Genomic DNA, 72089 nt, shown 5'->3' on the forward strand with positions numbered 1-72089 from the left:
CCTAACAACTGCTCGAAGGTTCTAGAGCTTCTAGATCTTTCTTTTAATTTAACTATTCATCAAAATTACTTAAATCCTTAATAAACATGCTTATGACAAGTGTCAAACTCTTATTAACTCTAACTAAAGCTTAGGTTATAATAAACAATATTTCTAGAACCACCAATATTAATCAAACCTTATGTTATAATTAATATTTCTAAACTACATGTTAAACTTATAAAATCCATAACTGTTGCTATGAGTTTCCTACTAAGTCCTGGCTTGAACCAAAATCCACGGAATCTAACGTACTACAAACTACTACTAACTACTACTACTATCTAGCTAAGTAAAAATTCTAGGACACTACAGCACCTCCCGAGGCTTGCAGAGTAGGTATGCGCGAGCCTTAAACCATGATGATGAGGAGTTGGCATTAGCTTAATTTCCCGCCCATATGCCAAGGATGGCCGACCAAGTCATCATATTCTCATAGGACGATGCTCGGAGAGTGCACTTTCAACACCATGATCCTTTGGTGATCGAGAGCCCAGTTTCCAATTAGATGGTGGCTCAGATTCTGGTGGACAACGGGAGTTCAGTTAACATCCTGTTCAAGTCAGCTTACAAGAAGATCGGGTTGATCACAAGCGACCTGTCCCTATGCACCTTGACTCTATATGGGTTCTTAGGGGAAGGTCTCATACCGATGGGCTAGATCAAGCTACCCGTGACACTTAAAGAGGTTCCCCGCCAAGCCTTTAAGTACTGCACCTTCATGTTGGTGGATTGCTCCTTTGCGTATAACGCCCTCTTGGGGCGCTCGGGTTTAGTGGAGTTTGGGGTGGTCACCTCCATTCGACATTTGTGCATAAAGTTCCCTACGGATTTGGGGATTGGCACTGTCCGAGGATACCAAAAAGAGGTGAGGCAATGCTACAATGTGTCCCTCAAGCAACCAGTAATGGTAGTTGAGGTGTTGGCCCCCGAACAGCCTCTTCCCGAGGAGGTGGAGGTGCAGGCTATTCGAGTTAATGAAACAAACGAGTTGGACCCGCAAGATCAAGAAGAGAGGGCTATTGAGCCAATGGAGGAAGTCGAGGAAGTGGCCCTCGATGCATCCGTCCCTGAAAGGAAGACCAAGGTCGGGAAGAATTTGAAGGCAGAAGTTTGAGAAGCACTGGTGGGCTTTCTCTAGGGAAATCAGGATGTTTTTGCCTGGTCTCATTCTAACATGACTGGCTTTGAGCCGAATATCATTTGTCATGCTTTGAATATCGATCCAAACGTCACTCCAATCCAGCAGAAACAGAGAACGTTTGACCAAACCAAGGTGGAAGCCTTAAAGGCAGAGGTTGACAAGCTACTCGCAAACGGATTAATTCAGGATGCCCAATATCCCAAGTGGGTATCCTATTTGGTCCTCGTGCCTAAGCCAAATGGCACCAGGAGGACCTACATAGACTTCTCCGACCTTAACAAGTCTTACCTTAAAGACTATTTCCCGTTGCTGAAAATAGATCAGATGGTCGAGGACACCTCCGGGTATGAGATCTTGTCCTTTACGGATGCGTACTCAGGCTATAACCAGATTTCCATGCATGTCACATATCAAGAACACACTTGCTTCTAAACTGATAAAGGAGTTTAGTGATATAAAATGATGCCCTTCAGGCTAAAGAATGCTGGTACCACTTGCCAAAGGCTCATGAACCCTATGTTCAAGGAACAGTTGGGACGGAACATGGAGGTTTATGTATACGACATGCTGGTCAAGTCTAGAACAGCCCCCGACCATGTAAAGGACCTAGCAGAAGTGTTTCCAGTACTTAACAAGTTATGGATGAAACTAAATCCCCATAAGTGCACTTTTGGAATTGCCTCCGGGAAGTTCCTGGGCTTTATTGCCAGTGCTCAGGGGATAGAGGCAAACCCCGAGAAGATCAAATACCTAGTCGATATTCCATCCCCCCAAAAGCATAAGGATGATCAGAGTCTCCGGTGAGTTACCGTAGGACAAGAAAGCATCTCGGAAGCAGCTTTACCAGGCGCCTCGGTATGTTATCATGGACAACAGAGTGTACAAGCGAGGATATTCGTTGACCTTGCTCTGACGTATGTCCAAGCAAGAAGCCGGTCTGATACTCTAGGAAGTGCATGAGGGATTTTGCGGGGACTACATTGGGGGGCAGAGCCTCGCCAAGAAGATCTTGAGACAAGGATACTTTTAGCCCACCAAGAGTGGAGACGCAATGGACTATGTCAAGAAATGTGACAAATGCCAACGCTTCACTAATATACCTCGAGCTCCTCCAAATGAGCTCACCCAGATGACCAGTCTTGGCCATTTGCAGTCTGGGGCATTGACCTTATCGGGTCATTTCCCACGGGAAAATGAGGAGTGAAGTATGAAATAGTGGCGGTCGACTACTTAACGAAGTGAGTCGAGGTCGAGCCACTCGCTACAATCACCTCTAAGAAGGCACTAGACTTCGTCATCAAGAACATCGTTTGCCGCTACAGGCTCTCGAGAAAGATAGTCTCCGACAATGGCCTACAGTTTGACAGTGAAGTGTTCACGGAATTATGTCAGCGGCACGGAGTTATGAAGAGATTTTCTTATGTGGCCCACCCGCAGGCAAACGGGTAGGTGGAAGCAGTCAACAAGACGCTCAAAGCCACCTTGAAGAAAAGGCTTGAATAGACGAAAGGCTCTTGGCCCAAGAAGCTTCCTAGGGCATTGTGGGGTTACTGCACCACGATCAGGACCTCCACTGGCCACTCGCCATTCTCCATGGCCTATAGGCATGAGACCATGCTCCCAGTTGAAGCAGCAATCTCCACACACCGACGGGATACGTATGATTCGACCATAAACCACACTTTACTCTGAGAGTTCCTCGACCTTGTGGAAGAGCTCTGTGAAGCTTCTCAACTTTGAGTAGCATCCTACCAGCAGAAAGTAGCCAAATATTTCAACTCTAAAGTAAAGGATAGAAAGTTTGGGGTCAAGGATCTGGTGTCGCGAATAGTTTTCTTAGCCACCGGAGACCCTGGTGCGGAGTGTTGGGATCTAGATAGGAGGGCCCATACCAAGTTAACAGTATTGCATTTCAGGGGACATACAAATTAGCTCAACTGAATGGGAAATTGATACCCCATGCCTAGAATGTCGAGCATCTTTGTCGGTATTACCAGTGATATGAGTAATAAATTTATTAATTTTTGTAATCTCCTTGTAACCTTTGAGCACAGTTAATGGAAATCGTGTAGACAAAACACGGTAAATTTTTTTGAGAGATTCTACTTATATTTGTTAGTTTCCTTTGTACTGCTCGCAGAGCACTCACTCGCTATCCTAGACAAGTGAACGCAGACTAGTCTCCGATCACTTGTGGGGCATGGAGTTGGGGCAGCCTCGTAGAGTACCATGCCTCGCGAAGGATGACCTAGGAAACTAAGCTTGTTAAAAGTGGACTAAGCCTAGTGTCAATACCCCGAGAATAGAAAAACCTAGGAAACTAAGAAGTCCTAAGCCTGCAACCTAAGAAACCAAGCTTGTTTAGAGCATAGGCTTAGCATCTAGAGATTGTAGACTTAAAAACCCAAGTAGCGCGAGTACGGACTGAGGTTACCTCCCGAGGACACCGTGCCTGAGGATTAATGACCTAGTCCAATGATCTCGAGATGCGAATAGAAGTCAAGTCATTGGAACTTGAAGCTAAACCTTGAGTACTAAAACTCGAGCATCGCAAAAAATCTAGTCTAAGGGCAGGGAACTCGATTATCTAAACCCAGGATGATGATTTCATGACTTCCACATGATTAGGACATGAGTTGTGCACTCGAGGGGAAAATTGAAAGGCCTGAGCTGACCCAGTGGTGACCATGTATCCGGGGGGCATGTAGCTTAGTTCGAATGAGCTCCTAGGGGCCCAAGTCATTGGGACTCAAGGACACAGGATGAAAATAAAATTACTTTCAAGGACACCAAGCCTGGAAAACAACACTAAATTTCTTAAGCGTCGAGAACTATGGGGAACCCTACAGTTCAACAGACCTCCTTAATGCCCGAGTCGTTGATACCCGAAGGCGTAGGATAGCCAAGTGCCCTCACTTGACACCGCATCGAAATTACTCTTAGGACTACGAGCCTAAGAAGAAACACTAAATGCAGGGGCATCTAGACACTGGCAGGAAGATCCTCAAGCTCTAAGTACTGCAGGCTGGCCTCGTCTTGAGTCGTTGGAACTTGGGGATGTAGGGCCATGTCAAGTGTGTCAGTTGACCTCTTGTTAAAGTTACTCTTGAGGACTGCGAACCTACAGAGCAACACTAAATGCCTAAAAATGTCTAAGTACTAAAAGGATTCGATAAAGACTCGAGTCTTCAAGACTCGAGCACAAGACCTAAGTTAACAACTTGGGACTCTCGTGAGTTACGTTATGTTGAGTTGAATTAGCAAAGTCTATGTTGCCTATTTACTAAGTGTAAATTCGGTGATAATAGTGGAATCATGTCAATAAAGTAGTGCAACCTGCATATGTTTAAATGGAAAAATATTTTCAATAGTGCTTGGGGGCTTTAGCGCTAATTTTCTATACCCCAATAAACTATGGCACACAGGCTTACTTAGCTAAAATTTTATACATAAAGGACAAAATTATTGGGTCCCTTGGCATGGAGGAACCCCTGCCACCAGCTCGATCACAGGATCGACCTTGGGGAAGTGACCCGCTGCCACAACTTCCTTCTCCTTGGCTGCCCTGCCTCCTCCGCCTCCAGGAGCGCCTCGAGCATTGTCCTCATGTTGTGCTCCTCGGTTAAAGAGAGATCCATATCTTTGTTACTCTGCCACATAACAAAGAGTATATCATCGGCTATCATGTTGAGGTCCTTTACTAACTCTTCTGCTCAAAGACGGAGGTCTTCGACCTCCTTGGCGGCAACTTCAACACGAGTAGCCGCCCGTGCATGGTCCTCCCTAGCCTTGGTCAGCTCCTTGGTGCGGGCCAAAGACTCCACTTGGCTCAACAAGAGCTCTTCACGAGCCTTAGCCAGCTCCTCCTCCACCGCACTGGTGCAACCCACGGCGTCCTCTAACAACTTAGAGGAAGTGTCCTCCATAGTGGACAGCTTTGACCGCTCTATGGCTAGCATAGTCTCCATCTCGCAGACACGGGCCCTCGTGTCCTCCACCTCCTCCTAGAGTCGCGAGTGTTCCTTCAATGGTACTATGGTTTCCTGGAAGCACGCCAGCTCTTCCTGAGCCTCCTTCAGCTCAAAGGATTGCATCAGTACGATGTCCATGAGCCACTGGTTCAAAGTCATAGTCTCTGCCTAGTTAGAGTGTCAAATCAGTAAAAAGAAGCTAATGAAATAAATAATGGACTAAGATAAACACTCAAAGACCTACCCTTACAGAGGAGTGGTGGCTGTCAACTATTAGTGAAACCTCGTTGTCATGGCCACAATGAGCAAAGCGACAAGAAGGCATCTCACACAGGGACCCCGCTATCTCTTGGAGGAGCTCCATGGTGAGCGGAGCAGTCTTCCCTCCTACTCTCCCCATGAGGAGAGGCTTTAGCTCCTCGCAATTGGGAGAAGCAACAGGATCTCGTGGCAGGTTCTTGCACAGGAACTCAACAAGGAGTCTGAAATCCTCACTGCCCTCATCAATACGGGCGTTGTAGTACTCAACAATATATTTGTGCTTCTCGAAGTCTTCCCCGTCATAGTGCTTCGGGAAGAATATCAATCAAGGTTCCCTGACTAGAGGAGAGTCAGGCACCTTTGAAGGGATTTCCTTACCCTTCCTAAAGGATCCCCCATCTTGAGGGGGAAACCTCGAGGTCAATGACCTCACCCAGAGCCACCGTCCTCAGGATAAGGACCAGTGGAGCAGCTGCATGAGCTATTGGGGCCACCAGGGCTAGAGGCGTAGCAGCCGGGGCTGTGGACACCATGGTTGACGCCACCAGGAGATCTATCTGGGAGGGTCTCGACACCCTCTGACACTTCAACCTGAAAAATTCGGACAAGGCCATGCTTTCTACACAAAGAAAACAAACTGGTTAAGTCCTCAAAGGGAAAGGAAAGCATGAAAAACAAGCAAAAAAAATGCATGCGAGACTACAAATAAATATCCTCAAGAGTCCCACCACGAGGAGGCTCCTCCGAGTGAAGGACGGAATGGTCAAATTCATGGATGATTTGACCCATCTCCTGCATCAAATTTGTCCTGTACTGCAAAAACCAGATGGCGTGCATAGACGTCACCTCGTCCAGAAGCATGAGAACTTAGGGATGTCTCCTCCTCCTCGGGTTGTGAAGAAATACGTCGATGAGGTCCTGGTAGTATTGGTACTCCTCCTTGGACCAACAACGTCCTGAGATTTTCCCATAATCGAGAAGTGAGGGCAAAAGTAAAGAATGGTTGGGACTAGTTCCCTCCCCAATGTGCTTGGCATAACAAAGAACGACTAGGGATTTACCTTGAGGCATGTAGGACGATTCGATCCCTGCCTCGAGCTTTGCCTCAAGCTCTTCATCTTCCTTCGCCCCTGTGGCGACCTTCATGGCGAGGATGCTCTCCATGTGCTCCTTTCAAAGGCGTTGCATATATTCGAATTGTGCCTTAGTTGCCACATATTCAATGTAGAGCCTCGCCTCATGGTGTGATTTCTTCGAGTCCTAAAAGCTGGTGAAGACCACTGGCTTATACTATACCCCTCCTACAGTAGCGCGTACTACCATCGCGAAGGGTGTTCATTATCTTAAGCCTTTCGTTGAAATAATCAATGAAAGGTGTACGACGGAAAGGACCTGAAATGAGACGTTTCAAGAATAAGGATCAATTACTAGCTGGACACTATTAGAAGAAACAACTCGAGGACAAAAGCACTTACCAACCCTAGCGAAGTCTAGGAGCAGGGTGGGATTGGTCCTCGTCAGGAAACCACTTCCTAGAAGAAGTGGTCCTTGTAGTCCTGAGCGTGGTTCTCATTGTCGCCCAGAGCTTTGTATCCCACCCCTGGGAACATGTGCTTCATTAGGGTGTAGTACCCATCCTGGTCCCCCTTCCACAGACTCTGCCAAAAGTTGTAGATGTACAAAATCTCAGCTGGGGAAGGTGCGGGCCAGTTCTGTATCATGTACAGAACGTAAAGCCTGGCCCGCACCCGATATCCATTCGGGGATAGTTGGAAAGGAGCTATGCCGACGAACTTGAGGAAGTCAACATAGTATTGGTGCAGTGGCAGGGTTGCACCAGACAAGAGATGAGAGGCACTCCAGGGCCTGAGCCCGCAGATGCTCTCATGCACCCTCTCATCCTCTCGAGAAAATCACACCAACATCTCATGAGTATCCACCCCGTAGTGGGTAAGAATCTTCTCCAACACCCCCCGGTGTCGTAGATTGCTCGAGATCGCCTCTGCCTCAAATCCTGCGGTGGTGTAGGGTTTGTCCATTGGCATCGGACCCTCATTGGCTGCTTCCCCTAAGATGCCAACTCAAAGGGGTCTTGTCATCACTTGGGTGGGGTCCTCTTACACAATGAGGGCTTGACTGCTACTAGCCACCTATTTCCCCTTTTCGGGGTGTTGCCCAGCTTCTTGAGCCATCTGTAGAATCTCGACGTCGAAGGCATAGAACCCTTGTTTGTGTAGTTAATGGAGCTCCTTGGACATCTAAAACAACAAACCAAGCGGTTAACGCCTTAGCCCGAAGAAAAATGGGTCAAAACAAGAAACCGTAAGACTACTGCTCAGGGAGAAGAGAGGAAGAATTTCTAAGGACTTGGGGTGTTCTCAGGGCCAAAGGGTCAGCACCAGAGAACACCACCGGAGATTATGAACATCATCGGAATCCGAAAATTTTCTAGATTCCGGTCGAATGCCTAGTAAGGAAAAAGTTTGATAAGCTGTTTAGTAGGCCATTTGGGCCACGTCAAACGTCAAAATATGCCTAAGAAGACCTATAGAAGGTCAAAATAGCCTCTCCATTGCCACAAAAGCACATTCCTAAGAATGCACCTAAAATCTCACACGAAACTCGACGCAAACGCAAAGCCAAACACAAAACCAGTAAATACTTACTCGAGATATAGTGTCGGTGGGTACTGAAACGGGTCCGAACTTTGAAGAATCGCTTGTTGTTCACCCAAAAATATGAAGATTCTTGCCAACCGTCCAGAATTGCAGAGAAAACCCAAAAATGGTTGAAGGTCTAGGAAGCTTAAGAGAGAAGAGAGAGTTTTTTAGTTTAGAGATTTTGATTTCGAATGGGTAAGGTGAATACTAAGAGGTGGTTCTCAAGTTTTTATACTCATTGAACTTGGGGTGGAAGCAACCGCACCTCGACCGTCGGATTACCTACGACGTAGGTACTTGAGAATAATCCAACGGCCAGGATCCAAAAGGCATAGATCGTGATCATTAGCATTGGAAAATGAGGACTTAGGAACAGGGCGAAGGGACACCTAGGGTACGAATTGGATGTTTTGGATCGTGGAGTTGACCTCTCATTAATTGCATAGATTGATGGGCCCAGCAATAGGGAGTCAACACGTGGTGAGACTTTCCAGAGTGATGTCGGAGGAAGTCCTAACGTCTCCCCACGAAGAACTTTCAAACTACTCTTCTCAGTCTAAGTCTCCACTACCCGAGGACGAGTGAAGACTTGGGGGGCAAATGTTGTCTGTGTTTTTACTACCAGACACGTGGCGATTAGGAGTAATTAACAAGGCATGATGTTCTCAGAGTGTGAACTCCTCCCAATACCCGAATCGGCCAGACGCTGATGTCTTCAAGGGAGGCCACCCTCCGAGGTCCTTCCTCAAGGTATAGATGTCTCCAAGTGAGGCCACACCTCGATGACTATTTTAGACGTCCTCACGCCTTCTTTAGTCAGCTGTCCTCCAGGTCTAGGATTTTCTCCTCGGGACCTAGAAGAGCTACCAAGTGTTAGTCACTACGTATATGAGCCACCAGAATATCGTCTGACAACCTTTTGGAAGAGTCTTGAGTAGTGGTGTCGAGTCGTACACTTGACAAGCAGCATTTCCCACTATGTTGCCTAACATGGAGAAACGTGCGGCCACACACTGAAACTGTCAGAGGCATGTGCGGCCCCATGTAATCTGCCTGGGTCATAGTCCCTATTTAGTGCAACCTTTTGTATTAATTCACTATTAATAACCCAATAAGGGGGAAATTTGAATGAATAATAAATGATTGACATTAATGAACCCAACCTCTATAAAGGTATCTCTTTGTAAGAGGTCCGAATTTTAGAGAGAGAAACTCTGTAACTCAGTGCAATATATACGCTACCCGAGAACTGCCATTGAAGCTTGCTCAAACAATCTTCAAGCTCACTAAATATCAGAGACTCGTGGACTAGGCTCTTTTATAGCTGAACCACGTAAAATCCATGTGTTCTTTTCTATTATTTTTTCTAAACTCTCGGATTAGGTTGATAGCGAAAAAGGCAATCAACATAATAGATGATCATTTGTATATTAGTCTAAATCTTGAGTAATCATGAAATTCCGTTTGTGCTTATTGGATCTTTCGATTCATTTGTTATGGTCTCTTGATATAATGAGGCTAGTGACTTTTGTTTTGGAGATTTAATATCATGAATGGCTGGGAACATGATTTTACAATAATGGAATCCATGCTTTCCTAATGGATTGAATATTGGTTCCCTTAAGGGTTAATTCTGGAACTGAATAGTTATTGAGCTCAAATCTATAATATGATTATAGATAAATTATTTGTTACTGAATCAATGGTACTTAAGGAACAAGAGGTAATTAGAAGGGTAAAACGGTAATCATGACCTACTCTAATTAACGAACCAATAAATGGAGGACAGAACTACATTTATTAATTATATCAATGGATATAAGAGAAAACTCTGTAAATATAATTATATAAATACTTACAGTGCAATTCCATATTTATAGTGGAGTAATCATGGAATTAATATATAAGATTATTGAATTAAAGAGTTGAATTAATAATTTGATTTAATTGAGCTTCGTATTATAGGTCCATGGTCCCTGGGTTGCCTCTATCCTACATTGTCAATGGTAAGGATGTGACAAGGAAGATTAATTGAGAAAATGACTAAATTGCAAAGGAATTAATTTTTCAGGGCAAGGAAATAAGTATGTGATAATTATGGGCAATTGATTAATTGTGAATTAATTCATTAATTAATTAACTAATCGGTTTTTATTTGAAATGCTTTATATTAGTTAAAATAAATATTGATCATGTTTGATTAATGTTGACCACGATTTTGGTCAACGGGGAGTAGACGCAAAAACGACAATGAAGACAATAGCCTTGAATAGAAAATAAAAACGACACAACCAATTTTATAGTGGTTCAACCCCAATTTGTTGGTAATAGCCTAATCCACTTGGAGTTGTTATATATGTACCTACACTTAAGATCAGATGAACCTAAGCCAACTGAGTTTCTTAAGTATAAGTTGAAAATACAAAGTTTCTCTCTCTAAGTTCTCTCAGAAAATGCCCCAAGAATGCCCCAAGTCACAGTCCCAAAGTCTCAAAATTAGAGAGTCTAAAGGTCTCCAAAAGATCAGATCACCAAAATGATGTCATGAGCTCTTTATTTATAGGCTCGTGGATCGTACATGAAAAATCTCCTGTTTTGACGAAGTCCTTGGTTGTTTTAACCAATTTTATTTAATAAAGTAATAAACAAATTCAAATTACAACATGTTGACGCGGTTTTTCGCCAACAGTGTATTAAGAAATAATAAGGGTAGAATAGTGCTTAATGATAAACCGTAATGAAGAAATAACAAAAACCCACTCAATAACACAGATCTTTTATGTGGTTCAGTGGTTAAATCTCCACCTAGTCCACAAGTCAATATTATTATTGTTTATCTCTCTATTTTGAATGAGTTTCGGTATTACAGAATAATCGACCCCTTTTTTGTCCAACATTCCCAATATTTATAGGGGAATTCCATGGATAGGTTTTGGCTGCGTGAGTCAATCACGTAATTACATAATGTTTGTATTTAATAAAAATCATATCCCATTTATGTTGGGATATGATTTGATAACAAAATAAATATGTTCCTGCTATCTCGGATAATAAATATGACAACCTGGTCATGAATAAGCGTGTAACAAATCTCGAGTCTCTGGGGATCCTTTAGTATGTGTTATATCTGGATCACCATGAGCTGCATATCTCTCACGAGCTTGTGCTTTGACAGCTATCTGACCCCGAGTTAGCGCTTTGACAACTATCTTATTCTTAGTTCATGGTAAAGTCAAGACGCCTAACACTAGGTTTGACCATTATGAATCTCGAGCAGCTCACGTGGATAATAAGCAGATAATCTACTTGGTTATTTTTCCACGTATTTACCTACCAGCTATACCCGAGTTGAGTGAATGAACTCGTGCTAAAATTAGGATAGAACACAACAATATAGCTATTACTTCGGGATATCTGAGAGATTCGGGGGGTAGTTACGGGCAATTCTGGTTGTAGTTGTTACTGAGATTCTGTAAAGTAGTAATTGGGCAGCTAACTCTTGAGACTCTGACATACCTAGTTGGCTAAATCTTCCTTCTGATGTAGTTGGTCGGGTAAATCTCCTTTTTGACGTAGCTAGTCGGGTAGATCTCCTTTCTGATGTTGCTGGTCGAGTAAAACACCCACTGACCAGGCATATTCATATCTGGTCGGGTAAATTACTTCCTGACTAGGTAAATTCTTACCTAGTCGGGTAAAACACTCCCTGACCAGCCAAGTTCATATCTGCTCGAGTAAATCACTTCCTGACCAGGTAAATTCTAATCTGGTCGAGTAAAACACTCCCTGACCAGGAAAATTAATATATGGTAAGGTAAATCACTTCCTAACCAAGAAAATTCATACCTGGTCGGGTAAATCACTTGCTAACCAAGTGAAGTCTTATCTGGTAGGGTAAAACACTCCCTGATCAGGAAAATTCATATCTGGTTGGGTAAATCACTTCCCGACCAGGTAAATTCATACCTGGTCGGGTAAATCACTTCCTGACCAAGTAAATTCTCACTTGGTCGGGTAAATCATTTCCTGACCAAGTAAATTCTCACTTGGTCGGGTAAATCATTTCCTGACCAGGTAAAACCATCTTTTTGGCCAATCTTCTTCTGACCAGTGACATGACGACTCTGCAGGTCATCTTCTAACCCTTACACTTCCCTTGGTCAACACATTTATTAACCATTAATGTGCCACTTGATGACCATGCACTGCCACTTGTCACTTCTGATTGCCACATCATCGAACTGAAATTTTGGGGATAAGAGTTTAATTTTTATCTTATTATAAGATAATTATTTAAAAGATGATAGTTTTAAAGATAAGGTTAATTTTGAATTAACTAATATTTATTTTTTGGGAATAAATATATTATCTTATATTTAATTAAACAAACAAATGAGAAAATCAGAGATATGGATAAGTGGCACACACCACTCACTGTGCAAGACAATGAGTGGCGTCACTTATGTCTGTATCACATCCCCGATATTTGAGTTTTGAATTTCAAATTAATTTGTTTATTTAATTATTTTTTTTAAATATGATTTAAATTAAATAATTAATTTCTTATAATTGATCAGTTTTAATTTAATTAAATAAAGATTATTAAAAATAGTTCAATTATCTTTATAAACCTAAAAAAAAGAGATTTTTTTCTAAGTAAGTTGTTTCTAGGTTGTCAGACTCTCTAAAAAAACGATAGAATTTTCTATACCTAGAATTCTAGAAGTTTCCATAGCCTCTCTCTTCTCAAATCGCTCGAGATCTACTGTGTTGAGTACATCTAGAGAGCCTAAATCAACATGTGAATCCTATGTGCCCACGCACATCCTTGTGTGTTAGAGGAACGACTTGGAAGGAAAAGGTGTGAGCTTTCATAAGGATATGAAGATCGTTGATTTTTACTAAAAGACTCAATGACACTTGATAGGCTACGAGATGTAATCTCTATTCCGTGTATGTGTTAATTTAATATTTTCATAATGCTGGAATGAGATTGGGATTAACAAGCTTTGGTTTTCATACAAGTCAAGCTTTTCTGATAAAGATCTTGGAGAAAACTAGTAATATTTATGAGTTAGAGAGAGAGAGAGAGAGAGAGAGAGTAGAGAGTAGAGAGTGATAAATTTACCAAAATCTTATAAGAACCCCTTAAATAGTGTAAGAACTGTCATTACACCAATGAAATTGGAGCATTTTGAAATGAGTTTTGGAGCCAAAAGTACGTAACTGTACGACTCCGTACGGACATCCCACGTGATGCATCACCTTGGGCTTTCATTAGACAAACGATGTATTGCCTCTCAATAGGTGATGAAACACCACTGCCACTGACTTTTCACACCGTACATCGACCCAAAATATCTCCAAATGCCTCCAAACTTTTTTAGTACTTTTATATACTTCAAAGAAAAACTTTGGACCCAAAAAATAATTTTTAAATGCCTACAACAAAAGTTAAACTGCTCATGTTGACTTTAGTAAAATCGTAATGATTTTTACACTTCTTTGTGTATGACTAATTTCACTATGTATTTAATCAATCCTAACATTCCCCCACTTCTTTGTGCTTTAAAATCATGTAATAGAAATTTTATTTGGAATAAAAGTGCATTTTTTTATGATAGATTGTTTGAATTATTATTGAATAATTATTATAAATATTGTAAAATTTTATTTTCATTAATGAGAGTATGATCTTGTATAAGTACAAGATGATTGAGATCATAGATAATGAATAAAATTGTTAGCAACATATTAAAGTATAAATTCTTTGATGAATGGTTGCTAGTACGGTTTACTAAGCATTTTATTAATACATGTGATCAAGGTTCTAATTGTTATGTAGATAGACATCTTACTAAATGTACTTTATATAATTAGATTTTATATTACTGAACCGATGTTAATTAATTTCTTTATAAACCTACTGTTAGTAATAAAGATTTAATTCATATCAAAATGATGATCATATGTAGATCAGTCTGAATCGTGAGTAGTCATGAACTCACTTAAAGGATGTTGTTTACATATGTTCTTTGCTACTAAGAAGTCATTCATAGATATCGGGTATAGAGAAGTGAGTATGCAGCGAAAAAGGCATCGAACGAAGAAGAAATGACTTGCTCGGTATAAGATGTTTAAAGGACAGATAATGAGAAGAACAAGCTGCAAAAATAAAGAAATATCAATTGATAAGCTACACAATCAAGTACCTCAAAAGCATTGGAGAGAGTTTAATTTAGCTGCTTGGGTAGTACAATCTTACAATGACACCCTAAAGGAACTAGTTGAGTGACTTCTTTAAGTATTTTAGTACTTGGGTCCATGTACATGTGCGAGTTTGCCAAGAAACCAGACGAAGCTAGTACAGCAAGCCTTGTAGTTAGTAGGAAAACATCCCTGTATTCCAACTCTGCTCCTCTTTTGAAACCAAATATAAATGGATAGTTGATCCTATATCTTCTCCAAAAGTAAATGTTTGCAGCATACACGAGAAGGTGTAGGACGGCATATAGAAATACACTGCATTGATTACATTTATGTCTCGGGAAAAAGTAATAACACAACACAAGTAAATTTTGGAAAAGCTTTATACATAGATTTAGGATTGTAATCTAAGGTTGGCTACCTGTAAAGTGGAAAGATGCTCTGTAAGTATTGCACTCCCCCCTCCTTCGTCATCAGGTCATGAAGTTCAATTCTTAAAGCAATGGCAACAAGTACCGCAACTGTGCAACCGGAAAAGAATCCTGAAACCAATTATTATTTTGTCTCAGATTTGTTTTGATGTGAGAAAGAATCAGAAGTTAAAAATGGTTTTTAAGCAAATAAATTAACTTCACATTGGTTCCTACCTGAGAAAAATGTTACTATGTGATTTTCTCTTCAATGATCTGTGATGAAATTGTAGTCAAACTAGCATACATAATATAATATACTGTACTAAAAGAAATATAGTTTTTTACTTTACGAGTCAAAGTAATTTCTCATTATTTCATTCAAGCATTAAAAAAGTAGAGATGTTACAGACCTCATCTGAATTTCCGAGGCCAGAGTTATCCACAACTTCCATGTGAAATTTAGATGCTTTTCTTGATGTGATCTGCGAATTATGAAAAAAAAATTAACTAAAGGAATATTTGCGGCATAAATACCCACTGTTTTACACTTGTTACAGTTAAATATCTAATTTTTTATTTTTATGGCAAAAATACTCAATGTTCAATATATGTTAAAAATAAATACTTAATATTTTTTCTTTGCGACAAAAATACTCAGAGTTGCTAACATTGCTTTTATCATTACCTCATCTGCTGGAGTTGTTAAGTGTTCTCTCCAGATATGTATCACTCCGTAATTTAAGTATTTTTTAATTAATTTAAAATGTATTTTTAATTCATTTTTCTAATTGAAAATATCTTTTTTTTTTAAATATTATGAAATTGAACGATTGCAGAGTAATAAATGTTTACTTAGTTAACATGTTTAATAACTCTAACAAATGAGGTACTTATAGAAGCAATGTTTTAGCAACTTTAAGTATTTTTGCGACAAAGAAAAAAGATTAGGTATTTATCTTTAACATATATTGATCATTTAGTATTTTTGCAGTAAAAATAAAAAAAAATTATGTATTTAACTATAACAAAAGTGTGTAACATTAGATATTTATGTTGCAAATTCTCCGGAACTATATGCATTTCAACAAAACAAATATTGTAAAACTAATGAAAAGCTATTATTATAATTGTTGTTGTTATTATTATTTATTTAAGGCATATGAACGCAAAAGAAACTTGGAATCAGTAAAAGCATAAGCATGTGTACCTCTTCATGCTTTTTCATGATCTTGGAAAATGCTAAGAAGTTCATATAATTGATCCATCATCCATTGAGAAAAGTATAAGAATATGGACATGGCATTCAAGGACAAGAATATGAAATGAACAATTTCTACTCATTACCTGTACTGTTTTATAAGATAGAGCTTATGGTAAAACTCAATAGATGCAAGTCTCAATTGTTACGGCTCTTCTTAAATTCCATTTGACATGACTCAAATTCTCAATTGAGGGATATTGTTAATCTTCAAATGCTCAATAACTTCTGCAGGATCTTGATTCTGATCATCAACTTTGACTTTCTCTTTGTTGCCACTGTTTTGACTTTGTTCTTGCTGATAATGTCTGTCTGAATTAGACCCCTCAAAATTATGTTTCCCAACTCTTATCCTCAAAGAAATCAGAGATTCCATTTGTTTATTCAACTGATTTGTTTCATCCATCATTCTTCTCACTTTATCCTTTAAAAGTTATTTTCCTTATTGAGCTCTTCATCAAGTTTTCTGAAGAATGTTACCTCAAACTTAGTTCTTTCTTCACACTATCCAATAAAAATTGTCTCAAAAAATTGCCGAGAACAATCTCTTTGCCACGTTGTAATTTTGATTGCTTAATTTTCAAGATCTTCCTCATTGTAGCGGCTGCTAGATTGGCGGTAAAAACAACTAAGGGTTATGTTCATTGTGAGGGTGCTTGTTCTGCATGTATGCTCTCATATTTCTCAATATTCGTTTCAGGCCATTGCAATCCATATAGGCTTGAGTCCACTCAGGCACCTTTTGTTTCTTAAATTCTTTACCAAATTTCATCTTTCTTTTGGCTTGTTGGATATTAGTAATTACTACATCACAATATATACGTACTAAGTGTAAGCAACGTGCAATTGCACGTTTGCTTAGTTTTATATATAAAAAATTATTAATTTTTTTTTAATGAAATATAAATTTTAAATAAATAAACAATATTATATATAAAAGAATGACATAAACATATTAAAAGAAAATTTAAACCAAAACATTATTTTTTAAATAATACAATAATTTTTTAGTTCACAAACTACCATATTTAAGGTACAAAACATTCATGATATTATTCAAATCACACATCAATGATTGGAGAAGAAACTTCTTGTTGACCCTCGATTTGATCAATGATACGGAGTCACAAAAACGATAAGAATTAGAGAACTGAATTCAAGAATGAGTATGACACTAGGATTTTATAGTGGTTCGGCCCAAAGGATTGGTTATGACCTACGTCCACTTAGTGTTTTATTGATGTAGAACTCCAAAATCTATGATCAGCGAACAAAGGTTCACCGAGTTTCACAAGCCTTGAAAATAGATACAAATAGTGTGTACAAAATCACTATTTCTCCCTAAATGAAAATTACTGCGTGTGTTCTAAATGAATCATATGAGTCCTATTTATAGGCTCACAGATGTACATATAAGCCTATAGGTCGTCACTAACTTGCCCTACAAATATGATAAAACAAGAATATAAATTACATTAATTACACTTGAATAAATAAATCTCCTAGACATATCTAACTTATAACAATTTCTTAATGTTAGTCTCGGTCCTACGAGCAGCTCTGGTCGTATGCCTCTGTTCACCTTCTTTTCCTGCTGCTTAGCATATTCCTTTCGTCAATCAAGCAGCTCAATTTCGCATGACACTCTGGTCATTGGTCTAACAGACCTTCATTAATGATCAATCACGTGTCGTACACATGCATTTTTAATATGCCACGTCATCATGCAAATATTTAGGGAAACATTTGCCCCCCAAGTTTATTTTAATAGGAACGTCATTTAATAAACTTATTCGACCAGCAATCCTACTTACCTGTCACATCTGACTGTACTTACTTTCTCAAAAAGGTAAGTAATCATGACATTTTGGGTTTCCCAGGAATGATTTGACAGTTATTGCGGTTTCCCATGCGTTGAAACCCTATTTTCATCATTACTCATCAATAATACCCCAAGCAATATAAATATAAGCGCCTTCACTCCTTTTCATTTTTACCCAAACTTTCTCTTTCCTCAAGAACTCTCAGAACTCTCTCAAAACTGTTAAGCTTTTTCAGTGTAATCCGAAGCCTTTGGAGCAATTTCGAGCAATCCCTCCATGATTTCTCCAACAATCTTTACTTCAAGTAAGTTTTCGAACAAACCCTTCAGATTTTGCAGCAATTTATCTGCATTTTGGCTGTGATTCTTCTATATTTGTAACTGTTTTCTCGATGTTCTTGGTGAGTTTCTTGATCGTGAAAATATGTATATACGCAAGTGCACGCAATCGATTCAAGTAATATATGATAAGTAAAGTATCGTTCCCTCGAAGATTATCTTCCAAGCACCACTAATTATTCTTTAAATTTCTATTTGGCAACTAAGAATTTTATTTTCGAATTTAATTTTAAATTTGAAAATAACTTTAAGCAAAAACAATTAAATAAAAGAATTAAATCACTATGAAAAGGACCTAGGGTGCTAATTTCATCAACTTTTCATTCTACTAATTTTATTAATCAATTCAATATTTCTTTCTTCCTATTCTAATGGCAGGTTAACATAAATTGATTCCTATTCTTTTTCAAGATATAAGATCTCCGCTTATATGCAGGTTTTCTACATCTCTGTGATAAACTTAAACATATAGAAGGCATTAACCATGGAAACCTAATTACTACACAAGTCATACAGGTACTTTCGTCCAATATGCAGCCTATGTCTATATAATGATAGCATATTCAATTCTCATCTTTTGAATTTTGAATCAAAATCATTAAATCAAGCAAATAGTGATCAAGTATTTACTAGCATTAAACACACATTATATAGATTAGAATAGAGAAGAAAAATCAATAGAACATCATAATTCGATTAGATAGAAATCCAAGTGACTACGTTAAACCCTAGATAAAAATTGTTTAGTTCATATTAGACATGACTAAATCAATAAAATAATAATTAAAGAACATAAGATTCATAAACTTAAAGAAGAGAGAAAAATATAAAACTACAAAATTACTAGCCTAAGAAACAAAATTAGTCTCTAAAACGTAATTAAAAACTAACCTAATGACTTAATTAAACCCTAAATACAAATTTATAGTAAAAAATTAAAAGATTCTGTGTTTTTTCGTGTGCGAGCCGCGACTTGGCCTTCCCTAGGTCGTAGCCCGTGTCTGTTTTGGGGCCTTTCCTTCTTGTGTAAAGTCTTCAGGCACCGCGACTCAAGATTCTCAAGTCGCGGCATGTGTCTGAGTTTCCCTCTTAACTAGGCTTCTGTTTCCCTCTTGAGTCGCGACTTGTTAGCCCAAGTCACGACATTAATTCCTTCCAGCAAGCATATGCGCCTCTGACTTCACCTTGAATCGCAACTCATAAGCCCAAGTCGCGACTCTAACTCCATTTTTCCTCAGATTTCTTCTTTCAACTCATCTCTTCCTCAAAAACTGTCCTTTACGCATCCTTAGCATCATTTTTAATCCAATAGCCACCAGGAACCTCGTTTTTCCACCATTTTCACTTCTTTTTGCATTTTCCTCGTGATTCATCGCACCAACCTACAACAAAGGCAAACAAAAGCGTAATCTTGCACAAAACACACATAAAAACTTAAGATTACCAAAAAAACACCTTCTAAAATGACCCTAAAATGAAATTATCAAACTCCCTCAAACTTACTCTTTGTTCACCCTCAAACAAAGGACTCAAAAAAAATACTAGATTCTAACAACATGAATTATACCAACAACAACAATTACGCCTCAAAATCATGAATGTTAATCATATAATTCTCAGAAAACTACTCAACAGTTTATTCAATCTAGAATTTTGATCAAAACACTCCATCAACACACCTTAGTCTACTAACATTTTGGATTCTCAAATCATGATCATTAAATAAATGAATTTGAAATCAATTATGCGCATCAAATTTCCTTCCAATCGATCCATTCAAACCAAATGATTCCATAAGCTTACTTACTTGCTATTCTCCACTAATATAAATCATGATATGCATAAAAATCAATAGGACTTGTATAGGCTTATAACGATGACTTAGGTAAAGGTAGATGAAAAATGAATTTTTAAGCTCACTTTACTATATAAGCACATGACCAAAACTCACAAACTTTACTTCCATAATAATACAATCTCATAATCCTTTTTCTTGTTTTTTTTTCCTTTAGATATATATATTCAATAATAACTACACTCCCCCAAACTTGATTTTTTCTATATTTTCATATTGGGAGCGTGTTGAAATATATATATATATATATATTTCAATATATATACTCTCTCTCATTCTTTTTTCTTCTCTTTTTCATATTCTAAATCTACTTAAATCACAATTACACCTCATTACACATCAATCCCCAAAATATTTCTCAATCATATGCTCATAGTATATCAAGGATGGATATATAACAAAGTTGCAAGTATTAGGCTTAAATGATGGTTTAAAACAAAAAGGATACAAAATTAGGCACAAAAAGGGTAAACAAAGGATTAAGTAATTTAGGGTTGGCAAGAAAAGCTCAAACGATCCAAATGATAGCCTAAATCATATTCCTAAGCATACATGATATATTATTTCGCCTCAAATAACAAGTAAGCAAGTTCTAGAATTGTTGAAAATAATTTTCACTTTCCATTCATCATTCCACTAACCAATTTCAACAAGCATAATCAATATCAAGAACATAAATTTAACATCTTGACAAAATATTCAACAAATGTTATCTAAACTAAAATGTACTAACGAAGTGTTCAATCAAGCACACAGATTTTGTTTCAGATTTCATTTTCTTTGAATTATACTCATAACATTCATTTTATTCTCATAGGCAATTGTTGCCAATTTTCATTCATGTTGGTACCAAACTAAACACACTAAAACAAAACTCTAAACACTAACATAAACAAATCACACAAAACAACACTAACAGAAAGAAAAAATAATAATAAGCTCCCTCCCCCAAACTTAAACTAAACATTGTCCCCAATGTATAAAATTAAGAAAGAAAAAAAAAGAAAACTTACCTGGTGCGTATCACTTCAGAATGGTGGTGGGTCTGGAAATGGATGCCAAGGTGGTGGATAAGGGAAGTACTGGCCGTCCGCCTCTTGGTTTGACCATCGGTAAACCAACTCGTTATGTCTATCAACTTGAGCTCTATGAAAATCATGAAGCTCGCCCAAATAATTGTGCGTATGTTGGTTGTGTCGAATCTAGTCTGGCCAAGTGTGGATCCGGTGGAGCCTCAATCGCCAAATATTGAGGGTATTCTTCTCTTCTCTCCTCCTCAGCTGCTCTCACTCCCTCTGTTTGATCATTGGCTAGTATGGGCTCCTCAGCTGCTTCTCCTTCCCTACCAACTCTTACATTTCTGAGTATCTGTATTGGTGGCTCTAAGGATGGGGCATTGAATTTATTCACTATAGCCCGAGAAATAGCCCCCATCGCCTTCCTAAAAATATCACTAGGATATTTCAACACCTCCCAAAACTCACACAGATCAGTAATCATGGAATCATGCCCCAACCCAGTAGTAGTGGTCAAGCGACATAAATCCCTCATGTTTTGGAGAATAACTCGCCCAATGTCAATGGAGAGCCCCGTCATAATCGCATACACCAGAAGACACCTATCAGTCCCCACTTCAAACAAGTGGGTGTTTGGCATAAGCCGTGCACTCACAAAAAGATTCCAAGATTTAGCTACGGCATTCATTTTGTATCTTCTTCAATGTTTCGGCTCCCCATTCTACATAACAAAGGAAGCACCAGGAATTCCTAAGGTCTCAACCACCTCCGTCCAATCAACCTCACTATGATATGCCAATTGATAATACCCATCCTCTTCTAGAGATAACTTAGGCACATTAAATAATGTATCAATATTATCAGTGGCGCATTCAAATGAAACGCCCCTAACAAACACCTTTCTATTTACAGCCCCAGGAAAAGTGGCGTAAAACTCATAAACCAAGGAGCAATTGGCTTTTGGCATCTTATCATCCACAAAAAATTGCCAACCTCGGCATAAAATTGCATTCCTAATAATATGATAAGTGTCATTAGGGTATAGTTCTTCTTTAATGTCCATCCCACACTCTTGAATAACTGGCCGCTGGGATTGCCTTTGATAAAGATCATGGGCATCCTTGTTAATGAAGCGCGCGGGATCATATTCTAAAATTGGTTGAGGTGCTAGCGGGTTTGGCTGGGTTTGAGGTGGTTGGGAACGAGATGAGGAAGGGCGGGTAGTATTCTTTGAAGATGCTGCCCTAGTGGGTTGTTTCCTTGGTCCATACCTTCACAATTTTTCAAAAATGGCATACAAAAATTTCTGCAGCAGTTCCCCTAAAACTCTAAAATTTCCTTACTAAACACTCCCAAAAAATTTCACCCAAAAACGCTCAATATACCAACAAACAATCAAAAAATCCAAGGCAATCTCTTAATATAAATGCAACTCAAGGAAAACTTCAAAAAGAAAAACTTACAAGCCTTGAAAGTTGAAAAATCTGCCACCCTTTAATCCTCCTTCAATTCCTCAATGAGCACCAATAGAATACAAATTAGGGCTAGGGGAAAAAATGGAAGAAATCAATAAGAAATATGAAGTAGAAATTAGAAAAGTAGATGAAGAGAATTTGAAATAGAAGAAAAGAGGGAAAATTTTTAGAGCTTTTTCTTAAAGAAATTTGAATTTGAATGAGAACATTTGAAAAATGAGAGACGATTTGAGAAAAAAAAACGAGTTTTAAGCCTTTTTCTTCAGTCTGACATAGGCGCGTCGCGATCGAGTCTATTCAAGTCATGGCCCCCCTCTAATTTCTTCAACAGATTCCTTTCCAGGCGCCGCGACTCAGATCTTCAAGTCGCGGCACGCCCCCATATTTAGAAACCCTTTGCTCTCTATTTCAGCCTAGGGTCACGACTCATAAGCCCAAGTCACGACCCATCCCTACTTTATATATCAAACAACTCTCTAACTTTGATAATGTCACGACTTGCTAGTTCAAGTCACGACTTGGCCCCTTCACTAATAAAAAAACACATTTTTCACGATTTTCACGATTTTTACAAAATTTAAACTGAAAAATAAATAAAATGGAAATAACTAAACTTTACAAATCAAAAATTAAATAAAATTGTCCACTAATTAAAATTAAAAACAAAAACTAAAATTAAATATAGGAATGCCTCTTATAGTGCTGTCGTTAACGTCATTTAGCCGAATGCTGAACACCCCATTTAAAGGGGTTCCAAAACCATCACTGATTTACACTTTTCGACCGGTCCTTCCAAATAATGCCTTAACCTCTGACCCTTTACTTTAAAATGTCATGTTTTCTCGCTATGAATTTGTACTGCTCCATAAGGTAACGATAACACAACTGTAAACGGTCTCGACCATCTAGACTTTAGTTTTCCTGGAAGCAGTTTCAATCTAGAATTAAATAACAGAACTTTATCTCCCAGTTGGAAATCCTTTCTGATTATTCGTTTATCATGAAAAGCCTTAGTTTTTCTATATAAATCTTTGCATTTTCATAAGCTTTGTGTCTAAATTCATCAAGCTCATTCAACTCTAGAAGCCTATTTTGCCTAGCCATAAATAAGTCCACATTTAACTTTTTCACTGCCTAATAAGCTCGATGCTCAATTTCGACTGGTAAATGGCAGTCCTTCCCAAACACCAACAGATATGGCGACATACCAATCGAAGTTTTAAAAGCTGTGTGATACGCCCACAGTGAATCATCAAGCTTTTTCGACCAATCTTTCCTTGATGTGTTTACGGTTTTCTCTAAAATACTTTTAATTTCTCGGTTTGACACCTCAGCTTGACCATTAGCTAATGGATGATAAAACATAGCTTTTCTATGATGAACTCCATAACGAGCACATAAAGATGTAAATGATTTATTACAAAAATGACTGCCTCTGTCACTAATAATAGCTCTTAGAGTACCAAACCAAGTAAAAATATTCTTATGAATAAATTTAAGTACCTCCTTAACATCACAAGTAGGAGTTGTTGCAGCTTCTACCCATTTAGAAACATAATCTACTGCCAGCAAAATGTAATTATTATAAGATGATGGGAAAGGTCCCATAAAATCTATGCCCCACACATCAAATAGCTCAACCTCCAAAATTCTAGTCATTGGCATTTGATCTCTTCTAGATATATTACTGGTCCTTTGGCAACAATCACAACTCTTAACAAAGGCATTAGCATCTTTAAATAACGTAGGCCAATAAAAACCACATTGCAAAACTTTTGCTACTATCCTTGTTCCTCCAAAGTGACCACCACAATGTAAAGTATGGCAATGAGTAAGTATGGAAGTCATTTCTTCTTCTGGGACACATCTTCTGATCACTTAGTCAGCACAATAACGAAAAAGAATGGGCTCATCCCAATAATAATGCTTCACTTTCGAATAGAACGTTTTTAGTTGCTGCCTTAACATGTCAGGAGGCACAACTTTAGCTACCAAATAGTTAACATAATCTGCAAACCATGGTATCTTCTCTTCACATTCAATTGAAAATAATTGTTCATCCGGAAAATTTTCATCAATTGACTCTTCTTTCGCACTTTGCTCTTCTTCTTTTTCCAATCTAGATAAATGATCAGAAACTAAATTTTATGTCCCCTTCTTATCATGAATTTCCATATCAAACTCTTGCAATAGTAAAATCCATCAAATCAGACGAGGTCCTTTTTAGTCATAAGATACTTAATAACTTAATGATCTGTGTAAAATATCACCTTATTACCAATTAAATATGGCCTAAACTTGTCAAATGAAAAGACTATTGCAAGTAATTCCTTCTCAGTAGTTGCAAAATTTAATTGAGCATCATTCAAGGTTAGACTAGCATAATAAATTGTTCGAAATGCCTTGTTAACTCGTTGTCCAAGAATCGCTCCTGCATAATCATTAACATCACACATTATTCAAAAGGAATTTCCCAATTTGGTGATACAACAATTGGAGCGGAGACTAATTTTTCCTTCAATGTATTAAATGCCTTTAAACACTCAGAATAAAAATTGAATACCACACCATTCATAAGGTAGATAAGGGCTTTGAAATTTTTGAAAAATCCTTTATAAACCTCCTATAAAATCCAACATGGCACAAGAAGCTTCGAACCCCTTTAACAGACATTGGAGGAGGTAAATTTTCTATTGTTGATATCTTGTCCCTATCTACTTCAATTCCATGGCGTGAAATTTTGTGGCTCAAGACTATTCCTTCTGTCACCATGAAGTGACATTTCTCCCAATTTAAAATTAAATTTGAGTCCTCACATCTTTACAAAACCCTTTCCAAATTAAGTAAACATCCATCAAAAGAGGGTCCAAAAACTGAAAAGGCATCCATAAAAATTTCAATACCTTTTTCCACCATGTCCGAAAAAATTGACACCATACATCTTTGAAAGGTAGCGAGAGCATTACATAACTCGAATGGCATCCTCCTAAAGGCAAATGTTCCATAAGGGCATGTGAAGGTAGTCTTTTCTTGATCCTCCGGTGCTATAGGAATTTGATGATATCCGGAATATCCATCCAAGAAACAGTAATAAGGATGGTCGGCCAATCTATTGAACATTTGATCGACAAAAGGTAAAGGATAATGGTCTTTCCTAGTGGCTTTATTTAGTTTATAGTAATCAATACAAATTCTCCACCCCGTCACCGTACGAGTTGGAATAAGTTCATTATTATTATTTTTGACCACCGTCATGCCACCTTTCTTTGAAACTACCCGGACAGGACTAAGCCAAGCATTGTCAGATATTGGGTAAATTACTTTAGCATCCAACCATTTAAGAATTTATTTCCTTACCACTTCTTTCATTGAAGGATTTAGCCTCCTTTGAGCGTCAATACTAGGCTTACTATCCTCTTCCATTAATATACGGTGCATTACTGTCGAAGGACTAATACCCTTTATATCTGCCAAAGTCCATCCAATTGCTAATTTGTGAGCCCTTAATACCCTCAGAAGCTTCTCTTCTTCAGTCCCAGATAAAGAAGATGACATAATAACTGGAAGAGTATCATTCTTACCCAAATAAGCATATTTAAGATGATCAGGTAAGGTTTCTAATTCAAGGGTTGGTGGCTTCTCAATGGATGGAAGAGGTCTCTCAGGCACTTTCCCTAATTCCTCATATTTCTTTTTATATAATTTACCTGATGAATTCAACCACATAACATACTCACCGGCTTCAGTACCAGCACACTCTTCAGTACTTTCTATCAAACTCAACTCCAATGGATCTTTAATAGACTCAACCCCTTTACTTAGTTCCTCCAATACACTAACACAAAAGCAACTGTCACTAGCTAAAGGATATTTCAAAGCTTTTAAAACATTAAAAACGACTTCATAACCTTGTACTCTAAGCCTTAATTCTCCTTTCTGAATGTCTATTAGCGCTTGCCCCATGGCTAAGAATGGTCGTCCTAATATAAAAGGCACATCCTCATCTTCCTCCATATCTAATACAATGAAATCCGCTGGAAAAATTAACTTATCTACCTTTACTAGAACGTCCTCTATAATACCTCGGGGATGTGTTAATGAACGATCAACCAATTGAAGAGTAATAGTAGTAGGTCTAGCTTCCCCCAAACCAAGTCTTTTAAATACAAACAGTGGCATTAAATTTATGCTTGCCCCTAAATCACATAAATCTCTCTCACAATGAAAGTTCCCAATGGTGGAAGACTATCCCGATCTCTTAACTTTTGAGGAATCTTCTTTTGAATAATTTCACTACACTCTTCAGTTAATGCAACGGTTTCATAATCCTCCATTTTTCTCTTATTAGGTAATATCTCCTCATAAACTTTACATAACTAGACATTTGTTCTAGAGCCTCTGCAAATGGGATGTTAATATGAAGTTTCTTAAATACTTCAAGGAATTTGGAGAATTTTTTCTCAAGATTAGCCTTTCGAAACCGTTGAGGATATAGAATTTTCGGTGTAGGCTCAGAGTATTTGGGTTTTTCTGTTTTTGGAAGGTCTTCGGTAACCTCCTCTTGAATTTGAATAGTAACTTGTTTTTTCTCTGTATTCTTCCCTTTTTCATCCACTATAGGTCCATCATACTTAGTCCCGCTCCTCAAAATAACAGCTTGACATTGTTCTTTAGGATTTACCTCTGTGGAACTAGGAAAATTCCCTTGCTGTCTATTAGAAAACATTTGTGCCAATTGACCTATTTGTGTCTCCAAACTCTTGATTGAAGACCTTGTCTCTGTCATAAATTGATTTAATTGGTTTGGCTTAATTGTTGGTGGGTTCATTTGAGGAGGCGGTGGATGAGATGGGCGTGGGTTTGGATCATAATATGGTCTAGCATGTAATCCATAAGTTGGTTGATGAGGGGGTTGTTCAGGTGGGTACTGTGGATATTGTGGTTGTAACCCTTGATTATTTTTCCAAGACAAATTAGGATGATTTTTCCAGGCAGGTCTATAGGAATTTGAGTAAGTGTTGGGTGCAGCTCTTGAAAAATTACCTATAACCTATGCCTGTTCCAAGGGCATATTGCTTACATCTGTTGAGCAACTAGCTATGCTCAGGCATTATTCATAAGAATGAGGTCCTCCATAAATCTCACAACTCATGACATTCTATACTTGCATTGCTTGCGCGACGAGATTAGTTTGATGCAGTTGTTTGGTTAGAGATGCTACTTGAGCAGTTAATAACACAATTGGATCAACTTATAATACTCCCGATACTTTCTTATTCTCTCGCTCAGTAGGCCAATTATAATTATTCATATCTATCTCTTCCAACAGTTCATACACTTCAATAGAGCTTTTTCTCATAAACACTCCTCCAGATGCTGCATCTATAATTGTCCTTGTATTTCCCTCCAAAACATTATAAAAAGTATGCACTAACAACCACTTATCTATTCCATGATGTGGGCATTTCCTTTGCAATTCCTTAAATCGTTCCCATGCATCATACAAAGACTCCCCATCCACTTGATGGAAGTTGTTAATCTCTCCTCTAATTCTAGCTAACTTTGCAGAAGGAAAATATTTACCAAGAAACTTCTTAGCCAAATCTTCCCAAGTAAGTATAGAGTTGGCTTGTAAAGAATTCAACCAACTCTTAACTCTGTCCCTTAGTGAAAATGGGAATAGTCTCAATCGTACAGCATTGTTACTCGCCCCATTCATTTTAAATTTCGCACATAACTCTAAAAAGTTTGTGACATGTAGATTTGGATCCTCATTTGGTAACCCTCCAAATTGCATACAGTTTTGCACCATCTGAATAATTGAGGGTTTTATCTCAAAATTATTAGCATCAACAATTGGAGGACGAATACTTGAATGTATCCCCATAACAGTAGGGAGTACATAATTCCTTAATGGTGGATCGGCTTCAGCTGCATTACCCATATTTTCATTATTGTTGACAACGTTATTTGTGTTCTCAGCCATGGTAAAGTCCAGCCTTTTCTTTATCTTTTGATTCTTTCTACACGTTCTCTCAATTTCAAAATCTATTGGTATGATTTCCTTTTGTCTACTTCCTTGTATATACCAACAATTCCTGAAACACAATATAGCCTTGATCAAAATCAATGTTAAAAAATAAAAATACCAAATTAGAACAAATAACAATTAACTATGATATCAGAAATTAAAGTCCCCGGCAACGATGCCAAAAACTTGATCATGAAAATATGTATATACGCAAGTGCACGCAATCGATTAAAGTAATATATGATAAGTAATGTATCGTTCCCTCGAAGACTACCTTCCAAGTACCACTAATTGTTCTTCAAATTTCTATTTGGCAACTAAGAATTTGATTTTTGAATTTAATTATAAATTTGAAAATAACTTTAAACAAAAACAACTAAATAAAAGAATTAAATCACTGTGAAAAATACCTAGGGTGTTAATTTCATCAACTTTTCATTATACTAATTTTATTAATCAATTCAAGATTTCTTTCTCCCTATTCTAATAGCAGGTTAACATAAATCGATTCCTATTCTTTTTCAAGATATAAGATCTCCACTTATATGCAGGTTTTCTACATCTCTGTGATAAACTTAAACATATAGAAGGCATTAACCATGGAAACCTAATTACTACACAAGCCATACAGGTACTTTTGTCCAATATGCAACCTATGTCTATATAATGATAGCATATTCAATTCTCATCTTTCGAATTTTGAATCCAAATCATTAAATCAAGCAATTAGTGATCAAGTATTTACTAGCATTAAACACACATTATATAGATTAGAATATAGATAAAAAATCAATAGAACATCATAATTCAATTAGATAGAAGTCCAAGTGACAACATTAAACCCTAGATAAAAATTGTTTAGTTCATATTAGTCATGACTAAATCAATAAAATAATAATTAAAGAACATAAGATTCATAAACTTAAAGAAGAAAGAAAAATATAAAACTGCAATATTACTAGCCTAAGAAACAAATTAGTCTCTAAAAACATAATTAATAACTGGCCTAATTAAACCCTAAATACAAATTTATAGTAAAAAATTAAAAGATTCTGTGTTTTTTCGTGTGTGGGCTGCAACTTGGCCTTCTCTGGGTCGCGACCCGTCTCTGTTTTGGGGCATTTCCTTCTCGTGTAAAGTCTTCAGGCACCGCGACTCAAGATTCTCAAGTCGCGGCCCGTGTCTGAGTTTCCCTCTTAACTGAGCCTTTGTTTCCCTCTTGAGTTGCGGCTTGTAAGCCCAAGTCACGACATTAATTCCTTCCAGTAAGCATATGCGCTTTTGACTTCGCCTTAAGTCGCGACTCATAAGCCCAAGTTGTGACTCTAACTCCATTTTTCCTCAGATTTCTTCTTTCAACTCATCTCTTCCTCAAAAATCATCCTTTAAGCATCCTTAGCATCATTTTTAATCCAATAGCCGCCAAGAGCCTCATTTTTCCACCATTTTCACGTCTTTTTGCATTTTTCTCATGATTCATCGCACCAACCTACAACAAAGACAAACAAAAGCGTAATCTTGCACACAACACACATAAAAACTCAAGATTTCCACAAAAACACCTTCTAAAATTACCATAAAATGAAGTTATCATCTCTGAGTAAATCGGGTTTAGGCAAAAAATACCTAGAAATACAATGCTAAAATAGGTATTTTAGGCAATATATTGCATATAACAATGTTTAGGAGGAGTATTTTGGTTTATTTACACTGATTTTGGGTCCAAAATCGAAGTGGAATTTCGATTATGGTATTTAAAAAAAGCTGAGTATTTTCCGCCTAGTTTTGAAGTTGAAAAGTTTTTCTGAAAAAACTTTTCAGTTTCACTTTTTAATCTGTTTTTTCCAACCTGCTTGTAGGGTTTTTGTGTTTTTACCAGGATGTTGCTGGTCGGATAAAACCTTAACTTTTATCCATGAGCAGCGTTATCTTTTCCTTTCTTTCCTTTTGTTCTTCTTTCTCTATTGCTCGTAGATTCTCACTTCCCCTTATTCTTCTTAGATATTCATACGCAATCCCTGGGGAGGTGAGGGGCCAATAGATGAAGAACTTCCAAATCTGTTGTTTGAAGACGTCGATCCACCTACTTTACCCATTCCAACAAATAAAACACCACCAACACCATCAACCAGTTATCCTGCTTCAAACCCTTCCATGGTGCAAGTAAAACATGTTGCTCAGAGGAGGAAGAAAATTCCTGACCCTCACATCAGTCAACATGCGGCCAATGCTAAAGGACCATCCATTACTAACCGACCTTTTCTTCTTTACCACACCCTTGTAAAGAAGTCACAAAAAAGGATATACCATGGTACGTTGCCCCTCCTAGCATTATATCGAGTAGGATGGTGGCCAAATATCCCAAGAAGTATGGCCTCCCTGGGATTACACTTTTCAAGCCAATCCCTGACCAGAGGGCAAACATGCCCGAAGGTGCTTACAGTGCCTAGTCGAGGTATCACATCGAGGCAGGGGCTACTCTACCTCTGCACAATTACTTTTGAGGAGTGGCGAACTATTTCGACATCTCTCCATTCCAAATCACGCCAAATGGGTATAGAGTGTTATCAGTACTCTACATTCTTTACCACCACAAAAAATGGCATGTACCCACTCCTCATGAAATCAACTATCTTTTTTATTTAAAGTCCAACCCCAACTAGAACAACACGGGGCTCTTCCACTTCTGCACACCTTCCTGGCCGACATCACCAACAAGTCCAACGTGGGTAAATACTTCCAAGAGTATTTTCTCACGACTGATCTTGTAGCGGACAACCTGTCCTTCACTTGGGGAGGTATTTTTCCTTCTTGAATTTGTTTAAACTTCTGGTCGTTTATTTCCTTTCTGTTCTTAATTTACTATGTCGAATATAGGCCCATGGTTTCGACCAGAGCCTACCCAGAGTATGGTAAAGAGGATCGTTGCCCTATCCAGCATGACCTCCATAGAAAAGAGTGTCAAGGAGCTGGTTACTTAAAATAATTTAAGGTTAGTCAGCATTTTGGAGCCCCATCAAGAGGTGAAGGAAGCGCCACAAGAGAAGGTGCTGAGGAGGCCTCCCAACCCCAAGACGTTTCCCAACCACCTAGGTACCATAAGAGAGCCAGTATCCTCTCCTCGACCAAACATCCTTCCTTCCCACGGGAAGGGAAAACAGAAACTACCAGACCATCCTGGTCAAAGATACGACTCATCCGAGGACGAGAATGGTATGGATCATTCAACTCTCTTAAATATGTTGCCCATTCCTATTAGCATGTTCGACAGGAATGGCAACTTTATCTTTCCATCTAGTAGCTTTAACCCAGATTTTGTTTAGGAGGACAATGTTTGTAGCAGTAATAACTTAGATAAAGTAGAGACTAGTAGCTTTAGTTCGGGTATAATACTTAGAATTTTCTCTTGTCGATCTCTATAAACCCTTGTGGATACTTTAACTAACTTTGTTTGTCTCTTTCTCAGACATGCAGGAGAACAATACCTTCGCTATCTACGCCTCGGGAGGCAAGACCACCGGCTCGAAGAAGTCAAGCAGGAGAGAAGCTGGTGGCACCAGCGGGACACCCCGAGCAAGAAGCCTCGACCAACCAACACTCCTCTTCCCACCAAGTCAACTACGCCTCCTTATTCCTCTCAACCCGAGTCCTCCACCGAGCAGGTAGTAGATCCTGGGGTGAGAGAAATGCATTCCAACGCCTTCTACTACACCATCGACAAGCTACAGAAAGTGGCCAAACATCGACTCAGCAAAGAAGCCTTTTCTACTCTTTCTTCGTTAAAAACTGACATGTAACATCCTCCTAATCCAGGTTCGTTACACTATGTACTTTAAATAGTAACAGACTTGCTAATCAAGTCATTTGGTTATAAACGTGTAACTAAGGTTAACGTCAAGGGTTAGGGTTAAAAATTTTTGTCAAAGGAATTGTTTGACAATTCATTTAAAAAGTTTCATTCATACATGGGATCCCAAAATATTACAAATAACTATTTAAAGGGTGTATGTACATCAAAAGTTACAACCGGCCGACCTAAGCGACAAAATAAGAGATACAGCCCTAGTTCCTCTGAGATATCCTCAGTCGTGGTGAACGAGCAGCCGCATATGTACACGCTACCACCAAAGCTCTCCAACTCATGGTTGGTCAAGCTTTCCTTTTCCCTTACCTACACCACATAGAACCCATGAGCCAAGGCTTGGCAAGAAAACTTAAACATGTGCATGAATAGAAAATACAAATTTCCAAATACTTATCTAGCATGCCCAACAGTAATAATCTACTCATGCAAGCATATAATTACAAATAAATGGTTATTGGACCATTCTGGGGCCATTGCCTTGAGTAGTTGACCATAGAGTCAACCCCGTGGCCCTATGCCCTAGCTATGTGACCATAGAGTCACCTGGGGCCCTCGCCCTTAGCTCTGAGTAACAAGCCATAAAGCTAGCCAAACGCTTTGTTTTCCAACGACCATAGGGTCAGCCAACGTAACAGTATATTGTTCATTTGGGCCTAAGCCTTCCAACCAGCGTGCAGTGCACTATTGTTGTCCTTGACTAATAAGTCAAGCCCTGAACCAGGTACTCAGATACAGATATGCATACTTCAAAAAATACAATTATGCATACATATTAATCATATAACACCATAAATTAAAGGCAAACATAGTAATAACCATGTTCCCTAACAAGGTCGAGCCCCGGCTACACAAACCATGCGAACAATCATATAACACTTAGCCAAGAACGAAATATTCAAGTGTGTTTAATCAACAAGCGAAACCATAACTCAAACACGTACATTCTCAGGGGCCCGAGCCCTATTCATAATTATAATCAACAATCGGGTCAAACCCTAATCACATATATCACGTATTGGGTGCAGTTTTCTTACCTTATGTCTGAGTATAGCATAAAATAAGGACGACCCTCAAGCACGATCTCGGTTTCGAGCCCCTAGCGATAACCTAGTCACAACCATAATATAGGATCCCATCATTAACGAGCAATAAAGGCTTCTAGACCGAGTCCTAGCCTCCGAGACCTCAAATTCTATTAAACCGGGTAGTAGAATCAATCCCGGGCCCTTAGGTTTAAATTCCCGTCACTCAAAACCTACGGCGGCCAAAACAGACCAAGCAGGCTCTTACTTGCCCCTAAGGGCTGCGATGCGCCTCCTAGGTCAGAGGCTCCCTTCTACTTGGAACCTGGACAAAAGCTGCGACCTGGCCTAGACAGAAGCCTCCCAAAGGCCCTGGGTTCAGTTAGGTCGCGACGCCCCAAAAACAAGGTCGCGATCTAATCCTTCGAACCCAAAATTCTTTGCTCTTTTCTTTACTCAAACTCAATCAAAACCACCCGAAATCCATCCTAGAACCATAATTCAATCCCCAAAACTGATTCAGCATAATACCAGCAACAAAACCCCAGGTCAACACACTCAAAACTCTACCCAAAACTCAAATTCACAACCTTGAGACTCAAAGATCAAGAACAGCCAAACTTAAACAATGATTCAATGAAAATCAAGGCCTAAAGCTTACCTTAACTGGCAAAAAAATTGCCCCCTAGCTGTAGCTAATCCAAACCCAAGTTTAGGCCTTTAATTCCCAAGCTTTCAGCCCAAAGATCTCTTGGTTTCCTCAAGCAATTCACTTAGAAAAATGAAAAAGAATGAGGGAGAGAGAGAGAGAGAGAGAGAAAGTCGGTTGAGTGAGCTGCTACAAGTGTTTGTGTTTTTCTTGTTTTCTTAAGGGTTAAGTAATCTTACGCTAATCCCGAGGCTCGGGGTACCAAAAACGTCCCCGAGGGCAAAATGGTCATAATCCCAGGTATTCCCTCCTAATCTCACCAACTCCAAATATATCCTCGAATGCTTATTCCCGTTACCCGATAATGTATTAATTACCCACAATATCCCTTGCATCGCCCTGAGTCAGGTATTGGGTCCCGTTGTGACTTTCCCGCTAACTTGCTCCCTAGGATCGTCTCGTGCCGAGTAACCCAGATAAACCCACATAATAATGTGTCTCTCACATATATGCACATATATACAATTATGCCCATAATAGGCCAAATTACAAAAATTGCCCTTCTAATAAGAAACAGGCTCACATGCATATCTAATACTCCTAAACATGCATATCTAATAATATTATCATATAACTCACATAATCACATAATTACACACAAATATAACTCATATAAGCATATAATTCCATATATTGCCATCCTGGCCCCCTAATCAAGGTTCTAAGCCTTATTAGGTAATTTCAGACGTTACAATTATCCCCTCCTTACAGAAATTTCGTCCTCAAAATTTTACTTGAATAGCTTGGGATACTGAGTCTGCATATCTGCCTCCAGCTCCCAGGTCGCTTCCTTGATCTTGCTGTTCCTCCATAATACCTTAACTAAAGGTAAAGTCTTGTTCCTCAGGACCTTGTCCTTCCTGTCTAAAATATGAACGGGCTGCTCCTCATAAGACAAATCTGTCTCTAGTTTCAGATCCTCATAACTCAATACATGAGTTCCATTTGACACATACTTCCTCAGCATGGAAATATGAAATACATCGAGCACACTAGACAGTGCAGGGATAAGGCTAACCTATAGGCCACCTGGCCGATCCTCTCCAAGATCTCAAATGGTCCCACAAACCTAGGGCTCAACTTGCCCTTCTTCCCAAATCATTTTACCCCTCTCAGTGGTGAAACCCGAAGGAAGACATAGTCTCCCACTTAGAACTCCACGTTCCTCCGCTTGGGGTCTGAATTACTCTTCTGTTTGCTCTGAGACGCGATCATCCAAGCTCTAATCTTCTAAATAGCCTCATTGGTCCCCTGAACCACCTCAGGGCCCAAATATTTCCTCTCATCCATCTCATCCCAGTGAATGGGTGATCTGCACTTCCTACCATACAACATCTCATAAGGTGCCACTCCAATATTCGAAGGGTAGCTATTATTATAGGAAAACTCTATCAGAGGAAAATATTTACTCCAGGACCCTTCAAAGTTCAATACACATGCTCTTAGAATGTCCTCCAATATCTGGATAGACCTCTCAGACCGACCATCGATCCGAGGATGATAAGTTGTATTGAACTTCAGCTGTGTACCCATCACCCTCTGTAAACTTCCCCAAAACTTGGAAGTAAGGATAGGGTCCCTATCAGACACAATATACCTCGGAGTCCCATGAAGGCAAACTATTTCTCTCACATAGAGATCTGCATACTGATCAACCAAGTAATTCGTCCTTACTGGTAAAAAGTGAGCTGATTTCGTATACAGATCCATGACGACCCAATTTGAATCATGTTGGCCCACTGTCCTGGGCAATCCTACCAAGAAATCCATCATGATGTCCTCCCACTTCCATTCTGGGATATACAAAGGCTGCAATAGCCCTGCTGGCCTCTGATGCTCTGCCTTGACTTGCTGACAGGTCAGGCACCTTGTCATGTACTCAATCACATCCCTCTTCATGCTAAGCCACCAATATAGAACTTTCAGATCCTGGTACATCTTCGTGGCGCTCGAATGCAGAGAATAAGGGGTAGTATGAGATTCATCCAGAATCTCTCGTCTGATCTCAGTGTCCATCAGAACGCAGATCTAATCCTTATATCTCAAGAACCCTATGCTTGACACTGTATAGTCCTTAGCTACTCTAGCTAGGATGTCCCCTCTAATCTGTCCCAACTGTGGGTCATCCAAATTCTTTTCCTTAATTCTCTCCAAGATAGAAGATTGTAGGGTGATGTTGGCTAACTGGCCCACCACTAACTGAATTCCTGCTCTAGTCATATCGCCAGCCAACTTCCTAGATATCTGCCTGACACTATACAACTGTTCCGGACCCTTCCGGCTTAAGGCATCTGCTACCACGTTGGCTTTCCCAGGGTGATAGAGGATCTTACAATTATAATCCTTTACCAGCTCTAACCAACATCTTTGCCTCATGTTCACATCCTTCTGGGTGAAGAAGTATTTTAAACTATTGTGGTCAGTGTATATTTCACACTTCTCACCATATAAGTAGTGTTGCCACACCTTCAGTGCAAAAACCACTGCTGCAAGTTCTAAATCATGTGTGGGGTACCTCTGCTCATACTCCTTCAGCTGACGTGTGCATAGGCAATCACATTCCCTATCTGCATAAGGACACAACCTAGGCCCTACCTTGAGGCATCACAATAAACCACAAGCTTGTCCTGATCTGTAGGAAGACTCAGAACCAGAGCGGTGACCAAACTGTAATGCCCCAAATTTCCTAATAAGGTTTAGGACCTTGATTAGGAGGCTGGGAGGGCCATAATTGATTTATTGTGTTATTAAATGATAATATGGATGTTTAGGTGTATTAAATATGCATGTGAACTCATTTTTGAGTAATTGGGTGATTTTCATATTTTGGCCATTTCGGGCATATTTGGCATATATGTTATATGTGTGTGGTGTTTTATTATTGTTTGGTTATGCTAGGGTTACTCAGCACAAGACGGTCCTAGGAGGTAAACTAGTGGGAAAGTCACAACGGGATTTATTCTTGACTCGGAGTGAGTCAAGGGGTATTTAGAGCATTACCGGGTTATCGGGTAATGGGAATGAATATTTGGTGATAAATTGGGAGTTAGTAAGATCAGGGGGAAATTCTGGAGGTTTTGACTATTTTGTCCCCAGGGGTTTTTGGGACCCCGAGTGTTAGGATGTGGTTGAGGCTACTTAAGCTTGAAGTAACCTTTTAAAAGAATAAAAGAGCGTTATGTACGTTCTCTCTCCCTCACAGTTTCCTTTTCGTCTCCCAGTTGTGTTTTCGAAGGTAACTTGATTTCTAGGACTCGGATTCAAGCGAGGATCGAGGCATAGCGATCCTAGGAAAGATTAGAAGTTTATTAGCTAGAGGATTTAGTTGGAAACAACTCAATCGGAGGTAATTCAAGTTTTAAGTTCTAAGTTTTTAAAGTTTTTAAGCTTGAATTGGACTTTGTGTTTTGATGAGTTTTTGGTTGAATTGAGACTTGGGTTTTATGGGTTTTGGATCATGGAGATGTTTGGGAACTTTGATTTTTGAGTTTGGAGATGTTTGGATATGTTTTTGGCAGGTTTTAAAAGGTTGAAAATGGGGGAAAATGGCTGGTTCGAGGTAGGGTCGCGGCCCTGTTCTTGGGCGTCGCGGCCCAGGCTTGAAGTTGCAGGTGGAGGTTCTGTTTTGCCTAAGGGCCGCGGCACTTGCCGGGAGGGCCGTGGTGCTTGGTGCCATTTTTGGCCAAATTGATGTTTTGAGCCTGGGAACTTAACTCTAAGGGCCTGGGATCGATCCTACTACTTAGTTGAGTGGGATTTGTTGTCCCGGAGACTTGGGTTGGGCTTGGAAGTATTTTTTTACTCATTTTGATGAGGTTTTATATTATGGTTATGACTAGGTTATCACTAGGGGCTTGGAATCAAGATCGTGCTTGTGGCTTATTTATTAGTAACCCGTGCTTGGACCAAAGGTAAGAAAACTGCACCCCATATGTGACATGAATGGTTATTCTTGATGCATGTTGGATGTTTAAATGTAAACATTGATAGCATATTGAATGCTTAGCAATCTTGCTCATTTGCGTATGGTTATTATTGAGGCATGCTAGATTATTAAGTGTGATGCATGTGATGCACAAGAAACATGTGATTAGGGCATGCCATGCATATTGACTATGAGATTGATCAGAGCTTGAGTCTCTGTGTTTGTGCATGATCATAATTGTGCTAGCAACTGTTAAGTAAGCATGTTGAATGCCCTACGTTTGAATATTCGACATATGACATATGTTTGGTAGCATTGCTTACTTGTGTGTGGTACTGACTCATTAGTCAGAATTGGCAAAGGTGTCAGTATCAACTGTGAAGCTGTGACTCATTAGTCAGGTTCGGCAGTGGTACTGGGCATTGGTCACACAGTGCTGACTCATAAGTCAGGACGGCCTTAGCGTGTTCAACGCAAGCCAATAAAGATTAGATCTAATCGATATCTACATTGGATGACTCAAAGAGCATTAATGCCGGACCGACCTCAAGTTCGATGAAAATTAAAAGCGCTTGTGTGACTTACCCATCAGTCACTCATCTGTTAAAGCTGGTGACTTGCCCAACAGTCACTCATCTATTTAAGTTAGTGACTACCCATCAGCCACTCATCTGATTAGAGCCATTGCAGGAAAGCCCAAGTAACGGTTTTGTTACACGGCTATGGGCACCGAGTCCCATAGTGACTTGCTTGTCAGTCACTCAGTATGGTTAACAGAACCTCAAAGTGATATTCACTCATCTGTTCAGAGCTATAAGTTCTGTATGATCACTTTGATCATCATATGCATGGCTTTGGGTGTTGAGCCCCGTAGTGACTTGCTTGTTGGTCACTCAGTATGGTTTACCAGAACCTCAAGTGTCGAAACACTCATCTGACTAGGATTGACTTGATAGTCATCCAATCAGAAGGGTAGGATTTCCTATCCTGGATACCCTAGCATTGTTTGAATTCATTTCCATGCTTGAATAAAGTTATGTTTGCGAGGCATGCCAGATATGATTTGATATCATGATATGACTGTTCATGAGCATATTGAGTTTTCTTGCTGGGCTTCGACTCACAGGTGCTATGTGGTGCAGGTAAAGGCAAAAGAAAGCTGGACCATCCTTGAGTTGGAGAGCTTAGGTGACGATGTGTACATATGCAGCTGCTCGACCGCCACGGCCGAGGTTTGAAGGAAAGGAACTAGGGCTAAACCCTGTTTTGCCGCTTAGATCGGCTGGTTGTAAATTTTTTCTTGTAATAGACCTTTAAATTATATTTTTGGGATCCCAATGTATACAGTAAACGTTCTAGTGAAATGCTATATCTTAACTAAAAATTTTAATCCATAAACCGCTAATCATACTTAGTTACACGTTTATGTCCAAATGACTCGATTAGCGAGTTTAGCACTGTTTGTAATGTGCACCGTAACGGTCCCTGGAGTTGGGGCGTTACACAAACTCTTCTTCAGCTTCTAGAAATGGTCTTCACACTTGTCTGACCATATGAACCTCTGATTCTTGCATGTCAACTTTGTCAATGGTGATGCAATCTTGGGAAACCCCTCCACAAAGCTTCTGTAATAACCTGACAATCCCAAGAAACTTCTTATCTATGAAGCATTCTTCGGTCTTGGACAATCTCTGACCGCTTCAATCTTTGCTGGATCCACCATAATTCCTTCCTTACTGACTATATGACTTAAGAAAGTCACCTGTGGAAACCAAAACTTGCATTTCTTGAATTTTGCATACAACATGTGTTCTCTCAATCTCTGTAGTACCAATTTGAGGTGTTGCTCGTGTTTTGTTTCTGACTGAGAGTATATTAATATATCATCGATAAAGACGATCACAAACCAATCTAGGTAATCTTTGAACACCCTATTCATCAGATCCATAAATGATGATGTGGCATTAGTCAGTCCAAATGACATCACCAAAAACTCGTAATGCCCATACCTGGTGTGAAAAGTTGTCTTTGGTATATCCTCCTCCCTGATCCTCAGCTGTTGATAACCAGATCGAAGATCTATCTTGGAGAACATTGTCCTACCCTACAACTGATTAAACATATCATCAATCCTTGGCAAGGATACACATCCTCAGAGAACCATCTTTCTTCTTCACGAAGAAAAGTGGTGCGCCCCATGGTGAGAAACTGGGCCTGATAAAACCCAAGTCTAGTAACTTCTGTAGTTGAACCTTTAGTTCCTTCAGCTCAGCTGGAGCCATCCTATAAGGTGCCCTAGACACTGGCTTTTTCCCTGATGCCACTTCAATCACAAACTCTATCTCCCTGTGTGGAGGTAACCCTAGCAGATCCTCTGGAAATACATCCAGAAACTCGTAGACTAATCTGATTTGTCCTGGTCCCACTGGCACAACCTAAGTGGTATCCACCACACTAGCTAAGAACCCTATGCATCCCCCCTGTAATAGGTCTCTAGCTCTAAGTACAGATTTCATAGGTATATGGGGTCCATGCACAGTGCCAACGAATACAAAGGGGTCCTCACCCTCAGGCTCAAAGGCTACCATCTTCTTCTTGCAATTTATCGTTGCCCCATACTTTTCTAGCCAATCCATACCCAAAATTATATCAAAGTCAGTCATCACCAACTCTACTAAGTCAATTGACAATTCCCTGCCATCCACTGTAATTGGTAGTGATCTAACCCATCTCCTGGGAACCACTAACTCCCCAGTAGGCAACATAGTACCAAACTCCATAGAATAAAAGTCACATGGTCTACACAATCCATCTATAATCCTACTAGCAACAAAAGAGTGTGTAGCACCTGAATCATTCAAAACAATATAGAAGGTTCTAGTGCTAGAAAGTTGACCTATATCCAACGAGGAACTAGCCTCAGCCTCTGCCTGGGTCAAGGTGAACACCTGAGCTGGCGTCAGGTTGACCACCTTCTTGGGCTTTTCCTTTCAGGCTCTCAAGCAATCATTCTTCAAATGCCCCCACACTATTGCAAACAAAGCAGAACTTCTCCTGAAATTCCCCAATATGGCATCTCCTGCACCGAGTACACTCTGGGAATGCTTTCCAGGTCTCACCGCCACCCTGGCGGCCCATCTGTATGCCCCATGGCCTCCTGTCTGGCCCTGGAGCAAAAATTGTATATGGAGTCTTTCTCTTTTGGTCATTAAGGCCTCCGCCCCTACCAAAGCCTGTAAATGGAGGTCCCGGCCTCCTAGAGTCGTTCTGGCCACATTCTCACACCAGCGCTCTCAGTTGTAAGTGCCCTCTCTATAGCCTGTGCATAGGTGGCAATCCTAGCACAGTAGTAATATGAACATCTCAGGCTATCATAGGTTGTAGCCCTTGGAGAAGCCTCTCTCTTCTGGTCCCATCAGTGGGCACTAGATCCCCAGCATACTTTTCCAATCTATCAAACTTCAGGGCATAATCAGTCATTATCATGTTACCCTGAAGTAACTTGTTGAACTATTCAACCTTCGCAGCTTTAACTGCGTCGTTGTAGTACTTCTCGTTGAACAAAGTTCTAAACTCTTCCCATCCATAATGTTTACTGCTTAGGTCTAGGATACTACCACACAACATCCGGGCATCCTCCTGAAACATGTAAGTGGCACAGGCCACTCTCTCCTTACCACCTACCCTCATGAAATCCACGATGGTGGATATCATGGTCATCCACTGTTCAGCCGTTAGTGGATCTAATCTGCCCTCAAAAACTGGAGGGTGATGTTTCCTAAACCTCTCGTACAGGGATTCCCATCTATCTCCCTCTACCTGGGGTTGTACTGCCGCTGGGACCTCTGGCTATGTCACTGCTTGTACTGCAAGTTGTGGGTTCCCTGCTGGAACTTGTTGCTATCTCTAGAGGCGAATCTCCTTTTCCTGCCTCTCTAATCTGGCTTGCATACCAGCGAACACATGTTGCAAGTTTTTTGGAGCTGGCGGTGGGGCCTGACCCTAGCCATTCTCTTCCGTGGCCTGTATCTCTTGGCTAGCCAACCTCTCTGACCTTCGAGGAATCATACTAATATCTAACCCATTCTGCAGTGATCAAATCGGTCATTAGTAAGTAATAACTATACCTCTTGCCTCCTGACGGTCCTCAAATGTAATGCTAATAAGCACGCCAACACATAATATATTCAATCATTGTGCTAATAAGCACTTCCTAATATTCATCAGCAAATAACAATGCTAATAAGCATTTTCTGGCCTATGTGCAAATAATAACGCTAATAAGTGTATCTTGACCTACATGTCCATATAATAACGCTAATAAGCAATTCATTTGCATTCACAAGCAATAATAATGCTAATAAGCACGTTCTTTGTCATTCATGCAACAATCAAGGGCCAAGCCCTATCAGATTATGCCATGCTCCCTAATCAAGCATGCAGATAAGGCATTTATATCATATTTAAGCAGTTAAACACATAACCACATAAATAGTTATCGAACTCTGAGTCGAGCTTGTCATTAGTGGTGATTGTACATGCCCGGCCAGTCTTTAGGAACCCTTAACCCTTGGCAGCTCTGATACCAAGTTGTAACGTCCTCCTAATCCAGGATCGTTACACTGTGTACTTTAAATAGTTATAGACTTGCTAATCAAGTCATTTGGTTATAAACGTGTAACTAAGGTTAATGCCAAGGGTTAGGGTTAAAAAATTTTGTCAAATGAACTGTTTGACTTTTCATTTAAAAAGTTTCATTCATACATGGAATGCCAAAATATTACAAATAAATATTTAAAGGGTGTATGTACATCAAAAGTTACAATCAGCCTACCTAAGCAACAAAATAAGGGATACAACCCTAGTTCCTTTGAGATATCTGGATGTGGTGGATGAGCAGCCGCATATGTGCACGCCGCCACCGAAGCTCTCCAACTCATGATTGGTCAAGTTTTACTTTTCCCTTACCTGCACCACATAGCACCTATGAGTCAAGGCTCAGCAAGAAAACTTAAACATGTGCATGAACAGAAAATATAGATTTCCAAATACTTGTCTAGCATGCCCAACAGTAATAACGTACTCATGCAAGCATATAATTACAAATAAATTGTTATTGGACCATTCTGAGGTCGCTGCCTTGAGTAGTTGACCATATAGTCAACCCTGTGGCCCTATGCCCTAGTTATGTTATCATAGAGCCACCTGGGGCCCTCGCCCTTAGCTCTGAGTAACTAGCCGTAGAGCTAGAAAAATGCTTTGTTTTCCAACGACCATAGGGTCGGCCAATGTAAGAATACGTTGATGATTTTTTCCTAAGCCTTCCGACCAGCATGCAACGCACTACTGCCGCCCTTGACTAATAAGTCAAGCCCTGGACCAGGTACTCAGATACGAATACAAATATGCATACTTCAAACAATACAAGTATGCGTACATATTTATCATCTAACACCATCAATTAAATGCAAACATAGTAATAACCATGTTCCCTAACGGGGTCGGGCCCTAGCTACGCAAACCATGTGAACAATCATATAACACTTAGCCAGGAACGAAACATTCAAGTATGTTTAATCAACAAGCAAAACCATAACTTAAACACGTACATTCTCAGGGGCCCGAGCCCTATTCATAATTATATTCAACAATTAGGCCAAGCCCTAATCACATATATCATGTATTGGGTGCAGTTTTCTTACCTCAGGTCCAAGTATAGCGTAAAATAAGGACGACCCTCGAGCACAATTCTGGTTCCAAGCCCCTAGCGATAACCTAGTCACAACCATATTATAGTATCCCGTCAATAACGAGCAAATAAAGGCTTCTGTACCGATTCCTAGCCTTCGTGACCTCAAATTCTACTAAACCAAGTAGAATCAATCCCAAGCCCTTAGGTTAAAATTCTTGTCACTCAAAACCCATGGTGGCCAAAACAGCCCAGGTAGGCTACGACTTGCCCCTAAGGGCCACGGCGTGCCTCCCAAGTCAGAGGCTCTCTCCTGCCTGGAACCTGGACACGGGCCGCGACCTGGCCTAAAGGACCGCGGCGCGCCTCCCAAACAGAAGCCCCCAAAAGGCCATGGGTTTAGTTGGGTCGCAAAGCCTCAAGAACAGGGTCGCGACCTGACCCTACGAACCCGAAATTCTCTACTCTTTTCTTCAGCCAAACTCAATCAAAACCACCCCAAATCCATCCTAGAACCACAATTCAATCCCCAGAATTGATTCAAAATAATACTAGCAACAAAATCCTAGGTCAACACACTCAAAACTCTACCCAAAACTCAAATTCACAACCTTGAGCCACAAAGCTGAAGAATAGCCAAACTTAAATAGAGATTCAATGAAAATCAAGGTCTAAAACTTACCTTAACTGGCAGACAAATTTCCCCCTAGCTGTAGCTAATCCAAACTCAAGTTTAGGCCTTCAATTCCCAAGCTTTCAGCCCAAAGATCTCTTGGTTTCCTCAAGCAATTCACTTAGAAAAATGAAAAAGAATGAGGGAGAGAGAGAGAGAGAGTCAGTTGAGTGAATTGCTACAAGTGTTTGTGTTTTGTTTGTTTTCTTAAGGCTTAAGTACTCTTAAGCTAATTCCGAGGCTCGGGGTACCAAAAACGTCCCCGAGGACAAAATGGTTAAAATCCCCAACATTCCCTCCTAATCTCATTAACTCCAAATATATCCTCGAATACTTATTCCTATTACCTGATAATGTATTAATTACCCACAATACCCCTTGACTCGCCTCGAGTCGAGTATTGGGTCCCGTTGTGACTTTCTCGCTAACTTGCTCCCTAGGATCATCTCGTGCCGAGTAACCCAGATAAACTCACATAATAAGGTGGTCTCTCATATATATCACATATATGCACATATATACAATTATGCCCATAACGGGCCAAATTACGAAAATTGTCCTTCTAATAAGAAATGGGCTCACATGCATATCTAATACTCCTAAACATGCATATCTAATAATATTATCATATAACTCATTTAATCACATAATTACACACAAATATAATTCATTTAAGCATATAATTCCATATATTACCATCATGGCCCTTTAATCAAGGTCCTAAGCCTTATTTGGTAATTTGGGACATTATAGACTAGGTCATTGGTCGCAGTTTCAACGAACTGCTCGTTGTAAGTCTTTTCTATCTTGTATTTCTGATTGACAACAACATTTTTTCTTTCAAAAACATTACTTTTATGTTGTTCGCATGTTCTTCATACTTTGAACAATGGGTGGCATTGCTCTGAAGAGGACGACTCCAAATTCATCCAGGAGCTAAGAGTAGCTAAGGACCAAATCAAGGCTCGCGATGAGGAGTTTAAGGTCCATGTCAAGGAGCTAAAAAATACCAAGGAGGACTTGGACAAAGTCATAGCCTTAAAATAGAAGTACAAAGTTATGTCCAAGGACAACCATGACGAGGCAGTCAAGCTCCAGGACGATCTAGTCGCTAGTCAAAAAGAGGCTAATGAGCTGGAGGAGAAGGTGAAGCAGCTTGAGGAGATTAATGCGAGCAACCTGGAAAGTTTTCACAGTGCAATCTTCACCTGTTTCTACTTGTTCGTGAAGAATAATCAAGGTGAAAAGTTTGACTATCTTCCCGAACAGATAAGGGAAACCGAGCTTGCTCAATGCGTCGCTCGACTGGAGGAGGATAAGAATGCCCCTACATCTCCTAAGATTTCCTTGGCCACAGGCATTAATGGAGGAGAAGAGGAAGTCGGAGTGGTTGTCGACCAGCAGCCACATCAAGACCCTCCTAGACAATGAACACATTTTTATTTGAAACTACAACACCTGAACAGATTGTTCGTGGTGTCAGAACAATTTTCTGCCTAAGGTAGTTTTATTTACTTATTTCAATATTATTAGTTACATCTGAGCAGAAACTTCTCGCGGTGTAAAGATATTTTGTTTTGATATTAAAATTGTTATTATAATACCTGCTTATATGACTGAACCTAGCATAACACTTTATTATATTACAAAATTTACTTTTTTTAAAAATACTCTAAGTGTCATAATATGCTTTCCCTTATTTTTCTCGTGTGTTTACATATGTTTATAATATGCTTTGCTCGCTTAGTATCTTATATGCCCCCCAAGTGATCGAGGAGTTTAAGGTTCTCGGTCATTTTCCATTAACCAATACTTGTTCGAACATTAATGTTAGCGTACTTATAAACAATCATTGATAATATAACAAAGCAACACATGTAATGAGAAAATACTTGTAATAAATACAATAATTGGAAAGAATAATTGGCTGCGCACAATTCCTTTTATTTCTCGTAAAAACTGGACAAATATTTCGGTGGTTCTTAAAGTAAGTATCTGCCTTTGATAGAGTTCTCCTACAACAACAGTTACCAATCTACCATCAGAGTAGCACCTTATGAGATGCTATATGGTAGGAAGTGTAGATCTCCCATCCATTGGGATGAGACAGGAGAAAGGAAATACTTAGGTCCTGATGCAGTTCAGAGGACCAGTGAGGCTATTGAGAAGATTAGAGCTAGAATGCTTGCTTCTCAGAGTAGACAGAAGAGCTATGCAGATCCCAAGCGCAGGAACGTGGAGTTCCAGGTAGGGGACTACGTTTTCCTCAAAGTTTCACCATGGAAAGGGGTGAGAAGGTTTGGGAAGAAAGGCAAGCTGAGTCCTAGATTTGTAGGTCCATTTGAGATCCTGGAGAGGATTGGTCAAGTGGCTTACAAATTGGCTTTGCCTCCGGCGTTGTCTGCCGTGCACAACGTATTTCATGTATCAGCTCTTCGGAGGTATGTATCTGATGTGGGCCATATTCTGAGTTATGAAGATCTGGAGCTTGAGCCAGATCTCTCCTTTGAGGAGCAGCCAGTTCAGATACTAGACAGAAAGGACAAGGTCCTCAGGAATAAGACAATACCTTTGGTTAAGGTATTGTGGAGGAACAACAAGGTCGAGGAGGCGACCTGGGAGCTGGAGTCAGATATGCAGAGTCAGTATCCCGAGCAGTTCAGGTAAATTTCGGGGACGAAATTTCAGTAAGGAGGGGATAGTTGTAATGCCCCGAATTCTCCGTTGTGTTTAACGGCGTGAATAGTAGGCCGGGAGGGCCATACTTGCTTAATTATGTTATTAATTGATTAAATGCATGTATATGTTGATTATATTATAATATGGTGAGAAATGCATGCATGTGAGTCCATATTTCTATTTACAGGGGTGTGATGGTAATTTGGCCCGTTGAGGGTGAATTTTTTATCTGTTCGCATGTTGGTGATATATTTGAGACCACATTATGATGTGGGTTTGTTCGAGCCATTTGGCATGAGACGATCAAGGAATGTTAATTATCGGTTTGGTCATAACAGGCTTAAGCTCGGGGCTCGAGGTGAGTCTCGGGGTGTTTTAATGATTAGAGTGTTACCGAGCATTAAAGGGTAACGGGATGTGAAATATTGGTGTTTGAGAATATAGAGATTAGCGGGAGTTGGGAAGCGTTAATTATGATTAACGGTGTAGGTGGAAAGTGCCAAAATTACCCTTGAAGTGGTTTTAGAAGCTTTAAAAGACCTAGGGGTATTTTAGTCTTTTGGCTTGGATATATATGATGTTTGGAGGCTGTAGAATAAACAGAGTAAAACAGAGACAATTCTTCTTCTCCTTCCCGTACCTTCTCCTTCCTTCATCTTCCTTGTGAATTTTTGTGATCTTGTTGAGGATTTGAGCTTAGGATCTAGGCCTTGGTACTTTGGGAGAGTGTTCCACTGTGGAAGAGCGCCATAACCTGAACTTGAGGTAAGCTTTTAGCCACTTGTTTCCATGTATGCTCTGTTTTCGTTTTAAGATTTCAGCTCTAGATTTTGGTGTGGAAAGTTGGAATCAAGGGGAGTTTTTGTGATGTTTTACTTGGGTTATGATGAGGGAAAGTTATGAGTGTTGTTTAGGGGTTTAATTGTGTGTTTGGAGGAGGTTTTGAACTGATTTGAAGGGCTGGTTTGGGAGGAAAATACAGGGGAAAGTTTTAGTTTGCGTGCTGTCATTTTCGCCATTCTGGGCTGGGCGCCGCAGCGCAGCTGTGGTGAGCCGCAGCCCTTGGCGTCTGGCAGGGGAGGCCCCTTCTGTCTGAAGGGTGTGTCGCGGCGCAGCAGGGGAGGGCCGCAGCCCTTAAGGTCAATTTTTCCAAAAAGGTGTTTTTAGCATGGGGATTCAAACCTAAGGCCTTGGGATCGGACCTACTACCCGGTTGAGTAGTGTTTGAGGTCCCGGAGGTTAGGTTTTGGTTTGGGAACCTTTTATTGTTCATTTTATTGATGGAATCCCATATTTGGTTATGACCAGGTAACCGCTAAAGGACCAAAAGGTTGATCATTCTCAGGGTCATTCTTTTATTCATTCTAGCTCGAACCAGAGGTAAGAAAATTGCACCCCAAGTGTGACATGCATGGATACTCGTGAGGCACGTTGGTTGTGTAATATGGACATGGATTGAATATAGAATGCTTAGCATATGCTGCTCACTTGTGCATGGTACTGACTTATTAGTCAGGTTTGGCAAAGGTGCTAGTATCAACTGTGAAGTTGTGACTCATTAGTCAGGTTCGGCAGTGGTACTGGGCACTGGTCACGTTGCACTGACTCATCAGTCAGAATTGGCAAAGGTGTTAATATCAACTGTGAAGCTGTGACTTATCAGTCAGGTTCGGCAGTGGTATTGGACACTGGTCACATAGCACTGACTCATTAGTCAGAACGGCCTTAGCGTGGATCACGCAAGCCAACAGAGATTAGATCTAATCGACTATTAGCATTGAATGACTCAAAGAGCATTAATGCCAGGCCGACCCCGAGGGTCGATGAATGAAATAAGTGCTTGGAGGCTAGTGGCTTACCTAGCAGCCACTCTCCTACTTGAATCATGTGATGTTCACTCATTTGTTTGGAAGCTTTATGCTCAGTGTGATTATAATGATAATCATTTGATAATGTTATTGAAAAGTGTTATGTTTTCTTGCTGGGCCTTGGCTCATGGGTGCTATGTGGTGCAGGTAAAGGGAAAGAAAAGCTCACCTAGCCTTGAGTGGAGAGCTGATGTGGTGATGTGTACATATGCGGCCGCTTGACCACCACGGCCAAGGAGTTCTCAGAGGAACTAGGGGGTTTACCCTATTTTTGCCGCTTAGGTCGGCGGGATTGTAAATTTTAAAACAGTAGTGACCATTTTGTACTGAGAACAACTTGTAAACATTTTGATTAGCTCTGCAGAGCAGTTTGTAATGAAAATCTCCATTTCCTTTTATCGGTTTTATACCTTAACCTGATAATTACACTTAGAGCACGTTTTTTACCAAAGGACTCGGGTAGCGAGTCAAATTTCCAGTCCACCGTTCACCGTAACTGTTCTGGGGTTGCCAAGGCGTTACAGTAATTGTTCTGGCCATTCTCCTTTTGCCTCTTCGAGCTTTTTCTTCAGTGTGTCCTTTAGCATTTTGGTTACAGCTTCTACTTGTCTGTTCTCTTGTTGATGGGCGACTGATGAAAAGCTCTTCGTTATGCCATGTCGTTCGCAGAAATTAGTAAACAGGTCGCTGTCAAATTGTGTGCCATTATCTAATACGATCTTTTTTGGCAATCCATATCGACATGAAATGTATTTGACAATGAAATCCAGCACTTTCTTGGTCGTGATTGTCGCGAGCGACTCAGCTTCTACCCACTTTGTAATGTAGTCTACAACAACTACAGCGTACTTGACATTTCCTTTTCCTGTAGGCAAAGCTCTGATTAGGTCTATTCCCAAAACTGCAAATGTCCATGGGCTTTATCACATTTCTTAACAAACTCCATAGAATCCTCGATCATAGTAGGCCAGAAATACCCTTGTTGAAGAATTTTTTTTGACAAACTTTGCCCCCTAGCATGATCTCCACATAACCCTTCATGTACTTCTCGCATCATTTCCTTAGCTTTTTCCTCAGAAATACATCTCAACAAGGGCATAAAATATCCTTGTCAATACAGTATTCCATCAAGCAAGACAAATCGAGTTGATTGCCTTTGTAGTGTTATCACCTTATTTCTGTCACCGGGTAACAATCCTTGTTCAAGATATTGAATGATGGGAGTCGTCCAAGTGTCGGATACTTGTATTACTAGGGAGGATTCTTCTACTTGAATGTTGGGAGCTGACAAGCGTTTGACCGGTATTATACTCAATGTATCGGCGTCTTTGGCGCTTGCAAGTTTGGCTAAGGCATCGGCGTTGGAATTCTGGTCACGAGGTACTTGCTGTAAAGTATACTTTTCAAACTGTGCTAGCAATTCTTTTGCCTTGTTTAGATACGCGACCATCTTAAGACCCTTGGCTTGATATTCCCCGATGATTTGATTAACAACTAGTTGAGAGTCGATGTATATCTCTAGTGACTTTACGTTCACATCTTTGGCTAGTCTCAAACATGCGAGCAACGCTTCGTATTCGACTTCATTGTTTGAGGCATTAAAGTTAAATCTTATTGTGTAGTGAAAATGATGGCCTTCAGGGGTTATTAGAATCAATCCTACCCTCGAGTTATGCTCATTTGATGATCCGTCCACAAACAGTCTCCACGTAGGAGCTTTGTCTTGGGCTTCAGTCTCTATAGTCGGCTCATTGGTTGAGAGTCCAGTGAATTCAGCTACAAAGTCTGCTAAGGCTTGTCCCTTTATGGCTGCTCGTGGTGCATAAGAAATTTTGAACTGCCCTAGCTCAACTGACTATTTTAATAGTCGACCAGCGGCTTCTGGTTTCTGCAAGGCTTGCCGTAGTGGCTGGTCGATAAAAACTACTATGGGGTGAGCTTGAAAGTAGGGTCGCAGTTTTCTTGATGCCAGTATCAAGCAGTAAGCGGATTTCTCTACAGCCGGATAGCATAACTCTACTCCCACTAGCCTTTTACTTATATAGTATACTGCATTTTTAATGTTGTCTTCTTCCCTGATTAAAACAACACTAGCAGTATAGTCTGTTATTGCTAGGTAGATGTACAAAGTTTCTCCTTCGACCGGCTTGGACAGAATGGGTGATCACGACATATGGTCGTTGAATGCCTAAAAATCCTGTTCGGACACTTCAGTCCATTTGAACTTTTTGCTTCCTCTGAGTAGATTAAAAAACGGGACGCATTTGTCCATAGACTTAGATATGAATCTACTCAAAGCTGTAATTCTTCCTATTAGGCTTTGTACATCTTTAATTTTGTCTGGTGACTGCACCTCGATCAGCGCTAAAAATATTTCGGTATTGGCCTCGATTCATCACGATTTTACTTTGAATCCCAAAAAATTTCTTGATCTGACCCCAAAAGAACACTTAAGGGGGTTAAGCTTCATCTAATATTTATTCAAGATGTTGAAGCATTTTTGTAAGACCTTGACATGCTCACCAGCTTTTTTCAACTTGACCAACATGTCATCAAGGTAAACCTCCATGTTATTACTAATCTGGTCTTTGAACATGTGGTTTACTAGTCGTTGGTAAGTCGCACCAGCGTTTTTCAAACCAAAGGGCATTACTTTGTAACAGTAAAGCCCTGTGTTTGTTTGAAAGCTGGTATGTTCCTCATCAGGTGGATGCATACTAATTTGATTATAGCCAGAGTATACATCCATGAATGATAAGATTTCATGCCCTAATGTAGCATCGACTAGCTGGTCGATCCTTGGAAGTGGGAAACAATCTTTCAGGCAAACTTTATTAAAGTCTGTGAAATCCACGCAAGTCCTCCACTTACCTTCAGTTTAGGAACTAATACGGGATTAGAGACCCAAGATGGATAAAACACTACCGTGATGAATCCATTCTCCTTTAGCTTCTAAACTTCTTCCTTTAAGGCTTTGGAACAATCTTTGTTGAGCAGCCTTCTTTTATGTTGGACCGGTTGGTGGTTCTTGTCTATGTTCAGGACATGGCTAATGACTGTTGGGTCAATTCCCACCATGTCTTTATGCAACCAAGAAAAGACCTCCTAGTTCTTCATCAGAAACTCCACCAACTTTTCTTTGATTCTTGTCTCTAAGTTTTTACCGACTTTCACAACTTTGGTTGGATATTTTTCTTCTAGCTGGTCCCCCTCGAGGTCATCCACGAGCCATATACCTTCCTCAAAATCCCCAAAGTGAGGATTCAAGTCTTTATCCTCACTTTAGGCAACACCCTATTTGGTGACTTGTTCACCTGATTGGGCATGTGATTCATGTACCACTAGCAACCTCTTTTCTTCTCCATTCCCCAACCCACACTTTTTTTCTTTTGTGATCAAGGAGTTATAGCACTCTCTGGCTTATTGTTGGTTCCCCAACACCCATCCAACTCCTTCGTTTGTTGGAAACTTCATGGCTAGATGCCAGGCTGAAGTTACCGTTCATAGCTCTACAAGGATGGGTCTTCCCATCACAGCATTATATGTGGATGGACAATCAACTACTATAAAGGTAGTGAGTAATGTCCTGTTCACAGGTGTTGTTCCTGCCGTGACCGGGAGTCTTATTGACCCTGTTGGTGCTAATCCCTAACAACAAAAATCGTAGATGGTTTGGTTGCATGGTTCCAAATCTTGCACTTACAGTTTCATTATGTCCAATGAAGATTTATATAAAATGTTCACCGAGCTTCCAGTACCTACCAACACTCATTTCACCATCATGTTGATGATTTGAACATCCACTACCAAGGGATCAGAGTGGGGGAATCGGACATGTTGTGCATCCAGCTCAAAGAAAGTTATACTCTCTTCCTTTGTTCAAGCTTTTTTGGGAGTTCACTCCTCGACGTTTAGCATTTCTATGTCATGCTCATGACGTAGGGTCCTGGCATATCTCTACCTTGCCTTACCACTATCACCAGATAAATGCAATCCCCCACAAATAGTAAGCAAAGTGCCAGCAACCGGGGCTGGCTGCAGCGAAGGTGAGTGTTGGCGTACATGTGCCTGCTTGTTGCCTCTATTAGCCCCTTGCTGGGGGTTTCACCCTGCTTGCACTTATCTTCTTAGATGTCCCTATCATATAAGTAACTCGATCTCGCCCTTCAGCTGGTTACATTCGTTGGTATCATGGCCATAGTCATTGTGGAAATGACAAAAATTGGTTGTGCCTGCTTGGATATGTCTTTTCTGATCGGGGTTGGTCGCCTGAAAGGGACTGTGGTGTGACTGACTTGATACACTTCTGCTCTACTATCGACCAGGGTCGTGTAGTTAGTGAACCTCGACTCATACCTATTCTGCTTAGGGTGCTTGTTATCAGACGTCGTTTGCTCAGTGTTTGCCCTTTTTCCTCCATTCTTGTTTTTTCCATTATTGTTATTGGGTTTGTCAGACCCATTAGCAGTCTTGGTTGATTCTTCTTTTTTGCCCTGGTCAGCCTTCGGAGGCTTTCTTTAATTGGTGATAGCCTCCTCTAGCTTGATATATTTGTCCGCTCGATCCAAAAATTCTTTAGTACTTTTGACTCCATTTTTTTCCTTAGGCTGCTCCAAAGGGGAGAATGGTGTTTCACCCCAACAATGATGGCCATCATCTTTCTCTCATCTCCAACTGATTTGGCCCGAGCAGTTGCTCACATAAACCTCTAGATATATTCCTTAAGAGGCTCTCCTTCTTTCTGTCTGATATCAACCAGCTGATTGGCATCTGTCGGATGTATCCGTCCAGCATAAAATTGTCCATAGAATTTCTTTACAAACATCTCCCATGAAACTATGTTGGCCAGTGGAAATTTGATGTACCATTACTGGGTAGCATCAAATAAAGTAGCAGGAAAGATCATGCATCGATCATCTTCATACACCTTTTGGATGTCAATTTGTATCTCAAACTTATTCACGTGAGATACTGGGTCTTCTCTTCCAGTGAAGTTGGGTAGTACTGGCATTTTGAATTTTCTTGGGATCTCTACCATATCAATTATGTTGATGAACAGGGTGCCCTTTCTCCGGTCATAATCAATATGGCTAGTTTTATTCCCGATCAGTTGTTGTACAGCCTAATTCAGGGCATCTATTTGAGCCTGAACATCAACTGGTATAGTAGGGGCAGGAGAGACCGCAGCAGGTGGGACATGCTCATCGTGCCTTTCCCTTCATTCATTGAGTATGACCCTTAGGTCCTCATCCATCCGTCCCTGCTCGCTTTCACCTAGTCGGTCAAAGACATTGGGTTGTCTGGGCTTCCCTCCAACATTATGGCTTGCTGGTTGGTTGTCCATTAGAGGAGGGTTTAGCTGCCCGTTCCTTTACTCCTGTTGCCGACCAGCATTTCTCCTATTATAACAGGAGTCTCCTTCATTGTAATTATGGCCATTTCTGTACTGCAACCTATAAGTAGGCGACCAGCTGTAGGAACTGTCCCCCTCTCTTTTCTCTAGGCCGTCTTGGCAAATAGGAGGAGGCTTGCACTGGTCGTTGGGTCCCAGGACATTGCTCTATCATGGGGGATCCCGGACCGCATAACCTAAGTCCCTCTGCCTCCTACTTCCTAAGGGACCCTGCCTCCTGCCAGGAAGGTTTTGCTCGTTGGTTGCGAGGCGTCTAGGGCTTATGGGATGTTGTTCATCCCTATTATGTCTATGTTGCGGTATGCTTCCTCGACCAGCGCGAGAGGGTTGATGTTGCTCGGTATTTCTAGAAGGATTTTGAGGCTGCCTTTCCTGCCAAGCAGCTGGATGTTGTTTCGGCCGCTGTGGGCTCCTCGGGTCTTGTGGATTTGGAGGACATTGGCGGTGCTCTGATCGCGAGTTTTGAGGAGGATCAGGATTTGAATGTAGGTCCGGCTAAGAGTTTTGTGCAGGTGGTGTTAGAGAATATATTTTTTATACTCAATAGAAATATGGAAAAAAAACCAAATACAACTCTATTAAAAAATACAATAGACAAGATAATATTGATTAAAGAAATATTACAACTCATTTGCTCAAAATACAAGTAAATAGAAAGATGTTGAAGAAGAAGATTACAAACTCAAAACAATAATAATACAAGTAAATAAGATCAACAAGATCAAAAGAATGAAAATAAAATCAATAAAAATAACAAACTCTCACACAAACAAAGTGTAAAGTAGTGGGAAACACCAACTTGAACAAGGTTCAAAACATTTGTCCAAAAGCTTATTTCCCCCTATTCTCTAAGCACTAAGGGATCTCTCTAGGAAATAGCTCTCTGGAATTATCAAGCCTCTATGGTGTATTTTCCAGCCAAGTGCTTTGTGGATGGAAAATGGTGTGTCTTACAAGTGAGCATTAGGCTCCTATTTATAGAGTTTTGAGACACCTTTTAAATTTCAAATTCCACCAACACCCATGGTTGTTACCAATGATTAATTGGATGTTTATGGAATTAAAATAGAGATTTGGGAGTTATTTGGTTGTTGGAAACGTTCAAAATTGGATAAAACTGAAGTTTGGAAAATGCTGTCAGCCACTCAGGTTGCGGCCTACGATGTTTTCTGCCTCTTGGGTCGCGGCCTGAAAGACATAGGCAGCGGCCTAAGTCATTTTTTCAGCAACCAATTTTCCAAAACGTTCCAAATTCATTCCCACTTGATTTTGTAACTTCCATACACATTATGGGAGTTAAAATTCACATCTCTAACAGCCATATCTCTTATGGCTTTTGAGAAATTCAAATCAAAATGTGTAATATCAAATCTACACATTATTGGGTAATATTTGGGAGTTACAATTTTTTTTTTTTGTAACTCCAAAATATGTCACATTTGCCACACACATGTGTCCAATTTTTGTGACTCTCAATAATATGTTACAAGGTGTGACAAATCACATTATGTCACATTATTTAATCTAACATTATATTATTTAAAATAATATAACATTCCCCCCGCTTAGATTAAATTATCAATTTTTGTAACACTTATTTAATCAATCAAAACATTATATTAAAATATAATAGGTACCAGTCCTCGAGTCAACTGAATGGCCGCCTCTAAAGCCGTTGTCACGTCTCTTTGTCGACAATCCATGTCCGCCTGTCTTTCGTTCAATTCTCTTTGTCGATGATCCATCTCCATCTGTTACATCACCATTGTTTCAACCATGTTCTCTTAGTTAGCTTTTAGGGTAGCTAACTCATCTTGCAACACTCCCAAGGTTGTTCGCAAGGTTCCAGCATCCATCTCCTCCTTTTCCAATTCCACATGTGGCTCATCCTCTATTACGCCTAGTGGAGGGGTGGATTTGGTACATTCTCTGAGGTCTGTCCATCTTGACCCATCCTCCTAGTGTTCTTAGCCATTGTTTTCTTGATATCCTTGAGTTCAGTTCTCAACGAAAGCACCAAAATGTCGACCCTCGATTTGGTCAACAACACAGAGTCACAAAAACGATAGGAATTAGAGAACTGAATTCAAGAATGAGTACGACACTAGGATTTTATAGTGGTTCGGCCCCAAGGATTGGTAATGACCTACGTCCACTTAGTGTTTTATTGACGTAGAACTCCAAAACCTACGATCAGCAAACAAGGGTTCGTAGAGTTTCACAAGCCTCGAAAATAGATACAAATATTGTGTACAAAATCACTATTACTCCCCAAATGCAAATTATTTTTGTTCTAAATGAATCCTATGAGTCCTATTTATAGGCTCACGGATGTACATTTGGGCCTATGGGCCATCATTAACTTGCCCTACAAATATGATAAAACAATAATATAAATTACATTAATTACACTTGAATGAATAAATATCCTAGAAATATCTAATTTATAATCATTTCTGAATGTTAGTCTTTTTTTTACGAGCAGCTCTGGTCGTATGCCTCTGTTCACCTTCTTTTCCTGTTGCTCAGCATATTCCTTGCATCAATCAAGCAGCTCAATTTCTTCTGATACTCTGGTCGTTGGTCGACCAGACTTTAATTAATGTTCGATCACGTGCCGTACACATGCCTTTTTAATATGTCATGTCATCATGCAAATATTTAGGGAAATACTTCTTTATTCTTGATAGAAGATAAATGTTATTCTAATTTCATATTTAGTTACACAGTCATACTATTTGCACATACATGACACTTATATATAATGTATTTATTATGTATTATATATTATTGTAATAATAATATTTTATAACATGTGAATTTATATTAATATAATTATTAAATATTTATTTTTGTGTTAAATATTATTATAATAATAATGTTTTATAACATTTGAATTTATATTAACATAACTACTAAATATTTATTCTAGCAAAATTTTATAAAATTTTTGTAGCCGTGTACTGGGTTATGTTGGTTGGGTGTCTTGCCCTTGGCTATAATGTTTTGTTTGTTCAATGAAGTTTTTTCCTTCTTGATCAAAAAAAAATTATAAAAATTAGGATTATATGTTATATATTATTAGAATAATAATAATATTTTATAACATTTGAATTTATATTGATATAATTATTAAATATCTAGTCTTCTATTATATATTATTATAATAATGATGTATTATAACATTTGAATTTATATTAATAGCATTGATAAATATCTAGTCTAGTTTAAATATTATTATAATAATGGTATTTTATAACATTTGAATTTATATTAATATAATTAATAAATATCTAATGATATTTTATAATATTTGAATTTATATTAATTTAATTAATAAATATTTATTCTTAATTTGTTTTAAAAGTATATTATGTTAAATATTTAGAATATTCTGTTAAAGTTTGTTAGAAATATGTAAATCACCTCAATGGAAAAATGTAAGACTCTTACAACTCTAAGCAAAATAATACAAAAGACAAAGTGATTGATTAAATAAGATTACAACTCTATAACAAAAAAATACAAGTAAATATAGAAATAGGTAGATGAAGAGAATAATAGAGAATACAATTCTACACAATAGATACAAACAAACTAAAAGATGAAGAACAAGAGATAAAAATGGAAGTACAACTCTATAGCATAAAGATAGATCTAAATATGTAAATAGACAAAAAGAGAAGAAGATAAAAGCAATAGAAGAAAAAGAAGAACAAGAACAAAATAAAAACTCTCACTCACACAACCAAAGTGAAGATTTTGGGGGTCACCAACTTGAACAAGGTTTACAACCTTTGTCCAAAAGCTTATTACTCCCTATCTCAAGCACTAAGGGAACTCTCACAAATAAAATAACTTTCTAGAATAAACAAGCCTCTAGGATGAATTTCTAGCCAAGTGCTCTAGTGGATAGAAATTGGCTTGTCTTACAAGTGAACAATAAGCTTCTATTTATAGAGTTTTTAGACACCCTTTGAATTTCAAATTCCACCAACCCCCATGACTGTTACCAATGTTTAATTTGATGTTTATAGAATTAAAAAGGAGTTCTGGGAGTTACATGAGTTGTTGGAACCGTTCAAAATTGAAATGGAAAAATGGCTTTGGCTATCAGCCTCACTGGCCACGGCCAGAGCTATTCCTGGTCGCGGCCGTGAGCCTTTGTTCCACAGGCCGCGGCTAGGAACACTTGTGACCGCGGCCACAGCTCATTTTCAGCACACACTTTTGTGCAATTTTTCCAAACGATTCTATACTCTTCCCACATGACTTTGTAACCTCCAAACACATTGTGCAGGTTAAAATCATGTCTCCATCAGCCATATCACTTATGGCTTTGACAAATTCAAATCAAAATGTGTAACATCAAATCTACACATTATTGGGTAATATTTGGGAGTTACAAATTTGTAACTATTTTTGTAACCCCAAATATGTTACACATTTTTATATTCACACTATCCAAAAATGTAACTCTCATATATATTATGTTACAATATGTGACACACTTTGTCACATTTATTTAATATAAACATTATATTATAATTAATATAACAAAGTTAACAAAATAAACTATTAAAACCAAGAATTTATGTTATCTACACATTTTTTATATAGAAGAGATACTAGTTTTATTTGCAACCCGTGGAATAAAAATTTAACTTAATATAATTAATAAGGGAAATTAGCAGCAAAAGTACCCAATGTTTTACAAAACTTGTGATTTAGCACCCAATCTATTTTTTTGGTGGGAAAAGTACCTAATGTCCACTTCTGATGGTCTCCGTCGATACCCACCCTAACAACTCTGTTAAAATTTTATTTTGTGCACACATGGCACTATATAATTGGTGCAATTCATAATATATTTAATTTTAATTTAAATTAAATTTAAAATAGAAAAATATTTTTTAAAATAATTTTAAATATTAAAATTATATATAATATTAAAACTAAAATCTTCTCTCTCTTTCCAACCCTTTCTCTCCCGGCCTCTCCTTCTCTCTCGCGTCGCCTCTGCTTTTTCCCCACTGCCAGCCGTGGCAGCCTTGACGTGCAAGACCTCCCGACTACACGTGCACCACCACCATGCACCTCTCAACATCATGAACTCCATCCCAATGTTTGGAGCTTGACTTGTCCTATTCGTCACAAGTGGGAGTCATGAACCACGACTGAAATTTTGGAGCTCCATCGCTGTTCATGGAGGCCCTTTTTTCCAAACTGACGCTGCAACTTTTTCCCCACGCCAAGAGGAGTTGGGATCTTCCAACTATGTGGGTTACAGACCACCGGAGGTGACGAAACTAGCTCGTGGAATCCATGCGAAGCTCAACTCAGGCTGATCGAAGCCATCTCCAACCTCCATGGATTTGGGTTATTGGGAGAAGAAGAATCCATGCACAAGTAAGAAGAAGAAGAAGAAGAATGGGTAGTCCTCGGGGATAATGGGTTTTTTTCTAATTAATTAGTTTTTAAATAAAATTATTTAAATTTTATAAAATTTTCTATTTTAAATTAAATTTTTAAATATATTATTAATTGCACCAATTATATCGTGCCACGTGTGCACAAAATCAAATTTTAACAGAGTTGTTAGGGTGGGTATTGACAGAGACCAACAGAAGTGGACATTGGGTACTTTTCCCACCAAAAAAAAGATTGGGTACTAAATCACAAGTTTTGTAAAACATTGGGTACTTTTGCCACTAATTTCCCTTTTATTAATAATAAAATTTAATATTTCAAATCTAAAAATATAATGTTTCAAGGGAAATATCTAATTTTTATTTGTACACACATTAATTATTTTATTACTATAATTACCATTATAAACATTCTATAAGCTTCAATTTTAAGATAAAATTAAATTAAGTTTATTAAATTGAAAGATAAATATATATTGCATCAACTTTCATGGTGTTATCCAATAAATTCGCATTAGTGACGTGGCAAGTGATCCCTGGACACGTGGCTGACACCTGGAAATGTTCGACTAGAGTATCGACCAGAAGATGTGCTGAGGGTAGTAAACGGCCCAGTCCTACCTGCGACCAGGCTGGTCGATAGTTCCGCATACAAGGCAACATTAATGGGAAGATCTTTGTAATCCCGAATTTATCTCATTCAATCTCCTTAGTATCCGATTATTCAGGGGAGAATATCTGTAACAATCTTTTGTAATCCCCCTTGAGCCTATAAATAGCAAGAGATAGCTCAAGGGAGGGGACTTTTGGCTTTTGAATCATTTGAGACTATAATTATTCTCCTAGGAATATTGTATTGTTATTCAGAGGTTTGTGAAACTCATTGAACCCTAGTTCTTTGATCACTCTTCTGATTCTTATATCAATATCAGTTTAAGTGGACGTAGGTCATTACCAGATCCTGGGGCCGAACCACTATAAAAATTCTTGTGTGATTTACTGTTTTTCCCATACGTTCTTCTCTATACATTCATTCATATCAATCACATTCTGACTCCGTGTCAGTTGGCCAAATCTTGGGTCAACACATGGGTAATTTACTTTCCTTCATAATAGTCTCCTTCAACACATATATAAGATTATATTTAATCATGAGTGTATTAAAGACTAAAACTAATTTAATTAATTAAGGGTTATTGGCGACTAAAGTCTATTTTTTCTAACAAGTGTAGTATTTAAGTTCTTTATCTTTTTTTTTTTTTGCCAGCAAAAGTCTCTAACGTTACAAAATTGTTGCACCATTTCCCCAAACTGTCATCTCTTCGTTAAAATGGGGAAATAGTGCAACAATTATGTAACGTTAGGGATTTTTGCTACTAAAAAATAAAAGAACAGGACTTAAGTGCTTCAATTTTGAAAGAACGAGACTTTAGCCGCCAATTTTTTTCAAGAAGATCAAATACTCTATAATTAACATATAAAAAAAATACTTAGATTTTTTAAGGGGCTATTGACTACCCTAGACAATCTCATATTAATTTTTTTAATTACAAAACTAAGACAAAATATATATGTTTTTTTACATTATGTCACATATTAATTTCTCAATTTTTTTCTTTACATCATTTAAATATTATTTCTTTAAACATTTTTATTAATTAAAATAATAGATAAGAATAAATAATAAATTTGGAAAGAGAAAGAAAAAAATTTAAATAAATCATTTTTAAAAAAAACATTTAAATGAGCACTAAAAAATCTACAAATGTAGAGGAATAAATTATTAAATTATTTTTTTAAAATTATTCAATTTTCTTTCTTTCCCCCTCTAAAATTCTTAGTTTTTATTCATTTATTTATATCTACTATTTTAAATAAATTTGCTTAACGATATAATATTTAAATGATGTAAAGAAAAAAAATAGAAAAATATATAATGTAATGTAAAAAACATATATATATATACTTTGTCTTAATTTTGTAATTAAAAAAATTAATATGAGACTAATATGAGATTATCTAAGGCAGTCAATAGCCCCTTAAAAATTCTAAGAAATATTTTTATATGTTAATTATAAAGTATTTGATCTTCTAGAAAAAAAATTATAGGAAAATTGGTGCCTAAAGTCCCCGTTCTTTCACAATTGAAGCACTTAAGTCACTGATATTTTATTTTCTAATGATAAAAGTCTCAAACGTTACATAATTGTTGCACCATTTCCCCATTTTAATGAAGAGTAACAGTTGGGGGAAATGGTGCAACAATTATGTAACGTTAGAAACTTTTGCCGACAGAAAAAAAGATAAAAGACTTAAATACTACACTTGTAAAAGAAAAGGGACTTTAGCCGCCAATAACCCATTAATTAACCTAATATTCATATACATAATGTAACGACCTGACTTGAAATCTATTAATTTACTAAATACTCTATATTAAGTAAATTAATATTTACATGAATCTCTTTAAAAAAAACAAAACTTTTATTGAAAGAAACATGAATTAACGTCGTTTTACAAACATGCAACTCGAGATCTCAATATTTCAAATCTGTTTTACATGAACGTCATAAGTAAAAATTAATGTTTAATGAACAACATAAAACCAAAGGTTAAAGGCTTTTATAACAACAATGCATAAGTAGCACCCTTTTAAACACCCAGGTCAACCAATCCGACATGCACACATCAAACCGAGCCTGCTCCAACTCATCGCCTCATCTACTACGCTTTGCCCTTACCTGCAACACAGAGTACTCGTGGGCTAACGCCCTGCAAGAAGAGCTATGTAGGTTACAACCCCAAAGCCGAAACAGAAAACATAAACATAAAATATAACCTAGTTCAAACTATGACAACCTAATTCATATACTATTCATAATCTATACCCTACCATAAATAGAGTTCAATAATAATCCATATCGTATCACATCATCTCATTATACAATCGTAAAACGTATTAGCAATGTCATACCAGTCGTAAACCAGTGCTAACCTGGTCAAGTGTGCAACTAATCACGAGAAACCTAAGCATGTTATTTATCATAAAGTACACATGCATTTTCATCACGTAAGCATGTCACACAAGTATACAGCAAACAAACAACGTAAGCAAGTGTTGACAGTTTATAGTAGCGAGTGGCGTCCCACCCTAAACCTCCACGGCCTCGGACACTTACCTGTTCCAATAACTACCCTGTCCAACATCTTACCAAACACCAAACAATGTCATAACATAAACATAGGTTATAGCAACTCTACTCAAGTGTATTCATACCCATGTCAATGTAAGCATGCAACAACATACATAAACATGCAATATTCATAAACTCATAATATACATAACAAAATCATAACCATAACATACATAAACTTAACTAGATCACATATACATAAATTTGTACCTTCAAATGCACACCCTGTGTTATAGTGACCACTCTTTTTACCTGAATTCCAGCAATTAAGTTGATAAAACAATCCAAGTGTGATTCTGGTCAAGTGTCTCCAGCCAAACCTAAACAAAACCGATCGAAATCGATTAATACTAAGCTTAGTTCATGATTTTGACTCCAAAGTAATAACCTCTAAACTTTTCTTAGGTTCTAGGGTTGTATATCTTTTCACAAGTTTTCCAACCATATAAAGAATGTCCAAATCCGACATCGGGGTCAAAAGTTATGGTCAAAATATGAAACCCAAAAATTATAACAGAAAAATGTATTTGAGTCGCGACGCCCTCCCATAGAGTCGCGGCACTCCAAAGTCAGAAAGAAAAATTCAGCCTAAAAGAGACGCATTTGCGCCTCAGCACTCATCCACTTGAGCCGCGGTGCCACTGTGAAAAAACTCAGAAATCTCAGCGATTTTTCAACCATTTCGACCCCAAGCATCCCAAAACACTAATGGACTCAAAACCTTGCCCCAAAACTGCTATCCTAACATGTTTCTAACCCTTAGAACCCAGATGTTAACATCTCTAAACTTATATTAAACATCCATCAATCCAGAAACAATAAAGCAACCTTAGATCTTCAAAAACCCAGATTAACAAAACCTTAAGCAGTAAAGGTTTGAATACTTACAGATGAAAATCCAGCCACCAAAACCTTAGATCCTTAACGTCTATGGAATCTCCTATCTTTTCAATAACCCAGACTGTTGATCTCCTTCAACCTTAAGTCTTCACAAACTCAAATCAAGAACAAGAGATTGTTCTTGGTCTGTTCCCCTTTAGCCTATCATAAATCAAAGTCTGAAGAAAAATACGACATCTAAACCTATTTCACTTTTTTTTACCTAATTATTTAATCTGGCTTAATTCATGTGAAAACCAAATGACCTTTCTATCCACAGCCTCAAATTTATTCTTAATAATCACTTAAGACCCTTATTGTAATTTCCATCCAAAACTAATAGCTTCAACTTTAATAATTACATTTTCTATCATAAAACTCATAATTCTACCTGAACCCCAAATACACAACTTCTATTATACCTTGACCCCTAACACTTGAAGAAACTAACGTGTGAGTGGATTGCTTGACAGAACACATAAATGAACATACATCATAAATCATGCATATCATAATTCATATAATTAAACACATAATGTCATACAATTTACCATAATACCCTTACTAGTAAAAGTGGATATTACAATTGGCACTTAAACCCTCAATACTTGAAGGAACCGTGTCTTGCCGCTACCACACATACACATCATAATCATGAAATAAATCACACATTATCATGAAATGATAAAAAAATTCACATATGCATCAACATAAATTACCAAATTTCCCTCACAGGCCAAAATTACCACAATACCCGTGAAATGCAAAGGCGGATATTACATATATTCCTTTGTAAATATATAAATATGTAGATGTATATATATATATACTAGATACAAGCAATGTGCAATGCACATTTGCTTAATTTTATTTAGAAAATTTATTAATTATTTTTATTAATTTTTTATGATTGTCATATAAATTTTAAATAAATAAATAATATTCTATATAAAAGAATGGGGGTATTTTGTAGCATAAATATCTAATGTTTTCAGTTTTATATACTTATATACCTATTTTTTTTACGACAAAAATATCGAACGTTATGTTTTTGTTACATTTGTAACTACCAAGTTCGCTAACTGCTGATTGAGCTCATTAGGATGCCATGTGTCATGCTCTTATTGGTCTATTTCATATTAATGTTAAAAATAAGTTCTAAATTATAGAAATTAAATTAAAATAAATTTAAAACTAAGTTTTAATTAGTTTCTAATTACCATATTAGCACATTTAAAATCAAACTTAAACAATATTATATCTTTAACAATAGTTTATTAACAAAACCCATTGCTAAATACAAAACTATTTTTTTTTTATCTTTTCCGTTGTTTCTTTTTCATCCTCCTTCATGTTCTTCCATTTCCTCTCCTTTATTCATTCATCATGAACAAAATCACAAAATCAGAAGATAAAAATATATTAATCAAATTTCTTTAATTATATTCATTTATTCACTAGTTTCATGCTTGAGTATGAAGAATACTTCAATAAACAAACACTTTAAAAATGATAAAATATGGATTATATACATTTATAAAGAAAAATCATTCAATAATATCAGCAAGCCCATGAGCTTAGAATATCTACAATTCACAAATCGCACACAAACAAATCAAAATATCCATCTCATTCGAGCTACCCACCCCAATCCCAAACAAACCCGTCGCACATAGCCTTCTCCGTCGACCTCCTCAGATCCAACCTTTTGACATCCACCTCGTCAAATCTAATCCATCTCATCAATTCAAAGTTTCTACCATCGTCCAATCTTAGATCCAAGCCTTCGGCATCTCTGATTAGTGCTTCCTAGCGAGCCTAGAAGAAGAAGGAAGGGGAGGAACTAAATTTTTTGAAACCTAGATCTAAACCAAAAACAAAAACTCAAATCTGCAGAAGTCATGATACCTTTGATCTATAGAAGAAATGAAGAGAAAAGAGAAGAAGCGATGGAGGGAGATCTGCAGAAGTCATTGTAACTTTGATCTGTAAAGAAGAAATAAAGAGGAAGGAGAAGAAGAGTTGGAGTGTAATGCCCTAGATAACCAAGACCGTTACACGGTGTGTTTAAATTAGTGCTTAACCTGCTAAGCAAGTCGTTTGAACTTAAATGTGTAATTAAAAACTAAGTCAAGGTCAAGTAATAAAAGATTTGGTCAAAAAAATGATTACTTTTCATTTAAAATATTAAGTTTGTACACGGGATCCCAAAAATCAGTTTACATACTTGTAAAAGATAAACAGATACAATTTAGCCGTCCTAAGCGGCAAAAACAGGGTTTAACCCTAGTTCCTCCCAAGATATCCCGACCGTGGCGATCGAGCAGGCTGCATATGTACACACTGCCCTTGAAGCTCTCTCACTCATGGTTGGTCCAGCTATCAACTCCCTTACCTGCACCACATAGAACCCGTGAACCAAAGCTTAGCAAGAAAACTTAAAAACAACAAGCATATATAGCACAAGAGCGATTAATAAACTTCAAACCAATTAATTAAATTATTCAGCAGAGTACAAGCATTAAGTTAAACAACGATAACCATGTATTCTCATGCATACATTTCAATCAGTAATACAAGTGTTCAGGTGTCGACACCCTTAGGCCGAGCCCTCTGTATATTTAGCCGACCCTGACTCACTTAGGCCAAGTCCTCTGATTATTTAGATGACCCCAGCTCACATTGGCTGAGCTGCGTCCAATACGCTTATCATCAGGCCCGACACCCTTAGGTTGTATTTCATATTCCACATAACAAATATATAACCCACAGAATGCATATATTCAATTACAAAGAGTCTCAGTCCCAATGACAACCACATGGGTGCAGTTTTCTTACCTCGGATCCCGAGTGATAAACGAGTTTTAAGCTCGTTTATGGTCTAGTTTTTAGGTTGGTTTTCATTAGTTTAGGGTTATTTTATTGCGGAATTATGCTCGTTTGTTCATGTTTCAGGTTTTCCATGATAAGTTGGTGAAAAGAGTGGAATGAAGTGAAAGTGGAAGAAAACGGAGTTAATTTGGAGAAAATCGTGTTTTTCGGGAGCAATAAGTCCGAGTTTTGATACTACCAATAGCGCTACAATGCTATCAAAGTGGTGCCATAGCGCTAGGAAGGATATGATGGAGCCTGCTGAATCTGTAAGTAGCGCCCCAGTGCTACAACACTATCAAGACCAGCAGAGCAGCAGAGCAGCGCCCCAGCGCTACATCAAGGGCGCTATAGCGCTAGTGAAACGGTTTTTAGTGCATTTTTGGCTCTGACTGTAGCGCTACAGCGCTCAATACATAGCGCCACAGCGCTATAAACGCGTTTTTTAGATTTTTAGCCACTTTTTGAAAGACAAAATGGTCTTTTCACTTGGGAACTTTGGAAAACTATTTAAGGAACATTATTCTGCGATTTTTGATAAGAAGTTTAATTTGAAAAAACCCTAGATTTAGAAAAGGCTGCTGTAATTAGATTTCTTTTTCATCTGAATTCTTTAGGTTATTTTCTATGAATAATTATTTGAAGTTTATTTTCATCATGTTATCTATAAACTAATTTTTTTTTATCTAGGGATTAATGTAGTCACTGGGATTTCTATTTAATTTTATTATGAAATTCTATTGATACTTCTTTTCTATTCTAATCTATATGATGTTTGTTTAATGCTGGTAAGTACTTGATCACTATTTACTTGATTTAATGATTTTGATTCAAAATTCGAAAGATGAGAATTGAATATGCTATCATTATATAGACATAGGTTGTATATTGGACGAAAGTACTTGTATGACTTGTGTAGTAATTAAGTTTCTTTGCTTAATGCATTTTATATGTTCAAGTTTATCACAGAAATGTAGAAAACTTGCATATAGACTGAGATCTTATATCTTGAAAAAGAATAGGAATCGATTATATTAACCTGCTATTAGAATAGGAAGAAGAGATTTAGAATTAATTAGTAAAATTAATAGAATGAAAAGTTGATGAAATTAATTCCTAGGTTTTTTTTAATATTGATTTCTAATTAGTTGATTCATTGTTTTGCTTACAGTTATTTAAATTATGTTCATAATTTAGAGTATACATTTTAATTTTAATTATTCACTTAAGTTTAAATTCACCAAATAGAAAGTTAAAGAACAATTAGTGGTATTTGGAAAACAATCTTCGTGGGATCGATACTCTACTTATTATATATTACTTGAATTGATCACGTATACTTGCATGCGAATTTTCACAGATCACCGAGCAGCAAACGTATAACGGCCCCGAGCACGATCCTTAACTCCTGAGCCCTTGTAGTAAAACCTAGTCACAATGCAATAATGGATAACCATAAGATTCTAAGCCATTTAAAAACTTTGGACTCAAATACTAGCCTCTGGAACCTCAATTTCTACTAAACCAAGTAGTAGAAATCGTCTCGAGCGCTCAAGTTTTAATTCCTTAGCCTCCTTGAGCCCTAAGACAATCCAAGGCTAAAATTGTCTAGGTGGGCCGCGACCTGGCCATGAGGGTCGCAGCGCGCCTCAAGTCAGAGGCGCAGCCTCTACATCTGGGGGGAGGCAGGCCATGACTTTCCCTCTAGGGTCGCGGCGCGCCTTCATGTTAGCAGCCCTCCCAGGGCCTTCTAGGGCACGCGGACCGCGACGCCCATGAACTGGGTTATGGTGCGCCCCCGTGAACGCAAAAATCCCTGGGTTTCTCCAATGTTTTTCCCAACCAAACTCAACAGAAATCATCCCAAATGTGAACCAAAGCTAGAATCAATCCTAAAACTCTCAAAACCACATCAAAGACAATACAAACAACCTTAAATCCATATCAATTCCTAATCCATTTCAAAATCCAGCCTAGAACTCTACCCAGCCACAACCTAGCTCAACCACAGAAATACTCAAGGAAAAACTCAGATTGTGAAGCTTACCTCAACCCGAACAAGCCTTCCACAAGCTACAAGAAGCTATGACGACTGTACCTATGCTAGCACTTCCAAATTTTTCTCAACCTTTTGTCATTGAAATTGACGCTTCAAGACACGAATTAGGGGCTGTAATTCTTCAAAATCAATGTCCAATTACTTATTTCAGTCAGGTTTTGGGGGTTCAAGCCAGAAAAAAATCAATTTATGAAAAGGAACCGATGGCTATCGTATATGCAGTAGCGAAGTGGTGGCCTTACCTGCTGGGAAGCAAATTTATGGTGTGTACTGACCAGCAGAGTTTTCGATACTTATTTAGGCAGCAAGTAATTGGCTTAGAATATCATAAATTGGTGTCAAAATTGATGGGAATGGATTTTGAAATTGAGTACAAACTAGGATTGCTTAATAAAGTGGTTGATGCTTTGTCAAGGCAAGTGGAGACGACAACTTTAGACTCTTTAGTAACTTTGGAATGGCAATTATGGCCTGAATTGGCCTAACAAATAGCTGCTGATCCAGTTTTGCAGCAAATACAAGAGAGATTTAAAAAGCAACAGCAAGATCCACCACCATTTCCAGCTTTACAATGACATTCTCTACTATAAGAACCGTCTTGTCATACCTAAGAAATCCTTCTTAATTCCACGAATACTTGGGGAATTTCACACTACACCATTCGGTGGCCATTCCGGAGAGCTAAAGACATATAAGACAGTGGTTTTCGAATTATTTTGGGAAGGATTACGACAGAATGTCCACAAGTTTGTCCAAAAATGCTCGGTATGTCAACAGAATAAACTCCTCGCGACTTCCCTAGCAGGCCTCCTTCAGCCTTTATCCCTTCCAGCACAAGTTTGGGACGAAGTGACAATGGATTTCATCGAAGGTCTACCCAAGTCAGAAGGGTGGGATACTATATTTGTTGTAGTGGATTGTCTATCCAAATATGCCCATTTTCTCAAGCTGAAGCACCCCTTTACTGCCCCTACAGTCGCGGAAGTATTTACACGTGAAGTGGTCTGGTTGCACGGTCTTCCTTAATCCATTGTGTCTGATTGAGACCGGGTTTTCCTTAGCTTATTTTGGAATCACCTCTTTAACCTACAAGGTACGACTTTAAAGAAAAGCACAGTCTATCATCCACAAATCGATGGCCAATCAGAGGTTTTAAATCCTTGCCTTGAGACATACTTGAGATGCTTTTCTTACCAACAACCAAAATAGTGGTCAAAATGGCTTGCTTGGGCTGAGTACTCCTACAATACTTCCTACCATACTTAACTCAAATGTACCCCATTTTGAGTTATGGGAGAGATCCCCCACCGCTCATACCTTATAGAAGGGGTACTGCCATAGTTTCTGCTGTCGACGAACTACTTCAAGGCCGAGATGACATTTTAGACGACCTCAGAATGCATCTCCTCCAAGCCTAGATTTGAAGAGAAGGTCGGACAAGTTCGATGTGGGAGACCATGTTTACCTCAAACTCCGTCCATACTACCAGAGGTCCCTTGCCAAATGCTTCAATGAGAAGTTGTTTGGCCGTTACTATGGCCCTTTTCCTATCATACAAAGAATTGGTTCAATCGCCTACAAGCTCCAATAACCAGACCAAGCTCGCATTCATCCTGTCTTTCACATTTCCCAGCTTGGTCGTGCCATTGGGATCTCATCAGCCATGCCCACTATACCACCACAGTTGACTGATGAGTTGGAGCTTCAAGTGGAACTCGAGGTTGTCTTAGACGTTCGCTTTCACACTGTCGCCACATCTGTCCCTTCGGAGGTACTCATCAAATGGAGGAACCTTCACGACTTCAAAGGAACTTGGGAGCCCTTCCTCACTATTTAAGACCAATTTCCAACTTTTCACTTTGAGGACAAGGTGAAGGTTTTTGGGAGGGGTATTGATAAGCCTCTAGTTAAGTTAGTTTACATTAGGAGGACACGTGACACATAAGCCCAGAATACTCTATATTTTAGCTATATTTTAGTTTCAATGTATTAGTATTATTTCAATTTGTTTATTTTATTTTTATCCAGCTGTATTTTATAATGTAAAGGGGTTGAGTTGTATTAATTCTATTTTAGATCCTAACTGGAGTTTCTTTAGTCTAATCAGTTCCTATAAGTAGGGGTTGAGACTCATTTGTAGAGGGGTGGAGGAAATTAGAAGAGATTATGCTTTAGGGAGAGAGTAGCCCTCTCGAAAGGCTGTGTTTGGAGATACTAGTTTGTAATTTTTCATCATCAATAAAAAGGTTTTCTATGAGGGATTTCATACATTTGTATTCAAGAATAGATAGTCTACTTCTCAACTAAGAAGATTCTATCAACCGGATTGAAAAATGGGCTAGTACTCGGTTGCATGATCGCTGCTTGCAACATCTCAGCCAACAAACTTTCAATCTCATCTTTCTACACCTGCGCATATCAGTAGGGGCATACCGAGATAGGACCCGCACCCTCATGAAGAGTAATAGAATGTTCCCATGCTCATTGTGGGGGTAGGCCCGGTGACATATCAAAGACAGACCTATATTGCTACAGCCATTGTTGCGCTCTGGGTTGGGTATATTCTGATTATCTGAAGTAGAATCCACTAATAAGGCATTGAATTGGACCCAAAATCTTTGGCCCCCTTGTTGTACTGAGTGAATCAGCACCTTTAGTGAGATATGAGATTTACAAACTCAGTTCTCCCTGTAAGGTTACCTATGATCCCCCAACTTCAAACTTCATGACCATAATCTTCCAATTAACATGTATATTGCCCAAAGTTTCTAGCCATTTGATGCTAAGTATCACATCTGCCCCTCCTAACTCTCGTGGTAAAAAATATGTAACCACTCTAAGTGCACCCAATTCCAGCTCCATCTGACTACAGTTGCCCTCGGTCCGAACCTTACTACCTGTGCCTAGCAACACACCATAGCATGTGGTCGCCGTAATCAGAATACTTGTGGTCGTGGTAATATCCATGGACCCAAAAATTATGAGTGGCCCCACTATCAATCAGAACCGTGACTGGTTGTTGCCCAATATGACCCACAAGCTTCAATGTGTGAGCTGATGTAATACTGACCAATGAGCTTAATGATATAGTAGCTAATGTTTCTTCAGTCAAACTTTCTGTGGTTGAGTCTGGAGTTGGAGGCATTGAATCCAGGGATGGTGGAGTATCATCTTCATCCATGATAAGCATCATTTGAAGAGCCTTCTGTTCACATACGTGACCACGATGCCACTTCTTCTCACACTTAAAACATACCCCTTGAGCCTTACGATCTTAGTACTCTACCTCTTCAGTCGACGAACATTAGGGACGTTGGTGGCCT

At 38.8% G+C, this 72089-nt stretch overlaps 1 protein-coding gene and 1 non-coding gene across 2 annotated transcripts; one reads left to right on the plus strand and one right to left on the minus strand.

Annotated features, from left to right (window-relative positions):
• Positions 1–14051: 14051 nt before the first annotated feature.
• On the minus strand, positions 14052–16359 carry LOC133824752 (phosphate transporter PHO1 homolog 10-like). Its single transcript, XM_062257727.1, has 6 exons — positions 16180–16359; positions 15106–15177; positions 15014–15017; positions 14704–14824; positions 14333–14597; positions 14052–14240 (listed from the first exon to the last, which is right to left on the minus strand). Exons 1-6 carry the CDS (start codon positions 16357–16359, stop codon positions 14052–14054), a joined length of 831 nt encoding a protein of 276 aa, XP_062113711.1.
• An 11548-nt stretch (positions 16360–27907) lies between these two features.
• On the plus strand, positions 27908–28014 carry LOC133827811 (small nucleolar RNA R71). Its single transcript, XR_009890462.1, has one exon. It is a non-coding gene; the product is annotated as a small nucleolar RNA R71 (small nucleolar RNA).
• The last annotated feature ends 44075 nt before the right edge of the window (positions 28015–72089 follow it).

The sequence above is a fragment of the Humulus lupulus genome, chromosome 3, assembly GCF_963169125.1.
Source record: "Humulus lupulus chromosome 3, drHumLupu1.1, whole genome shotgun sequence".
In the NCBI taxonomy this organism is placed as follows: domain Eukaryota; kingdom Viridiplantae; phylum Streptophyta; class Magnoliopsida; order Rosales; family Cannabaceae; genus Humulus; species Humulus lupulus.

Excerpts from the sequence above, each read along its gene's own strand:
- LOC133824752 (XM_062257727.1), bottom strand. The coding sequence starts at position 16,359 with ATGGATGAAACAAATCAGTTGAATAAACAAATGGAATCTCTGATTTCT. Across the intron at positions 15,178-16,179 it reads AGAATCAAGATCCTGCAGAA|ATCACATCAAGAAAAGCATC; the intron begins GTTATTGAGCAT and ends CATAATTCGCAG. Across the intron at positions 14,241-14,332 it reads TAGGGTGTCATTGTAAGATT|CTTGTTCTTCTCATTATCTG; the intron begins GTACTACCCAAG and ends TTATTTTTGCAG.